This window comes from Sciurus vulgaris (genome assembly GCF_902686455.1).
Source record: "Sciurus vulgaris genome assembly, chromosome: 6".
NCBI lineage: Eukaryota > Metazoa > Chordata > Mammalia > Rodentia > Sciuridae > Sciurus > Sciurus vulgaris.
In genome coordinates, this window is record NC_136466.1 from 138,111,251 (window position 1) to 138,172,198 (window position 60,948).

The window sequence follows — 60,948 nt, forward strand, 5'->3', positions numbered from 1 at the left end:
GTCACTTCTTAGAGGTGCGGGATGCGGCGTGCAGCCTATGTCCTACAACCTGCGACCCGCGATCTGCGATCTAGAGTTGTCTGCTTAGTCCTGCGTTCTGCGATCTTCATTCTGCAACTTAGCCACCTAGAGGTGTGTTCTTAGTTCTCGGTCCTGTGATCTATCAGAGGTGCTGCTTATCTGAGGTGCTTCCTATAGGTGCGTGTCTTATATACCTAAGGCAGCCAATCAGTTTAGGATTAGCACAATTGAAGCATGCCCCTCAGTACCAATCAAGAAAGAATGAGGAATATCTGTTGACCACTAGCGCAGAGGAGACATTAACTAATCAGGCAAAAGTAGATCATGCCGTGTTAACACTAATTATGCACCACCTCTTGGCTCAATGCCATCCGCCATCTTAGGGTTACCCAAACATGTCTCTACAGTCACCAAAACAAAACCCCATCCACATGGAAATTATAAATAAAGTACATAAATTAATAAATTAATAGTAAATGATCCTTTTGCAAAAAAAAGTAATGAAGTAAGTTAGAAAATACAGGTGAAAGACAAAGAAAATTTTGAAATTTCTGAATCTCAGCTGTTTTAGTCAGTTTTTACCTGGCTGCAACTGAAAGACCTGACCAGAACAACTGTAGAGGAGAAAAGGTTCACTTAGGGCTCACAGTTTCAGAAGTCTCAGTCCATAAGTGGCCGGAATCATTCCTCGGGGTTCAAGGTGAGGCAGGACCTCATGGTGGAAAAGTGTGGTGGAGGGGGCAGCTCACATGATGATCAGGCAGCAGAGAGAGACTCCACTTGCCAGATGCAAAATATATACCCAAAGGCACTACGCCCCAATGCCTACCTCCTCCAGCCACACCCTACCAGCCTGCAGTTACCACTCTTTTAAGCCCTATCAGGGGATTAATCCACTGACTGGGTTAAGGCTGTCACAACCCAATCATTTCTCCTTCCTGCATTGTTTTCCATGTGAGCTTTTGGGGACACCTCACATCCAAACCGTAACAGCAACTAAGCAGCCCTTTTATACAAAAGATGGCTATCATATCAGAAAACAAGAAAGTTAGAAAACATAAGAGGAATGCAAATTGAGAAATAGGACAAAAAAAGCATCTTCCTTAAATAAAAGAAAAATGTTTTAAAAAGGAAAAAAAATCAATGAAATTGATTTTGTACTGTTTACTGTGTTGTTGCTCCATCCCAAGCACTAACACATAGTCCATGCTTGGTACATAATTGTTAATGAATGAAGAATATTTGCTTGGGGGTATCAGCAAGAATGCAAAGCAGGACACTGACCCTTGCATTGCTAACAGCCTCTCCACTATATGCTATTGTTGAACTAAGGCAACAAGGAATTGAAAGCTTGCTCAAGAAAAGTTGCTAACATTTGCATATCAAAATAAGATACTGTTAGAAATGCAAAAATCTGGTGGATCAGGCAAAGTGGGCAAGAAATATAACAGAACAAATGGAAAGGATGAGTGAGAGGCATTCTGGAGTGCACCACAGACCCTGCTACCTCCTGCCTTTGTCCTGTCCTAGGGCCGACTTCTGAAAAGTCCCCTCGTCTGTGAATCACTTAGAAATAAACCAAACCTACTAGCATTAGGCACATTAAATAGATGTGTAAGGTTTTTCCCCAGGAATAGTACATGTTCGAAATAAATATTTAATCCAGGCAACGAAGACTACAGCTACAGATGAGAAGCTCTGATGAACAGGAGGAAAGAGAATGGAGCTTCATCACAGAGAGAGAGAAAAAACAATGCACCTTCTGGGACCTTCTGCTCACAATACTGAGGTTTCTGCTAGTCCCAGCTGGGAATCTCCAAGGAGCTAAACTTGAGTTCGACAGCATGCTCTTTGAGGTAAAACTGCCACAACTCATTCTGCACTGTTTTGGTCAGCTTTTCATGGTTGTGACCGAAAGACCTGACAAGAACAAGTAGAAGAGGAAAAGTTTATTTGGGGACTCACAGTTTCAGAGGTCTCACTCCACAGACAACTAACTCAATTCCTCAGGGCTCAAGGGAGACAGAAAATCCTGGCAGAAGTGTGTGGCAGAGGAAAGCAGCTAAGAACATGACACCAGGAAGCAGAGAGAGAGAGAGAGAGAGAGAGAGAGAGAGACAGAGAGAGAGAGAGAGAGAGCAAGCTCAACAGGGACAAATACAAACTCCAAAGACTTGCCCCCAGGGAACCACTTCCTCCAGCCACACCCTACCTGCCCAGAGTTACCACCCAGTTAATCTCTATCAGGGGATTAACCCATTGACTAGAATAAGACTCTCATAACCTGATCGTTTCACTTCTAAACCTTCTTGCATTGTCTCACACATGAGTTTTGAGGAGATAACTCATATTTAAAACATAATGAAACTGGTCTTGAAAATTGAGGATTGGGTCCTCATTCCCTGGGTGTTGAAATTTTATTTAGGAAACAGAACGGAGAGAGACATACACTCCTCCAGAGAGAAGGGGTTCCAGGGATGGTGCCCCGAGAGAACGGGTATCTCATCCTTTTTATGGATTTTAGGTTTCCTTTGTTCTCATTTCCCCTCCTCCTCTTATCTTGGACCACAAGTGACCACAAAGGCAGGAAGAGAACCTTTGTGGGGTGAAGGTTTGTGTTGGACAGTGTGGTCCTTCCGCTCCCTGCAGGCTGTGAGCAACCCTGTGATGGGGAGCACTGCCTACCCGCTTCCTTCTCTTTGCCAATCAGCTCTTGCCTTTGCCCAGTCTCAATAACATGCCTCCAGCTATTGTTCTCAATGCGGCTTGGCTTGACTTTACAAGAACAAATAGAATACTGAGAACCCAACCAGAGAATCTAAAATCGTTTTTCAAATATGATTTGTCTGGAGTCATTTTATTGTCCCTGTATTTGAAATAGGAAACTGAGTCGCAAACCTTCAATAGACAAAACAGATCTCTTCCTGTTTCTCCCTCTTTCTGTCTCTGTAGTCCCTTCCTCAATGAGTAAGCAGTCCCAGGGTTTGTGGATCATCAAAAACAGTGGCAGCAAACTTTGGTCTGCTGACCAAATTTGGTCTGCTGCTTGGTTTTGTAAATAAAGTTTTAGAACACAAACCTGTCCCTTTACATATCGCCTGAGGCCCTTTTGTGCTACAAAAGCAAAAGTGATTGTGATAGCAATCATTTGGTTCATAAACCATAAAATAGTTGTTATCTGTCATTTTACAGAGGAAGTTCACAGATCCAACCTAGAATCGTGGACCTGGAACCACTCTGGAAATGACCTAGTACAGGGGCTCCCACCTGGGACCCTTCAAGAAACACAGAACTTCATTTTTTTCCCCAATACCTTTTGCCTTACCAGATTTTATCTACCAACTTATATTAATTAAATAATTCATTGTACATGATAACTCTCTATTATAATAGTTGCTCAATATAAGACAATTTGTGGGACTATATTAAGCTTCTATTACAGTAATAGAAAGGTCATGTGTCCCAATGGAAGGGCACATAATTGATCTCAATTAAGTTTTGTTTAAAATGAAAAAAAAAAAAAAAAAAAAAAAAAAATTCAGATTCTTAAAGTACTCTGAAGGACCCTAAAGAATTTTGGGGGCTGGGGAGATAGCTCAGTTGGTAGAGTGCTTGCCTTGCAAGCACAAGGCCCTGGATTTGATCCCCAGCACCGCAAAAAAAAAAAAAAAAAAAAAAATTTGGAACCCCAGATGGAGAATCAGAATAGGTGAGAAAACTGGCCTAGAGAATTTCTTGCTCAACATCATTAAGATTCAACAATGATTAACACCAGGTATTCTGACTCATCTTCCTGTTGATTGCCTTAATAATTGCACCAAAGAATAAGAAAGCAAGAAAAAAAAAGTGGGCCTTCTGTCATCCCACTAAACTTCAGACCAGCAAACAATATGAATTTCTCAGAGATCGAAGCCATCATCAAAAGGTCAAGGTGGCTCTGAACCTTGTAATCCAACATATTTTTTGGAAGATCAATGCCAATGACCAACAAATACATGAAAAAGTTTTCAACATCTCTAGCAGTTAGGGAAAAGCAAATCAAAACTATATCGAGATCTTATCTTACTTCAATAAGAATAACAAATTTCAAGAGTAAGTGTTGGCAAAGATGTGGGGAAAATGGTACACTAATATATTGTTGGGGGGACTGATAATTAGTGCAAGCACTCTGGAAAGCATCATGGAGATTCCTCAAAAAACTAGGAATGGAACCGCCGTATGATCCAGCAATCCCACTCCTTGGTATATTTCCAAAAGTTCTAAAATCAGCATGCAAAAAGGATACAGCCACATTAATATTTATAGCAATACAATTAACAATAGTCAAGCTGTGGAACTAACCTAGACGCCCCTCAACAGATAAATGAATAGAGAAAATGTGTAATATATACGCAATATAATATTACACAGTCATAAAGAAGCATGAAATTATGGCATTTGCTACTAAATGGCTGGAATTAGAGACTGTCATTTCTCATATATCTCTCATATATATATATCTCATATATGTATATATATATGTATATATCTCCTTAATATATATATAAAGACAGAGAGAGGGGGGGGGGAGATTGGGAGTAGATTCCATCAAAATAGAAGAAAGATTGGTGGACCAGGTTTAGGAAGGAAGAAAGTACTTGATGGGGAAGAACAATGGAATGAATCTAACCTAACTTTGCCATGTACCCATATCAATAAACCACAGTGAATCTCACCATCATGTACATCTACAAGACAATAACTAAAAAAAGAATAAATAAATAAACTGCAGAGATCAGTAGAATAGAGGGAAGAGAACAGGAAAGAGAAGGAGAAGGTGAAGGGAAAGGGGAAATATTACAATTAAATAATATTTGATATCTTAGTAATTATGCCAAAAAGAATCCCAATGTTATGTATAACTAAAAAGAACCAATGAAAAGAAAAAAAATGATAGGAAAATAACTGAAATCAATTTCCATGCATGGATAATTTTGTCAGAATGAACCCAAATGCTGTAACTATAATGCTCTAATTTAAAAAAAAAGGTAAAAAACAGATAGGAAAATACAGTATTTGAAAAAGGTAACAGATATTTGTTTTCAGCACCTAACTTTCTAAGGCACAACAAATTACAGCAATCTTAATCATTATCAGAGAATAAATTAATTGTAAATTTTCTGAAAAAATTCAAATAATTCTGAGATTGCTTCTTCTCGTAGACACTAGGTTTCCCTTCCAACTTTTCCCTTCTCTAAGAATGCGCTTGCTATCACTGTGGTCTCTTTTTCCCCATAGCTTGTGAATTTGAAGAACCGTCTGCTCAAGTTACCAGGAGTATTGCCAGAACTGTGTGCTTCTGACTCACCAGCAACTTTGGAAGGGTTTTGCCTTGAAACAGTTGGACTAGGAGAAGGCCACCCGGATTCCTTGGCAAAGAAGCCTCAGAATCAAACATCTCTGTTTCTTGCTTTGACTGTACTATAGAGTTGTTGTTTTGCTGATCGTGTTTTATTTGGAATGTACCATTGACTTGTTGTTTGCTGTTCATTTGTTTTATTTGGAAATAAAGATATCAGAATGCTTATCGTCATTTTTATAATGACAAAAAGCATTATGGGAATATCTTTTATCCATCCATTTGTTAAGCCTTGGTTTGTTTTGCTAGAGGCATGAACAGGCAATAAAAACCAGTGAGAGTTTTCCCCTCTAAGTTATCAGAAAATCATAATGCTAAGAAACTCCAGGGATAGCCTGCCACAACCTCCCAAAGATACAACATCAGTTGGTCCATTTAGGGTCTTGGACAAGCAGGGGTAGGAAGAGATGCAAGGAAGAAGAGAGGGCATCTGGGTATTAGGAGCTGTAGGGCTCAGTTCTTCATCGATCAGCTGACACAGATATTACACTGGAGACCTTCTCATCCATGAGACTCTAGGACCTGATGATTTCAGTTGGACTACCTCCCATTCTAGGGTCCCCTACTGTTCTGATTCCAAGTACTTCTCCTGAATCCTACAACTACTTTCTCAGATTTGACCAAAATAATCAAACTAATTTGACAAGTCTCTTTACTGTCTACATACGTGTTTTTATATCATTGTATCATTATTTCACAATTAAATGTATTAGGTGTAATGTGTGCACCTAATACCTGAATTTGTTTCACTGATGTACTAAACATTCCACCAGTCATTTTCAAAAAATGACCAGTGCAAGTCATTGTAAACGATGCTCAGAAAAATGACAAGTTCCTCCGAGGAACTTGTGATCCATGTGAGTGGATAGATAGTGTTCTTTCCTGCTGATAGATAACAGGAACACATGAGATTAAAGGATCTGTCGTGGCTGTACAAGTAGAATGAGGCAGACTCTAAGCTAGAACAGGAGTTCCTGGCTGCCATTCACATGATTTCATCACAGATGTAAACTGGGCTTGCCTGACACATTTTTTCATAATTTATCTCCACCTGCAGTCGTACGTAGTGCAAAATAAAGACATTATTTACCCCTACAACAAAACTTTCATATATAGGTATCAAAGTTAAAATTGCTTCAAAACAGTACAATAATCCTAAGATTTAAGATTTAAGTAAAAGTAGAACAAGAAATAGCAGTTCCTTGAAACAAATCATGTAATGGCATGACTCGATATACTTTTAACGCATGCAAGTGTGTATTCACCGGATTGAAAGAGAATCTTTTCAGTCTGATCACATGATCCTACGTCTTTCTGTTCTACATTGTATTCAGGAAAAGTAAGTGAAATTCTGGTTAATTCTGTGGATGCATTTGAAAATTCTGTGAATTTAAAACTTGTCATTTGCTTCGTTTATTTTTGGTAGCTTTACAAATCATTCTGTGAGTCTAGTCCAGAGTCGAGGAGACTTAAATTGCCTGGACCTTAAGAACACAGGCAAATCCCTCATGTCTACGAGATGTCATGATCCAAAGCACACCTTTAAAAAAGATGTGATGTTTGAGGAGGAGAGGAAGTATGCCTTTGTACTTGGAATTTATCTCAACATTTAAAAACCCCATGGGAACACAAAAATATTAAAATAATCATCTGAGCAGTTTATCCACACATTGTCAAATTTCTAGGTATTGAAAATGCCCATAGTTGTTTGAGTAATCCTGTTCATTTTTTTCATATTTTTGCATGAAATTATAGATCTGCCTAACATTAAAATATTTAAAGTCTTCTTCAGAGAATATTTGCTACCACAATCATTAATGCTATCGCAGCAACATAGACTTAAAAACAATACAAAGACAAAACAAATAAGGATATTTGTCATCGACATCATAGGTTTTAACAGGTTTGTCTAATTTGTGATTCCTGCTTAAGAAATTTAAACAAAGTAATATTCATGAAAATAAACAACAGAGAGCTATTGTTAAAATCATATTTAATAATCAATAATATTTATTTCCCTTATCTTAGTTTGCTTCACGTACTCCTAAAAATAGTAAGCATATTGTATTGCTTTTTATTTATTTTTTATTTTTTTTATTTTTTTATTGTAAACATGTGGGATACATGTTGTTTCTCTATTTGTACATGGAGTCAAGGCATACCATTTGTGTAATCATAAATTTACATAGGGTAATGTTGTTTGATTCATTCTGTTATTTTTCCCCCTTGCCCCCCACTCCTCCCACCCCTCTTTTCCCTCTATACAGTTCTTCCTTCCTCCATTCTTACCACCCTCCTTATCCCTAACCCTAAACCTAACCCTAACCCTAACGCTAACACCTCCCACCCCCCATTATATGTCCTCATCCACTTATCAGCGAGATCATTCATCCTTTAGTTTTTTGAGATTGGCTTATCTCACTTAACATGATATTCTCCAATTTCATCCATTTGCCTGCAAATGCCATAATTTTATCATTTTTCATGGTGGAGTAATATTCCATTGTATATATATATGACACAGTTTCTTTATCCATTCATCAGTTGAAAGACATCTAGGATGGTTCCACAATCTGGCTGTGGTGAATTGAGCAGCAATGAACACTGATGTGGCTATATCTCTGTAGTATGCTGATTTTAAGTCCTTTGGGTATAGGCCAAGGAGTGGGATATCTGGGTCAAATGGTGGTTCCATTCCAAGCTTTCTGAGGAATCTCCATACTGCTTTCCAGAGTGGCTGCACTAATTTGCAACCCCACCAGCAATGTATGAGTGTACCTTTTTCCCCACATCCTCGCCAACATCTATTGTTGCTTGAGTTCTTGATAATCGCCATTCTAATTGGGGTGAAATAGAATCTTAGTGTAGTTTTGATTTGCATTTCTCTTATTACTAGAGATGTGGAACATTTTTTCATATATCTGTTGATTGCTTGTACATCTTCTTCTGTGAAGTGTCTGTTCATTTCCTTAGCCCATTTGTTGATTGGATCATTTATATTCTTGGTGTAGAGTTTTGTGAGTTCTTTATATATTCTGGAAATTAGCGCTCTATCTGAAGTATGATTGTATTGGTTTTTAAATGAGAGTATAGTTTAAGATTCTGTTCAAATGCAGCTATGCCTGGTTGAAAAATTGAGGAAATAATAATTTGAAGGCAAAAGTTTTCCAATTAGTTCTAATTCACAGTTTATTCATTATTCTACAATCATTTTATGTGTGATTTTTAAAGACAAAAATGACCAACAAATAACAATGTGATATTGTTACCTAGAATTTGTCAATGAAACATCACTTTCTGTAGATTTTGTTTCATGAAAAGTCATCTTTTCTGGGTGCTTTTAGAATTTTGTATTTTTAAATTTGTACAAATAGACATTTCCACTTCTCTATATAGTCTTATGTTTTGATCAGTTTTTTTGCTGCTTGACTAAGAGACTTGACCATAAAACTTTTAGAGGAAGGACAGTTTATTTGAGGGCTCACAGTTTCAGAGGTCTTAACCCATAGAAGTCCAGCTCCATTCCTTGGGACTCGAGGTGAGTCTGATCATCATGGTGGAAGAGTGTGGAGAGGGAAGCAGCTCACATGATGATCAGAGGCCAGAGAGAGCATCTTACTCTCCAGTTACAAACTCTATGCCCCAGAACCATGCCCCTAATTCCCACCTCCTCCAGCTATATCTTACAACTTCAGTTACTATTCAGTTAATTCCATCAGGGATTAATTCACTGATTGGTTTAAGACTCTCACAACTCAATCATTTCTCCTCTGAACCTCTTTCATTGCTTTACACATGAGCTTCTGGGAGACACTACATCTATACCCTAACATTCCACCCCTGGTCACCAAAAACTCACACTCCTCTGACAATGCAAAATTCATTTCGTCCATTCCCATGAGTCTCCATAGTCTCAATAGTTCCAAAATTGCTCTAAGTTCAAGTCCAAACTCTTCTCTGAGGCTCAAAGCAATCTCACATTGTGAGTTCCTGTAAAATTACAAGAAATTTACAAGTATCCAATTTATGATGGTACAGAGTAAACATTTTCATTTACAAAATTAGGGCCATAGAAAGCGGGAATAGGACCAAGGCAAAACTGATCCAGCTGGGCACAAGTCCTTAAGATCCATGTCCAGCATCTGGGGCACACAGCATCATGAGGTTCTCTCCAAAGGGCTTGTTTGGCTCCACCCCTGTGGACACGTTGGTTGCAACCCATGGGGCCTTTCTGTTGGCTTGTCTCTGTTCAATTCCTGCAGCTTTCCTAGGAGGACATCCCCACTACAGCTTTGGCTTACTCCTCAAATTTCAACACATCACCATCTCAGGAGGTGCCCACAGGGACTCCAACCCTGCCGCACTTTGCCTGACCTCCGAGGCCTTCCTCTGAAATCTTGGTGGAAGCCTCCATGAACCACTAACTCCAGAATCCTGCATTTCTGCAGAACTAGCACCACATGGTTGGCGCCAAGGTTTGTCACCACCTTGATCATAGTCAAGCCTCCAGGGACCCTGGCTGAGCAGCCTCTGAGCATCTGGATATCTAAGCACATTGAAAACATTTCCTAGGCCCCTTTCTGCAAGGATTCCCCACTGGTCTCTTCCCAAGAAAATCTTCACTTTTAGTTCCTTGAGCCTGAGATGGGTGTGCTCTTGCCAGTTCCTGAGATGCCCTCCAGCCATCTTTCTTACTCTCTCTAGGCAAAGTCATTAGCATTTCTTTAGTGGCAGTAATGTCTTCAATAACTGCAAATTTCTTAGCCCTAGTACTACTCCTGCCTTTCAAGTTCAAGTTTTTCAAATCTTTATGCTCTGCTTTCTGCTCCTGAATATCACAACAAATTTGACTAAAAATCACCAGCAATTCTCATGCCACTCCCTGAATGCTATGCTGCCTAGAAATTTCTTCCGCTAGATTAAGACGTCCATCGCTTTTAAAATCAGCCTCACAGAAAGTCTCAGGACATGGGCAAAATGCAGACAACTTCTCAGCCAGAACATAACACAAATGGCCTCTAGTCCAATTACCAATAGTGTCCCTTTTTCCTCTGACCCCTCTTGAGCCCTGACTCACTGTCCATGGTCCTATTGGCATTCTGGTCTTCTGGGCTCCCACTAGAACGTACCACTAAATTCCACTTACAACAATCTAAAGCATTTCCAGCTTGTACTGCTGAGCATCTCAAAGTTCCTCCCACCAATTCCAAAAAAGCTCACAAAGCTTCTGAAGCTGAGGTTAGTCACAGTGGTAACCCCAGGTCTAGCTATCGATTTCTTTTTTAGTAAGATTTTTGGTGGGAGAGTATGGCAGAAAGAAGCAGCTTACGTGGTAATCAGGAAGCAGAGAGAGAGAGTTTACACTCTCCAGTTACAAAATATAAACCCCAATGCCATGCCCCCAATTCCCACCTCCACCAGCCACTCCCCACCCTTCAGTTACCACTCAGTTAATCCCTGTCAGGGGATTAATTCACTGATTGGGTTAAGACACTCACAACCCAATCACCTTAGAAATGAAAAATAATAAAATATCATTTTTACAAATCTCTACAGTTCTGAGAAACACTTATCAAAATCGAATTCGGTAACTTCAAGTGACAGTAAAATCTACCTGATGTCTCCTATTTTTCTCCCCTTCCTACATTTTGGCTTTTCTGAGGAAAACCATGAGTTTAATTCAACTGTTCCATGAAATGCATTACTAAAACACCCCACTCTAGTTAATATCCCATAAGACTGTCTACTTTCAGGAACTCTGAGCTTTCGAAGCAATCATGGTGGAGTGTGTTCAAGTAAAAAGATAAGTAGCCATAAGATTATCTTCCAAGTAATTCAATCTTATTAAATTTAATTCTCAGAGGATGTTTAGGAGTACTTGACTGTATTAGTCAGGGTTCTCTAGAGAAAAACAACCAAATAGGGTATATAGAGGGGGATAAAAAAGAAAATTTATTATGGGAATTGGCTCATGTGTTTCTAGAAGCCAAGAAGTTCCTCCATCCACTGTCTACACGCTGGAGAACCAGGAAAGCCCGTGTGTAATTCAGTTAGTCTGAAGGCCTAAAAACCAGGGACTCCACTCTCTGGAGGTCATAGTTCCAGAAGAGAGAGAAATCCCAAACTTCCTCTTCCTATTTATTCTACTCAAGCCCACAGCGCATTAGAGGGTGGTCATACATATTGGTAAGGATAGATCTTCTTAATCTACTGAAATTCTGATCTGTCCCTGAAACATCCTCACAGAAACACAGCTTAACCAAGTCAGGTTGACACATAAAATTAACCATCACAATGGCACGTGCAAAAACAGACTCTACAAACCAAATAGGTTCTAGAATGAACAAACATCATGTTTACACACTTCCCAAATTTTAAGATCATTTGCATTCTCTTTTAAATAAAAGAGATGTAATTATTTACAAACTGTAGAAGTATGAATTCTGCACCAATTCCTTCATATTTAGAGTTAGTGATATCCTTCATTAAGCACTTTGTTAAGTATTACCTGTAAAATTATTTAACAGAAACACCTGTTGGGTGAAGGATCACAAGTTCCTTCTGAAATCAGAGATATGATCATTAGAGACTAAAGAGAAAACGCACAATCATAGAAGGGAGTAATGTGGTCATCTAAACTGTGATATTTATGATTTGATAAAAACACCATTCATATAAAATCATTGCTAGCACTTTGTTATCATATTTTAATCTGCAAACCTATATTTCACTTAATATCATGTCATGGATATCAATAAAGATCTATCTCATAATTTTGACATTTAAAATTAGTATACATATTTTTTTTAAAAAAATCAATTTTTTTTAAAGAAATCAAAATTTAGAAGGAAAGAGAAAAGAATGAGAGTAAGATTAAATAAAATGGGTAAAAAGGTTGCTTCAGTTGCACTGGAGAATCAAAAGTACAATAAATCTTGCAAAATGAATTTGTAAGGACCCTGAGTACAACTGATTTGAATTTTCTAAGGGGTAACAAGCAGTACAATTTCCTCGAAGAAATAATACTGATAAAATCTTTGTTAGAGGACAGAGAGATGAGGACGGTGGAAACACGAGGTTAAGAGAACAATTCTATAAAATGGGTCCTCTATGCTGACCCCCACATACTTTCTTTTCCAAGAAGTAATTTACCTGCAGCCCTGCCCGGCCTAAGTGGACAGGCTATATCACATTCCTCAGCAAACTGCAGAAATGCAGGCCCCAAATAATGTTGATAAGAAGAACCCAAGTTACCCTGAAGGGTGAGATCCTGACACTCTGGGAGATAAGGATGATTCCTCCCAACCATAAACTCTGTAAGAACGAATGGTTAAGAATCCAGTTAGAATTGGTCAGCATGAGCCCAGGTGACCTACAGTTGCCATGGCAGTGGGGACTTGAACATCTGATGCCTCCCTGCTGTCAGTCAAAAGTCAAGAGGCTGTCATGGGCACAAGTTTCTGGAAACTTCTCTGTGATCCCCAATAAAACTGGAATGCCAGTCTCTAGATTAAAATCAGTTTGTAAAGGAAGATACTGGTGGAAGAACATTCATGCGGAAGCCATTGCGGTGGTCTGAAGAGTAAATTTCTTGATCTGATGGGAAGAATTCATGCAAGGGGGCTGTGAAAGATAATGTTGGAAAAGGGTAAAGAAAACAGCCTGTGGGGAACCTGGGGTGCTTAATAAAGTCACGTGGATTTTGTTCATTGAAATTTGAGGAAATGTTTGAATGGGTTAGAACTAATGGCCCTAAGGAACTGGCTATTTTTTCTGACCTTTCCCCTACCGTTTTAGTCAGCTTTTTTGCTGCTGTGACAAAAAGACTTAACAAGAACAATTTTAGAGGAGGAAAGGTTTATCTGGGGGCTCACAGTACCAAAGGTTTCAGTTCAGAGACAGCCAGCTCCATTCCTCAGGGCTCAAGGTCAGGTTGAGCATCCTGGCAGAAGAGTGTGGTGGAGGGAAGCAGCTCAAGACATCACACCAGGAAGTAGAAACAGAGCTCCACTCATCACGGACAAAATATATATCCCAAGGCAGGGCCCCAGGAACACACCTCATCCAGCCTATAGGTGACACCCTACCTGCCTATAGGTGACTTTCAATTAATCCCCCGTTTTCACCTCTAAGTGCTTGGTACCAGAAAACAGATGTCTTCCATGGATGTTGCTTCCATCAGAGAAGTGAATCTTAAATACCCCCAGCTTTTAAAGCCCTCCTCATCCGACAGCACTTCCCTCCTCTTAGCCCATCAGCCATGCCTTAAAATTTACCACTTAATTAAATCCTTCATTCAAATTGCTCAGGTATTCCAACTGCCCACAGCTTCCTTTCTTGCCCATCTCCAAACCATTGTCTTGAAAGCAGCTGGAGGAATCTTTAAAAATATTCACTGGATCATACTGCATCTCCTGCTTAAAAACCAGTAGTGGTTCCCTGTTTCTTCTCTCACCTTTTTAAAAGCTCCATCCACAGTGCTCTGATATATTTGCTGCATTAAAAATTGCCACATATTGCTGGGTGCAGTAGCGCATGCCTGTAATCCCAGGGGCTTGGGAGACTGAGACAGGAGGATTGTGAGTTCAAAGCCAGCCTCAGCAAAAGTGAGGCTTGAAGCAACTCAGTAAGATCCTGTCTCTAAATAAAATACAAAATAGGGCTGGGGATATGGCTCAGTGGTCAAGTACCACTGTGTTCAATACCTGGTACTCTCTGCCATGTAGGTAGTGACTTAAGGCCACATGTATATTATCTCAAGATTTCTGTGGACCAGAACTCTGGGCACACCTTAGCTCCAGGGGTTTATCAGTCTACAATCCAGGTGCTGACTTGCTTGTCATCTATGGGATCAATTGGAGAAGGATCAGATTCTCATACTTTCATGTCGTTGGCAGCATGTATTTCATGAGCATTCAGGTCCCTGTTTCCTTGCTGGCTTTTGGCTGAGAGTCACCCTCAATCCTAGAGGCCACATCCAGTTGCTTGCTACAGGTCTCTCTCCACAGGCCTCCTCACTATGTGGCATTTATTTTCTCAAGGTCAGCAGAGAGGGAGTCTCTTCCTCCTTAGAGAAAGCCCGGTTCCTCTAGTAAGAGCTTTCACCTGATTGAGTAAGACCCACCTAGGACAATCTTCCTTGATTAACTAAAAATATCTGATTTGGAACCTGAATCACAACTGGAAAATCTCTTATCTTTACCATATTTTATTGACTAAAAGTTAGTTATAGGTCTCCCCTGCACTTTAAGAGGAGACCACAGAGGACATGAGCAACAGGGCGGGGATTATGGAGGTCATCATGACATTCTGATAACCACAGGCCTTGAATACAAAATCTCTTTTCTACTTAAGGCTTTTGTCCATACTGATGTCTTTGTTAAATTTGTCCCTTCATTTTCTCTGGCTAATTCCTAAACGTCTTCAGAATTCACTTTACATGCTACCTCTTGACATTCTCCTTTCCTGGCTCTTCTGTCAAAAACACAAGCTCTTTCTCCTGTAGCGTATTTTAAATGCATCATTGAGATGCAACTTATATACCACACCATTTAATAATTTGAAGAATATAATTAAGTGGACTTTAGAGTATTCACAGAGTTGTGCAACCATCACCATAATCGAATTTTAGAACACTTCCATCAGCCCAAAACCCATGAACACTAGTGGTCGTAGCCCACCAGTCTCCTACCAGTCCTGAACAACTGATAATCTACTTTTTACTTCCATACATTTGCCTGTTGTAGACCTTTAGCACAAACAGATGAATAGTTTGTGAATTTTTTGTGATTGATTTCTTTCAGTTAGCATAATGTTTTAAAGCTTCATTTATGTATTGATATTTCATTCCTATTTATTGCCAAGTAGCATGCCATGGTAAAAATTCACCACATTTTATTTGTCCATTCATCAGTCAATACACTGATGTTTGGATTGTTTCTACTTTGGGGTAAACCTGAACGATGCTGTTGCAAACATTCATGCACAAGTTTTTGTGTGGACATATGTTTTCAGTTATTGTGGACATGGTCCTAGGAGTAGAATTATTGAGTCATACTGTAATTATATGTTGAACATTTTGAAGAACTGCCAAACCATTTTCCAAAGGGCCTGTACCATTTCACACTCCCACCAGCCCTGCGCAAGGGCTTCAGTTTCTACGAATCTTTGGCAACACTTGGCACTGTCCGTATTTTGTTTTGTAGCCACTTATTGAGTGTGAATTAGTATCTCACTGTGGTTTGAGTTCACATTTCCTTAATGACTAATGATGCTGAGCTCTTATGTCCTTATTGGCCATTTTTATGTCTTTTTAGGATAAAGACCTATTCAAGTACTCCCTCCCCCATTTACTTGTCTTTATACTATTGAGTTGTCAAAGTTCTTTACATATTTTGGACACAAGTCCTTTATCAGACATGTAACTCATGAGTAGCTTCTCTCACTCTGTAGTTTCTCCTCTCCTTTCAATGATGCTATCATTCTTCAACAGAAAACTTTTTAATTTTGATGAAGTTGGGTTTATCTCTCCTTTCCTTCTGCCACTTGTGCTTTTGGGGCCGCATCAAAAATACCATTTCCTTAACCTACCCAGTAGAATATTATTCCACTTCAAAGAGGGAGGGAGAAATCCTGTCATTTTCAACAATGCAGATGAATTGGGAGAACATTGTGCTAAGTGAAATAAAGCAAGGTGCAGAAAGACATATACCATATGATCTCACTTATGTGTGGACACTAATGGAGATATACTCTGGGAAAATAGAGCATGGAATGGTTACCAGAGGGGGAGGGGGTGGAAAGGCAGGAAATGGAAATTTTTTGATCAAAAGGTACAGAGTTTCAAATGCACAAATGGAATAGAAGACTATAGTCAATAATAATGTGATACATATTTCAAATTAACTAAGAGTAAATTTAAATTGTCTCACCAAAAATCATAGATGAGAAAGGTGATAGATATGTTAATTAACTTAATTATGTAACATTGTATACATATAGCAAAACAACATATCATATGCCAAAAAGGATACAACTATTTATTTTTAATCAAAATTAATATTAATAGTGAAGTAAAATTTAAAACTAAATTAATCATTAGTTATTATATATTAATTAGTTATATATTTTTAATTATTAGTTATTATTAAGTTTAGTTTTGATTAAATTATTATTAATTAAAATTAAAAATCAGCTGAAGGAATCATTTTTCAAGGTCACAATGGATTAATAAAGTTAGCTCTTATATTTAGGTCTATGATCCACTTTGAGGTAATCTTTGTTTACGGCATAGATTCTGTACCATTTTCTCTCTTTTCCTGGTAGATATTCCATTGTCGCAGCACCACTCAATAAAGATCAATTGGTCATTAATGTAAAAGTTTATTTCTGGATGTTTGGTTCTATCCTAAGTTTCCATATATCTATGTTTATACTATTACCTCATTGCCTTGATTACTGTAGCTTTGCAATGCAGTTAATTTTTTTTTTCTTTTTTAAGACTGTTTTTGCTACTCTTGGTCCATTTCTGCTACGCATGTTCATGGTATGCATGGTTCTAGATTGAAATGCCTATTTTCAGTCTTTTTTTAATGCCAAATCATTCATCCCTTTTGTTTGGAAGCCTGTTGCATGTCAACCCAAATAATTACCAATGATAATCAACAGTGAGCCCAAAGAACAGCTGGAAATCAAGGTCAGGATGGAAAACTGGGCCTGTTAAAAGAAGGTGACAGATTTAGGTCACATGAAAGTCTTTGAATAGGATCTTGGGGGAAAGAAGTAACCAGGCAATGAAAAATTAGAACAGAAGTCTTAGAATAAATTTCCAAAACAATTGCCCTGTGTTTTCCTTTTCCTCATGTAGACTGAGCAGAATGAGTTAAGTAAGTTAGTTCATTTTCTCAGATTCTTCCAAAGTGAAATGAATCTATGCTGTCTGTCATGTTCTGTTGTGGATCTTGCCTGTTGGCCTTTTGCAGCCAGTCTTTGTGAGATTTCCATGCCAGTTAGAGACTCAGCCCTTCATGCTTTAATTATGCTCAATACGAACAAAGACTTGTAACTTGGAGATGCATTTAAAGTAAGAGAATTGCAATGAAGGAATCCATTATGAAGTTTTTTCAGAACACGTGTCTATATGACTCCCTCTATATTCACATCAGATCCTGTCAGATGCCACAGAAAGTGAATTCTCCCATCTTACGGAAGCAGACATTGAAGTTCCAAATGACAAATTGACTTGGTTGGATAATCAGGCATTGCAGGGACAGAACCAGTGTCAAGTACATTATGTTGGTCTCCTTGGGATACTGTCATTTGCTGAATCGTGTCCTCCCAAAAGATGTGCTAAAGTACTGACACTTGCTGCCTGTACCTTACTTGGAAATACAGTCTTTGTAGATGTAGTCAGTTTAAGATGAGATCATTAGGATAATCTGGATTCAAATACATTTTCCATCCCATAACAGAGCACCATTATGAGACCGGAGGCAGAGTGATTCAGCTTATGCCAAGGAAAGTCAAGGTTGATGGCAATCAGCAGAAGCTAGGGGGAGGCCAGGAATAATCCCCTTCTAGGGTTGGAAAGCAGCATGGTTCTACCAACAACTTGACTTTGGATGTATAGTCTCTAGAACTGTGAGACAAAGGATTTCTATTGTTTAGGTTATTGTTAGGTAACACACCCCTGTTGTGGTACTTTGTTACAGAACCATTAGGAAATTTATGGACATACTATAAACCCCTTAACACAACATTTTGTAACAGGAAATGTCAGGGTTTGGATGTGTGGGGTCCCCCAAAAGCCCATGTATCAGACAATGCAAGAAGGTTCAGAGGAGAAACGGTTGGATTGTGAGAGTCTTAACCCATTCAGTGAATTAATACTCTGATAGGGATTAACTGAGTGGTAACTGAAGGTTTAGGGTATAACTGGAGGTGGTGGGAATTGGGGGCATGACTTTGGGGTATACATTTGTATCAGGCAAGTGGAGTCCTCTCTCTCTGCTTTCTGATCACCACCAGTACTCTCTCCCATGATGTTCTGCCTCACCTCGAACCCTGAGGAATGGAGCTGACCTCCTATGGACTAAGACCTCTGAAACTCTGAGCTCCTAAATAAACTTTTCATCCCCTAAAATTGTTCTGGTCAGATCTTCTAGTCACAGCAGTAAAAAAAACTGAGTAAGACAGCAAATAAGCCTTCTCAGAGTACCAAATAGCACTGTGCTGTCTAGGAACCACTCCCTGCTATTCATACTTGACTCCACTGAGTAGAACAAATCCTGTCTTGGTCAATGGCCTTAATGCAAACTATTCTTCCTTGCCTAGAAAATGCCAATGAGGAAAAGCTTCATATATATATATATATATATATATATATATATATATATGATATATGTATATATCTCATTATTCAGACAACTCCCCCCTTTGCACAATATTGTTCAAAGCTTCTTCCTCTTAATTTGTCTTCCTCCCATATCCATCTAATAATACTAGTTCTGCATTTGAGAACAATTAGGTTTAGTCTAATTCCACTTTCATGCTGTGGTGCCTACATCTTCTTTACTTCTAAGAATTTCAACTCTTCCTTGTACATTTTGTTCCAAAAGACTTTGTCAACCCTGATGGACAACGTCAGTGAATCTGAGTTCCCTCTGAGTACAGCATCCAGAATTGAATGTCAAACTCGTGGCATCGACTACGTAGAGCAAATGAGAACAAAGCCAGTTCCACCTTTGTCAGAGAAATCTCTTCTGAAATGGGAAAACGTTGCTTCTACAGCCTCAGCTGTCTTTCAGTGAGGGTCGGTCTTGACAAATAGAACCATCCTCCTGATTAGCACCTTGAAAGATTGGGGTGAAGGCAAATTTTAGATTCCATCAACTTTTTCTTTGTGGGGCATGCATATAGTTCCCAAAACATGTAGAGAGGTTGGGTGAGAAGACAACTGAATAAGTAAGCCCCCATAGAATAAGAACCCCAAATACCACTGCGAGTCAGGAAGCTGGGTCAGATCAAACAATACGAGGATAATTAAGAAACCCACTCCTTGGTGCACTGAAGAGGGTGTCCTGAGGCAGAGATCTAAAGGTCCTTGGAGGTCACCTGCCCACCATGGGTTGGGGCAGAGGCTTATGGGAAAGATAGATGCCTGGCTTGCCTGACCAGACCTCTCCCCTGGCCATGTTCAGTGAGTCAGTCCAGCAACTCTTAGGACCTAGAAAATGTGCACATGCCCCGGTCCACTGGCCAGGGCCCCAAGTGTCTGTGAGAGACTGTACCCACCTGCAGGATTCTCTGTGCTCAAGCTGTCTCTTCCCTACAACTTTTCCAAGTCTGGCTCATATTCAGCCATCGTGAGGCACCCTTCAGAGACATGAAATACAAATTGCAATTGTGATGATTTCACATGAATTAAGCACTGATTTTTTGCATTTTGGATTGGCAGTGTATAATAAAAGGTGAAAGGGAGAATTTAATTTTTCCTACTTAGAATGTCATTAAACAGAAAAAAAAAAAAAAAGCCTTTTGGCAACTTGAGAGGGAAACCGTGGGAAAAAAAGCAAAAGCTATTTTATGTACTCTAACCACAATGTTTTCCTGCTTTTTGAAAAATGGGCTCTGTGCTTTCATTCACACTGCGTAGCCAGCATGATTGCAAGGAGCAGTTTCTTGGTCTTTTTCAGTAATTCACAGTGTTTAGATGAATTTTTGCTAGACACTGGGTCTTCCCACGTATTTAAGGACTTTCATGTCCTTCAATTTTCTCATCTCTTTCACTCATCGACCCCAGCTTACTCTCTCTTCCATCTAAAAAATAATAATAACACATGTAAACATTTTTAAACATCAGACCACAGTTCCTGTTGCCACTAAAACAAGCATCTGTTTACTACATTTTAATATCCCTAATATTCCGATTACATCTAGAAAATACCTTGAGTTCTTTTATTTTAATTTTTCTTTATGTGGATATGTAATTTTTTAAATTTTAAAGTAGTTATCATCTGTACATGTCAGACTCTACCCTTATATCATTTTCTGACTTGTGTGTGCATGTGTGTGCACTCACACACATGGTATTGAACCCAGGGGCACTTAACCACTGAGTCTCAACCCCAGCCATTTTAAGTTTTTAATTTTTTTTTTATTTTGAGACAACAGGGTCTTGCTAAGTTGCTGAGGTTGGCTTTGAACTTGCACTCTTCCTGCCTCAGCCTCCCAAGTCTCTGGCATTATAGATGTGCACTACTGTCCCCTGCTCTCTGGCTTATTTCTAGTAGACTTCGGTACTTCTATTTTTTGTATTATTGAACTTTTAAAACTGAAGATTTTAAAACAAACTTCTAATATAGCAACAATCCTTTCTCCTATTTTTTTTTCCCTCATGGGAACTATATTGGATATCTTTGATGTCCCGACTCATATCCTCTCAATCTACCTTATACCCAGCTACCACCATGGAAACCAAGCATACAAAAGCTAATTGAAAAGTAATCATCTCAGTGACACACACACCACTTTTTGCTCTTTCTCTCCACTGACACAGCAGGAGACCTACAGAAGCCACTTGGTGCTTAGGCACAAAGGACCCAGGAGCACGGGAGAGTTAGCATTCCATGGGGCTCACTTCATCAAGGGAGAACAGGGTCAAGAAATAAGTCTGCACACTTTTAATCCCTTAAAAACACTTTCTAAGCAGTTTATCAATGCTTCCAGGAGAATCAAGAGCTCCTGAAGTGACCATTTGAGAACTAACTCTTATCAAGGGGTCCCCCTTCCATGTCACACACTAGTCCAGTTACCATTTCTGCTACCTAGGGACACTTCCTAAACAAATTAATTACACATTCTAATTTTGAGTTTTGCTTTCCAGGGCAAGGGATGCCCAAAGCTAAAGCAACCTTAGACATCAGGGTTAGTATCCCTAGACATGGACCCTCAGAAAGTAACAATGAGGAAAGCCACCTGTGTCAATTCCCTGAGTTCCTGTCCGTGTTTCCCTTTCCTATAGTTAATATGAATTCTGTTCATCCAACACTATCACAGAACATGGTCTATTTATGCCACAATAAAATATGCAGTCAAACAGTATAGTTGGTAACAATATAGTTGAACTTGTTAGGTTGATAGCTAAGCTTAGATAACTAGAAGCCAGTATGCTGATGTTTGTAACCAGTAGTTCCTAAAAAAAGAGAAGGAAATGATGTTGTTAAGAAAAAAAATGTCAAGAAATATGTGAATAAGACACACAAAAATGATGAATGGAAAGGAGACGTGTTGCGAGTACAGGAAGCAGGGCTTTTTCAGAAGGAAAAACTTCACAAATTAAATCAAACATTTATTAAATTATAGAATTAATAGAAGTCGAATTGTAACAACAAAACAGTCTGTAGTTCAAGTGTATTCCTTGGAAAATATTAAGTAGTACAAAGGTTGCTTCCTTTATTCCTGTGACTGCAGAAAGTCTGGAGCAAATAAACATAATTTCTTTTTTCCTGAATGTTTCTGGTCAAAACAGACAAACAGGATTTTGTAATGGAGCAGCCTAAGTATAAAACTACCAAACAAAAATCACCTCACATGTATGCAAGTCTTCCTGGAGCTGTTCAACTTTTCTTGGGTTCTTTTTTTTTTTCAGTTTACATCTCAGTTCACCCAGTGGAAAGGAAAGTTGCAGCACCAGATGCAATAAAAATGATTTTCAAAAGTAAGTGTCCCAGGAATCCAAGAGAACTTTGGCCCTTCTTTCAGTTGTTAATTCCTGAATAACAAATTACTAAAAAAACACAGGGGCATGAAACACCAACAGTTGCTGCAGCTTATGGACCTTCTGTTTTGACAGGACTCAGGGTTGGAAGGCACCTCTGCTCCATGTAGCATTAGCAGGGCAGCTTCACCAGGGATTGCTAGCTCACTTTGCAGACGATTCATTCACAAGGCGGCAAGTTGGTGCTCACCATTGACTTCCAGTTCAGTTGTCTGTGTTGACCGCTGGACCCTAAGACTCTCTTCCTAAGGAAACTTCTGCAAGTTGCCTGGGCTTTTTGATAGGATCTTAGCTGGCAAGTGTTCCAAGAGGAGGAGGATAAAAACCACCTTTTATGATTCAGCCTCAAAATTCACAAAGTATCACGACCCCAGCAACCAGACTCAACTGAAGCACACATAGTTCCCGGCTCCAGCATAAAATTGATTAGAACAGCGGAAGAGCCAGGTGTGGTGGTGTGCAGCTGTAATCCCAGATGGGATGGCTAAAGTGGGAGGATTAAGAGGTCAATGCAGTCTGGGCAACATAATAAACCACCCACTGCCCTTAAACAAAGACAAGAGCAAGAGAGGTAGAACGTATTTTATAGTCATCATGAATACAAAGGAGAAAATAAGAGTTTCTGCAGAGTTGATTTTGTACAAAAATCTTTTGTTAACCATATTCATAACATTATTTTTCCAAAACATGTAGTCCTAAATACACCAATAAAATAAGTTGAGTCATAGTCCTTGCAAAAATCAGAATAAAAATTGAACTCGAGTAGTAAGTGAAAAGAGCACCATCACCAATATGACCTTGACCAACTTCTGAACGTCTGTGAACCCAACCTCCTCACCTCTAAAGCTGAATTATTTGTATCATGACAGTTGAAAGAATAGAATAACACATTTTATGTAAAGCAAGCACAAAACTAGCAAAGGCACCAAATAACTTTATTAACCTTCTTCCTGAATATTGCATCTCATTGACTGTCACTACCACCTCTTGATTGTGTTATTGAGTTCTATGGTTTCTTTGGTTGGATTTTGTTTGGAAAATCTATCTAGTGGTGACAGCGGTGCATTAAAGTCGCCCAGAATTATTGTACCACCACCTCTTGAGATCCACAATGTGATAAATAGCAAATAAGAAAGGAAATCATTTCTAGAATTAAATTTCACTGAGAAAATTCTAGATATCAGACTGTGGAGTGATGTACTACAAATCGTCTTTGTCAACTCTTAACCAAATATTTCTCTTTTTAAAAATTCATTTAATAAGTCCATGCAACAAGAGTACATTTTAGTCATGGCTTAAATATTCAGAGGCAAGACGTGGCCTACCCAAGAAAAACACAATTAAGAAAGCCTTGGGGAACAGTAAAATTAAAAACAAAAATAGAAAACACCCTGCTTTACTTCAAGCAAAAGCAGGAAATAGGTTGTGTAAAGGAAATAAGGAAAATGTGAGCATGGAAGACACTTAAAGTACTTGCATCAAGTTAGAACCATTAAATTAATGTGACTCGGATCAAAATACATTTACCAAATGTTGTGAGCAGAAAAAATGCTCAAAATATTTAGTTATCTTTTTGTTAATTACAATTCAATAAGTATAAAGAATGTTGAGAAATGCAGAAAGATTAATAAATGAATAAGGGAATTGTTGAAAGTTTTGGAAAACCATACCTAGGGAGTTTTACAAATGAATGTAATGCAATCAGCTTAAAAAAAAAAAAAGATCATCAAGCACCTGATAATCCATTACATATATGATATATGCAAAGAATTTCTAAAAGAATTAGTACGTTCCCTTTTCTTTCTCCAACACATTAATAAAGGAGCTTAACCCACAACAGAGCATTAAGTGCAATGGTTTTACAGCATCTGAGACCAGCCATAAAATTAGGTTTATGATGAGTCTTTCTAAGAAAAAGGAACCAGTTCATGTCTTTGCTTTGATGTTTTCCTAGTTACAAATCATAACTTTAACACAATAATTACCAATTTGTTTTCTTCTAGAAGCTAGGATACCATGGGGAAAAGATAATGACTCTATGAAAATTTATATATGACCTTGTCATTTATGAAACAAATACACACAATGCCATTCCCTTGGCAACCCCAAGGAGAACTCCTTTTATAGAGGAACACACATTAGTTAGAAAGGTTCCTTGATAATATGGCTATGTGAGAGAAAAGGGGATGTGAGGGACTTTGGAGTAAATACAGTGACGATGGAGGGAAGGGATGCTGCATCAGAGAGGAAGGAAAAGATGTGTGAGGGTGGGGGAGTGTAAGAGTGACTCCAACAGGACACAACCAGGAAACCACCAGGAGACCACAGGAGAAACCACCAGGAGACCACAGGAGAACGTCAGGAGACTGCCAGGAGACCACCAGGACACCACCAGGAGAACACCAGGACACCACCAGGAGACCACCAGGATACTACCAGGACACCACCAGGAGAACACCAGGATACTACCAGGACACCACCAGGACACCATCAGGAGAACACCAGGATACTACCAGGACACCACCAAGAGAACACCAGGAGAACACCAGGAGACCACCAGGAGAACACCAGGACACCACCAGGAGACCACCAGGAGACCACCAGGAGACCACCAAGAGAACACCAGGAGAACACCAGGAGGCCACCAGGAGACCACCAGAAGAACACCAGGAGAACACCAGGAGGCCACCAGGAGAACACCAGGAGACCATCAGGAGAACACCAGGAGACCACCAAGAAAACACATCAGGGAAGCCTTTTTATCACTTTACAAAATGCTGCTTTGGGTTGCTACCCACAGATGCCTGATAAAAATATTTGAAAGGAGCTGACGATTGCATGTGTGGCACCATCGAGACCCACCAGTGCCCAGTGCAGAGAAGTAGGTGGTGGGCGAGGCATACTGAGGGTGCCATCAGTAAGGGGAAGAGGGACGGTCTGCAGAGGATTTCAAGATGAGACTGAACCTGCTTTTGTTGATGGTGGTTGGTGTTCCAAATTCTAAATCTAGACAATGGCCCTGATTTTTGTTGAAATTTAATAATATATTAAATAAGCTACAAGTAGACATATTTATTACTTACACTTTAATAAACACTGTGTTCTGCATAAAATTAATTTGGAGAGAATTCAGTTAAATTCTCAGCCCCCAACACATACTCAGTGACACATTTTCTCTCAAGGCTAGGAACTCACAAAGATATGGGGAAAACATTCAGCCTTTGGTTTTTTGAGATTGGCTTATTTCACTTAGCATGATAGTCTCCCATTCCATCCATTTACCTACAAATGCCATAATTTTATTCTTCTAATATTCCATTGTGTATATATACCACAGTTTCTTTATTCATTCATCTGTTGAAGGGCATCTAGGTTGGTTCCACAATCTAGCTATTATGAATTTGCCCTGAAACTGGATAGTGATACATAATGGAGATGATGATACATAGTTGGGGGTAAGGGAAGAATGGAGGAACTTTATATTTCATAGAGGGAAATGAGATGGGGGAGAGAGCGGGGGTATGAAAGATGGTGGAATGAGACAGACATCATTATCCTGTTTACATATATAATTACAAGAATGGTGTGACTCTACATTGTGTACAACCATAGGAATGAAAAGTTGTTCCCCATTTGTGTACAATGAATCAAAATGCAGTCTGTTAAAAAAAAATGATTACCTAATCCCAGCAGCTCGGGAGGCTGAAACAGGAGGATCGCGAGTTCAAAGCCAGCCTCAGCAAAAGTGGGGTGCTAAGCAACTCAGTGAGAACCTGTTTCTAAATAAAATACAAAATGGGGCTGGAGATGTGGCTCAGTGGTCGAGTGCCACTGAATTGAAACCAGGTACCCTCCTCCTCAAAAAAAATCTACCTAAGATATTGTCTTTCCATGTTATATTTGGTATTTTATGAGTATTTAAAAATATACTTGTGGAAGGAGGGAGAAATGGGGAAAGGTTGATCGATGGGGACTAAGTTCCCATTAGGTAGAATCGATAAGTTCTGGTGTATCATTGCAGAGGAGCGTGACTACAAAGAACAATAATGAATGGTACATTTTTAAAAGCTAGAGGACTGTAAAGGGACAATTTTCACTATAAAGAAATCATAAATATTTGAGGAAATGAATATACTTAGCCCAATTTAAAATTTACACAATGTATATATGTATTAAAACATCAAATGTTACCCTATTAATATGTACAATTTTTATGCTTTTGTGTATGCTAAAAGCTAAATTTAAAAAGATATTTAGAAAAAAAGATATGGGGAAGATCAGTGTAATAGGAGAAGATTGAGAGGGAGTAAGGAGGGACAGGAAAAGGGAGAGAATGTAGAATGAATTTAACAAAATTACATTATATATAGTGCAAGAGGAGAGAAAGAAGGGGATTGAAGTCATTCCATAAATGTATGATTTTATCAAAATGAACCAACTACTATGTATAACCAATGTTCTGATTTAAAAAATTAAAAGTTATTTCACCACTAGTTTTAAATTGGAAATTTTTCAAAATTGCACTGATTCTATTTTTCTTGATGTCACTTGGAAATTCAAATTTTAGAAATTTAGTTGATTATATGAAAAGGTAATTGTATTCATTCTTCTCTCATGCAGACTTGAATATTTGTTGATTTGATTGATTCAAACATTGTGAATAGAAAAACTTGTGTAAAATTTAAGAATGCATGGAAATGTGCTATTAATAAAACTAATCATAAAAATATCGGTGTTAAAAAGACTAGGAAAACAATTTCTGTTTCTTTATTTTTACAGGACTGTTTTGTCAATCACTCTGAATCACTCCTTTAAATGCAGGAACACGTACTAAAAGTGATCTTCAACTGTTGTAAAACATGTTTTTTAAAAAAATATCATTTAAAAGCCACTAGAATTGACTCAGACATGACAATTTTGCAATTTCCTGAATTTATTGAGAATGTAATTTTTTCATGGATGTCTATCCAACATTCTACTGTTTAAAATTCTTTACTAATAAACAGAAGAGGCATTAGATAAAAACTGAGGAAATATCAATAATGTATGTCCATTAGTTTAAATGCAAGATGTTAATAAGAGAAACTGGGCATAGGCAGATGGGAATTGTCTTAGTGTTACAATTTTTCTGTAAATTAAAATTTGCTCTAAAAAGTAAAGATTAAACAAATTTTAAAAATTTATTTTTATAACTGTTACCACATGTGAAAAACATTTCTTGAAATTAAATTTATTAAAAATTGTTCTTTGATCCATTATGAACAAAGATCAATGAACAATTCTGACCATGATGTCTATGGAACAAGAATAATTTTTATGAAGTCATTTTAAATTTTCAGAAGTATAAAACAGACACTAATAACAGGATATTGTTATTAATCACTGACAGACCAATATGAAGTTGTGTTTTATTTTCTTTATTTCAAAAAATACATCAATGTAATTAGGAAGTATTAGCCTGTAATTCTCCTTTTCTATGTTGGTGTATTTATTTTTATCTTTCATGTTCTTACCCTGGCATAATTTACATATGTATGAAAGGCAATAATTTGAGAATTCTCATTAATGATCCTCTTTTCTGGTTACTGTAATATTACTTGTTTATGTCTTCACCCATTTTTCTGTTACCATAACAAAATACCACCAATTGGGTCATTTACGAAGAAAAGAAATTTATTTTGGCTCACCATTCTGGAAATGGGAAAATCCAGTCTTTGGTGAGGGCTTTTGTATTGTGTCCTACATGGTGGGAAAGTAGAAGGGCATTAGATAGCGTGGGAATGAAACGAAGGCTAGGGCAAGAACTTCTTTAGAACAAACCACCTCTTTAAGGCTCCACCCTGCAAAACCACCATGTAGATAACCAAATTTCAACATGAGTTTCAGAGGAGACAAACAATATCAGCTTACCAATTACATGAATAGTGCTGGAAATATTTTGTCATATAGGAGGAAGATTTTACTCAAAATACATACTGTCTCTAATGGAAAGATACAGATGACATGTGGATAAAACTCTGAGAATTGGTAAAAAATAATGTCAAGGGACATGTTATATTCCCAGATCAGAAGGATCCCACTGCTACCTGGACTGTACACCCCTCACTCCACCCCCCAAAAAGAACACCCTAGGACTGTGGGTATCTAGGTAAAAATCAGATATACAGATACAAGAATGTCCAAAGTTTTAAATCTAGAAAAGGAAATATTTTCCTATTGGTGTATTTGCAGAAATTATTATTCTTAAATACATTCTCTTTTCATACAGGACTCTGGTTGGCAGAATTTCCTTTTCCCACTTCAAACACATAGGCTTATATGCAATAAGCAAGGAGGAAAGAATTATGATGACAAACTATTCAAAACAAGACCCTAGGTATACACCAGTGTCTCTGAAGTGTGACAGGCAAAATAAAAATGACCCTTCACATGATCTTGGTTAACTCTACGCCTGGAGTGTTACCCATCCTCTTGAAATCCCAAATAAGAATCCTCGATGATACTCAGGTGCAGGGGAGCACACACCTGTAATCCCAGCCACTCAGGAGGCTGAGGCACGAGGCCCCCAAGTTCAAAACCAGCTTTGTCAACTTCATGAGACCTTGTCTCAAAATAAGAAAATAAACAAAACAAAGGGCTGGGGAAGTAGCTCAGAGGAAGGGTGTGATCATCAGTACCACATAAAAGAATCCCTGATCTACTGGAGCTTTCATTGGCTGGGCAAACCTTTCCTGGATATTGACCAAATATTGCGTCAGGACGAAGTTTCTCAGTTGTATCTCTATCCCTGGTTGACCATGCTGCCTTTCTCAGTCTATCTCTAGGGTTGGCTGCTCTTCTGGCCAGACTGGCTACTCTCTGTTTCAGCTCAAAAAATGTAAAGTGCTTCCCAGGTTTAAGAACATGAGTGTCTCATAGCAGGCAATGACTGGCTTTGTTTTAGAAAACAGTCTCATCTCCTCATCCCTTGGTGATTTACGAAATCCGAGAAGACGAGATGAAGAGGAAGAGAAAAACAGTGAGCAGAGTTGTGGGGGGAGGGAGAAAAATATTATTAAACTTCTTAAAAGAAGAATTTACATTTACAGCTCCTTTGCATAGCCAGGGTTTTCCATTATTCTTAGAAATAACCCATTGAGTTCACTTTCTCAAGAATAGGAAGTACACAGGCAGCCCACAACTTTGACACTAATATGGTTCTCATACGATCAAGTATTAAATACATTAAATTATCTTCTATTTTTCTCTTAAAGAAAATTCATAGTGGGCTAATGGTGTATCTTCGTTTTATGTACAAAAATAACTTGTTCTATTCATCTATATGTAAAATTTTTTCAAATTCAAGAATATTTTGAAGTTCCTTCATACAATCATATATTTATTTGTTAACAAATAAGTAAAACATTTCAAACCCTTCCTTATGAAGCCAGTTTTCCAGAGTTTCCATTGTTTTCACAACTGTTCCATGAGTGAATATTGTCACTGCAACAACAAAACGTAAGCTAAAAGAATCAGGTTCTGCCAGCCATGTTCAGGAGCTCTCTCACACCCAACAAATGTGCCCCATGTTTAGTTTAGGATTCGAATTAGCACCTATGGTGCTGCCAGATGCAAATAATGATCTCCTCCAACGCCTATATGTTTCACTCCAACCTAGTCAGTCCCAACTTCAATAGATGATGTTCCAGAAGTTCATTTATTGAGCTTGTTTGGACTCTCTTGAATTTTCCCAGAGAAATGTGATGAGTCTGTTCCCAGCCCTGCCCACAACTCTGTTTAGTCATAGAATGTTAGCATGGGAGGACTAAAAATACCATCTGGTCCAACCATTCAAAAACATAATGTTGCTGAAGTTAGAACAACAGTTGCCTCCAGAGAGCCCTCAGAGAACTCCTGGGGTTCTCTGTGCCCTGACAGGCCAGTTTTTTTAGGGTTGTGAAAGACAAAGTCCAGGGAGCTGTACCAAGGAACTAGGCTTATCCTGGGAAATCAGAATACTCTTTGGGTGTGGAGATCCAGCAGGGAAGGGGTATTAGCATTGAAAGGAATGTTTTCCTTAAGGTAGAAGTGTCCCACTAGGAATGTAGAATCCATCACCCTATGATTTCTCTATCTAAATTAGATTTTATCTATTTTGTCAATAGTTTTCTTTGACTGAATTGACTTTACACTGTGTTTGTCTTGAGCAAGTGATGAGATAAAGCATCATTTCAACCAACCAGGGAACTTGGAGTGACAGGCATGTCCCAGAAGACAACCTGGGCAATTTCACATTCACTTCCCAAATTTCAGGACTCAGATTATTTATCATCCTCTGTAGGTTCCATATAGAAGGAGGGAGAAGTCAGGCTTCTCTCCTAACCTGCAGATAAAACAAGGCAAAGTAGCATTTTAAAATAGCTTCCCCCAGAAAAAAGAAAAAAAAAAAAAAAAAAAAAGAAATGCCAGAATAAGACGGTTTGACTTTTTTTTTCAAAGTCATAACCCTTCCAGTTGATGACTGAAAGAAAATCTCACCTCCTCACAGTCCTCTCAGATGACATAGGTCATCACAAAGAATTACTGTCCCAAGACCACCTATGATTTTACCTGTGATATTAACTATGATTTGGTTCACATTAGTATTGTTGTGAGTTTTATTTCGAATCTAGTCCAATTGTTTCTATCACTTACTCTCTGATTTTCCTTAACTATGTAAATTTAAGTAAAATTTATGTAAAAGCGATCTGTCCTGAAGTACTCTAAGGATCATTCATTTTCCTAAATCTTCTTCTCTTTAAATGTTATTTTGGCAGTGTCCAAACTGGTACAAGTCTCCAATTTGTTCAAATAATTCTGAAACCAAATCCTTCCCCCTAAAGGGCAAGATTCATCCTCTTCCCTTTCCTATTCTCCACTGGATGTGAATTTGTTTTAAAAACAAGTGTGTCATGATCAACATCAAGCACGTGAGTGTTTAATATAAATTCCTAGAAATGTTTACTATTCAATAAATCCATGGAGGGCAAGGACCTAATTTTTCTTTTTTTCTGTTCCTTCCTTTCCCTTTGATTCTTTCATCTGTGACATAACAAATAAACCTTCCACGTAATGAGTGATCTTTTAATGGGGTAGACAAAGTAATTTAGACTCTTTTACCAGAGTGTTTCAAATGAATTACTTATCATCAATATAATTGCTTACGAGTATCACCTATAACCTTCCCCACAAGGAATTAATGAAAGTATTCAACACATTGAATTTAAAGTAAGATATATAGCTTTCTGACATTTCAAATTCATCACTACATGGTAGAGTTATTTTCCCTTCAAGTCAAATCTCACAGAACGTAAGGGAACACATATGAGCCTGGAATTTAATTTTCTGAATCTGTTTCCTGACACTGAGCAGTGAATACCTTCCAACTAGTACATTTTGTACTCTCTACTGGAGCACAGTTAGCTTGAAATTTAAAAGGCTGAACAATTTCACTAGATACAATACTGTCTTAAATAGTTCAAGCTATCTTTTCCAGCATGAAGAAGGAGGAGGATTCTATAAAAGATCTGACATCAAATGGCATTCGCACACTTTTTCCCCTTGATTTTTGTAAAATAAAGTGAAATAAAATCTTCTGGAAAGATTTTTAACAGAATTTGAAAAGCTACGGCATCCTAGATGCTTTTTAGTCTTCCAGTTTCCCAGAGATTTTTATGACTTTTCCAATTTGACACTATCAAACACACATGTTTAATGATAGAAAGGCAGTACAACTAACAGGCTCCTTTTAAAGAACATTGGAACATTACTTATTGGTTAAGAATGAAAATCAGTAACATATGTCTAATATTAAAGTTTATACATTTTTAAATTTATGGGTTTTTAGTTTTCTTGAGGGGATTTTATGTTGACTTTTCTATTAACCAGAGAACAACACAGCCTTGTCTTCTGTTTATATTTGCTGTGTCAAAACATAATAGCTAAACTGTGGAACCAATCATCAACAGATGACCAGACAAAGAAAATGTGGTATATATACACAATGGTATATTACTCACCATAAAGAAGAATGAAATTATGGTATTTACAGGTAAATGGATGGAGCTGGAGAATATTATGCTAAGTGAAATAAGTCAATCCCAAAGAACCAAAGGCCGAGTGTTTTCTCTGATATGTGGATACTGATTCACAATAATGGTGGGAGGTGTTTAGGGGAGAATAGAGGTACTTTGGATTAGATAGAGGGGAGTGAAGGGACGGGAGGGGACCCGGGGCAGGAAGGACACAGAATGCATTGGCTATTGTTACCCTATGCACATATATGACTATAAAACCAGTGTAACTCTACATCATATACAACCCAAAGAATGAAAAGTTATACTCCATTCATGTATGACAGTTAAGATGCATTCTATTGTCATGTATAACTAATTAGAATGAATTTAAAAATTATTTTAAAAGCCCTATCTCATACGAAGACCTCTTTTCTAGACTCTTTAGTACTTGTTTTCATGAGAAGGTCGTGTGTGGTTAACCTTTGTTTACCCACTTGCTAATTTTCTGCCTCTGTCGTGTTTCCCTGCCTCAAATAACTTGCTCATTTGATTTACTTTGGGATACGAACAGATGTGACATTTGCCACCTTCAAAGAGAAAGTCTGACTAGTTAAAGCAGTGAGGGTAGATTTTAATCATAACTATACCATAAGGGAAATGAGCCATTGTGAACCGTACTCAGCTTTTCTTTATATTTCATTTCAATTTTTATGAGCACACATTAATTGTACTTATTAATGGGATTCAGTACAGTGTTTCCATGCCTGCATAAAGTAGACATTGATCATATCTAATCACCTTTCTTCCACCTCAGCACCCTTCCCAGTCTCTAGTAATCACACTTACTTTCAGGTCAACATTTTTAGTTTCTACATATGAGACAGAATACGCAGTATTTGTCTTTCTGTGTCTGACCTGTTTCACTGAACATAATGACTTCTAATTCTATTCATTTCCCTATAAATGACACTATTTCATTCTTCTTTCAGGCTGAATAATACATCATGGTGCGTACATACCACTTTTTCTTTATTCACTCATCTGTTGATAGGCACCTAGGCTGATTTTATATATTGGTCATTGTGACTAGTGCCACAATAAACATGGGCATGAAGGTTTCTCTTACGTATGCTGATTTAATTTCAGTCAAATATATACCCAGAGTGGGATAGCTGGACCATATAATAGTTCTATTTTTAGTTGCCAAGGAACCACCATACTGTTTTCCATGGTGGTGGTACTAATTCACATTCACAGCAATAGTGTATAAGAGTTCCTTTTTGCCCACATAGTTATCAGTCTTTGTTATTTTTGTTCTTTCGATAACAGTCATTCTAACTGGGATGAGTTGGTATCTCACTATAGTTTTGATTTGCATTTCCCTGATGGCTAATGATACTAGGCATTTTTTCATTATTTATTGGCCATTTGTGTTCCTTCTTTTGAGAAATGCATTCAGATCATTTTTATCACTTCTTTATGGGATTACTTGTTTTGTATTGTTGAGCTCATGTATATTCTGGATATTGATCCTCTGTCAGATGAATAGCTGGCAAGTAATTTCTCCTTTTCTGAAGATTATCTCTTCACTGTTGTTTCCTTTGCTGTGCAGAAGTATTTAAATTTGATGTACTCTCATTTGTCAATTTTTACTTTTGTTTCCTGTACTTTTGGAGATTCAATCTAGAAAAATCATTGCCTTTACCAATGTCTTTATGTGTTTCCCCCATGTTTCCTCTACTAGTTTTGTAGTTTCGGGTCTTATATTTATTTCTTTGATTCATTGTGAGTTTATTTTTGTACAGGCTGAGAGATAAGGGTCAAGTCTCAATCTTCTGGGTATGGATATCTGTCTATTTGACTTTGATTTGTGCAGAGGTAATGGAACAGTTTAAAGGAAGGGTGAGGGAAAAGCATGCGTAATGACAAGAACCTGAGCAGAGCCAGGGAAGTGGAAAGTTAAAAAAGCAGAAGGAGAGGTTGGTTAATGTGACCAGGTCACCTGGGTTTGCTAATTGGCACTGATCTGAAAGAGAAACAAATTTCTATATCTTTATGATAGGAAGAAATGAGGCAAGTTAAAGCCAGCACCCTCCAGAGTTAGATCCTTGTCCTCCTGTGGGGTTAGGATGAAAGGGAGAGTTGTCTCTCTGAATATTTGCATTGCAAAGAGATGGCTCTCAGGTCTTTGAGATCAGTCTGGTGATAGATTCATAAAAGCACACCCCCACTCTGACCTGTGGTTTCACTTCCCATGGTTTCAGTCACCCCCAGTCAACTGAAGTCCAGCAATATTCCAGTGAGTGGAATAAAGCAATTCATAAGTTTGAAATTGTAGGCTACTGTGATTTGCACAAAACTACTCACCAGTCCCTGATTATGTTTTCCTCTCCAAGAGCCTTGCACACACTACTCCCTCTGCCAAGCGCTTTCACTGTTACATGCTCTACACAGACAATTCATACTCCATGAAGACTTCTAAGTTAAATATGCCTCCTCTATGAAGGCTTTTTCGTTCTAGTTGTTATCTGATGTCCTGAGCATGCCCCTATAATCATCAAATTCTACCAATACATCAAGATCTACCATGTTTTCAAGTATTTCCAATATCCTTGGGGTTGACCGATGAAGTGGTTGTACACTTCTTTGACTTCCTGACCTACAATGGAATTCACAGTTATCCCTCTTCACCCACCTACATAACAGCAGAAATTGCTTCACCTCTTAAATCTAAATTATAATATCCACTTTCTGAACACAACTTCCTCCTCTCACTCTCACCTCAAAGTAGCAACATTTTAGTCTCATCAAATATTGAAACCTGCTCTTTGTTATCCCATTAATACCGACCTGGCTATAGTCATGTCCTTAATCCAGTCACAATCCCATGATGCAGATCTATAGGGAAACCTTCCCCTAAGCCTTCAAATGTTTTTATTCAGACACATTTGCCCTATAAAATTTCAACCAGTTATTCTGCCTCATTTTATCTTAATCTAATTTTCTGAGGATTTCTGGAAGACAAAACCCACAAAACCACTTTCTGTCACTTAGGATTCAAGTAGTGGAAAAAACAAATGAAAATGATTTAAACCATAAGGATGTTTATCATCTCATATAACAAGAAATCCAAAGGAATGGTGCTTCTAGGATTGATTCATCAGATTGTTATCTTGGCTTGATCTTTGGGCTGACTCATGCCTTTCAGATTGCAAAATGATTGCTACTATTCCATGTGTCACAAGCAGATAGGACAATATCCAGACCAAGACAAAAACAAAACAAAAAATACAGGGATTTACAGTTGTCCCTATGTATCCCAGCGAGATTGGTTCAAGGACCCAACACTGATACCAAAATCTGTGGATATTCAAGTCCCTTATATAAAATGATGTTGTAGTTGCATATAGCCTATGCCTTTCATCTTATATACTTTGAAATTAGATTAATTATAATATCTAAATACAAATTTAAATGTTATATAGTTATTGTACTGTTATTTAAGGAATAATGAAAAGGTCAAATTACATAGTACATGAATAAAACTCAATATGCATAAACAATGATTAAACAATAAATGCTGGAGGGTTTATATACATATCATTCATATGCATCACAGCAAAATACTCAGTGCATGCAAATTCAAGTTTTTTCTTTTGGAACCTTCTGGAGTTAAAAATATATATATTTATAATATATATATATTGCAATCCATGGTGATTGGATTCACCAGTATTCACTCATGAATACATATGTAGAGACAATTCTACTCCTGCTCATCCATTTGAATGAAGTGAATGTCTTTCCCTAAATCCAATCAGTGCATTTTCCTTAACACGTTATTGGCCAGGATTGGGTCATAAGCCCTCGCTACAAATGCAAGGATAGTTGAGGAAGCAAGGATCCAACATTTTAGTAGGAGTGGGGCTTTGTTTCAGGTGTGGAGTGGTTTCTGGATTGGCAACAATTAGCATTTGCTAAATTAGTATTGATACTTACAAACACTTCATCTCCATGTCAACTGGCCCTTAAGGATTGCCAAACAGTAATTTTGCTTGACCCAATGTTTTTCAAACTTCCATGTACATACAAATCTCCTGGGAAAAATTAAAAGTGCTGATTGTATTCAGAAGGTCTGGGGTGGGGATCGAGATCTGCATTTCTATCAGGCTCCTACAGGGAGGGTGGCAAAGCTGCCAGACTAGTAACCATTATACTTTGAGTCACGAGACTCTCTTCATATCTATTTCAAATGCAGTCAGGCATCACTTAACAGTGGAGATGCCCTGAGAAATATGCCATTAGTTGATTTTGTCATTGTGTGAAACATCACAGGGTGTACTGACACAAACCTAGAAGGTGTAAGTCAATCACCTTAAGTCAATCTTGGGTGTGGCCTCTGGATGCAATCAGGGGTCACAATGCACATAAGAGGTACGAGGCTGCCTCAGGCAAAACGCTGTACACTGCCTGGCAGCCAACCTCTTTTGTATAAGTAGGAGGAGCACACTCTAAAATAACGATGAAGAGTATAGTTTAGTACATGCGTAAATCAGAAACGTAGTCATTTATTATCATTATCAAGTGTTGGGTACTGTACGTGACCATATGTGCTGTACTTTTATACTACTGGCAGCACTGTAGGGTTGTTTACACCATAGCACCACAACATGTGACAAGTGAAACGTGCTAGGGCATTAGGACAGCTAAAACCTTCTCAGTTCCATTATAATTTTATAGACTACTGTCATATACATAGTCTGTTGCTGACCAAAACACCTTTTAGCCTCACATGATTGTACCTATTATCAATCCCCAGTCTAACACTGTTCCCATGATTCTCAGGAAATGACCCTATTTCCTAGTTTACATGAACCCTCAGCATAAGAGGTAATAGTGTGTGGGCACCAAGAGATTGGGCTTTGACACAAAACATCTAAGGTTTCCAATACCAGGTAAACTTCTTATTGCCTATTACTTGCAATATCCTTAAACTGTCTGAGCCTGTTTCTTAATGTATAAAGGGGAAATAATAATGCCAAACTCTTGGTATTTTTGAGGATTGAGATCATGCAGATATATCCTATTAAATTTCTTAATTAAACATTTAAAACCAACTTACACAGGAAAAGAATTGGAAGGACATTAAGTAATGTATAAATTAAGACTTGTTTTGATTATAAGGGAACCCTGCCCACATAACAGTGCCTTAAACAAGTTAGTATCTGGGTACTTTCCCACATTGAGGGGTCTGGAGACACCTCTTACACAGTGGCATAGCATTCCACAGTGCCAACAGCTCAGAGTGGGATTCTTCCCATTACTGAGAATGTGTATTTCAAGAAAACTTGGAGATGAACTCATTATTCTCCTGGGCTTTCTGTGAGATCAGTTAGATTTAAATTGCATTTACCAACCCTCTTTACAATGCTCTACAATTTATTATTGACCAGATGTCTTGGTCTCAAGAGCAGAATTGATTCAGATTCTGTGCCCAATTAAGGCCCAAAAGACACAATTATTTTCCTTTTCCCAGTGCAGGTTTACTCTGATAAATAAATGCAGATATAAAATGAGAAGAGGACAAAGAAAGCTTACAGAAAGTACCTGTGAAGTGATTGATCTGTCCTGCCTTAGAGTTAACTGGCTTCTTTTTAATTGAAGGGATGCAAGTTCTGGATGTTAGATGAGAGATTTGAAGTTCATATGCTGACTCACTTCAGTCCTCTGGTGGTCAGACTAGAGTTCTTTTAGTTATAAATCAAGTATAACAACTAGCCAGTCACATATATATTTTTCTTATAGGTTCAGATCCTTCTGTTTCCTTTGATAAATATGATCTTCAGTCTAGGAGTGTATAGCTAAATTTGTTCCTACCACCTTAGAATTCATTCCTTCCCATTGAAAATGGAAACTGATTTCAATAGCACTCTTTCTGCTGGTACTTACAGACAAGAGTAAACAGCCAATAATATGATTTGCAAAGTTAAAAATGTTCCTCTGATCTATATCATGTGCATTGGTCAATGTAACCATCTTAATAAAGGGGCGATCTGTATGAGGCAATTGTATCAATCCACAACAATTGGAAAATACCATAGCCCCTCCAAACGAATAGCTTGAAAAGCATTACTAATGCATTTGTGCATCTCTAAAGCTGCATGAACTCCAGGTTATAAAACTTTGGAAAGAAAATCAGACACAAATGTGTTTAAATACTCTTATGTGACTGTATTTTAAATATAGTATTCTATTATATGTGCATTTAAATATAGTGCATTTAATATATGTGCATTTAAATACAGTATTCTATTATATGTGCATTTAACATTCCACATTTCAGCTGTTCATGAGCAATCCCAGAAGTTCCATGTCATGGAACCAGTCCTTGCTCATTTTGCCAAGGCAACCATTTGAATTTTCTTTGAGACTTGTATGCCCAAATGAATCACTGGCTAATATACAAACCTTATCTGACCACTCAGCACCCGTCATGCTGTGACTCTTTACATTTGTCCACTTGCCACCTACACAATTTTAGTAAGAATTTTATATTAAAATTATATTAAAGAACATTTGAACTTCTAATGAAGTTCTTTCAAGTTCCTCTAAAAGTCAACATTAATTACATAATCAATATAATTAAAAGGAAAAGAATGTTTTGATATGGCTTAGCAAGGCAGATAAGACATATACACAGAACAGGAAGACAGGTCATAGACTGGAGAGAATATTTACACAAGACATGTCTGATTCTGTACTTTTATACCAAGTATAGAAAGAACTCTTTAAACTCAGTATAGTAAAATGAACAACTGATTTTAAAAATAGGCAAAAATGTAGATATAAATACAGTGGGAAAATAAACATATGGAGATAATTAATGAATAGCAAATTAAATTAAAATGAGATATCCCAGAACACTGGCAACACCAAACAATGGTGAGAATGTGAAGTAATAGGAACTCTCATTTTTTGATGGTGGGAATGCAGAACAGTATAGCTACTGAGGAAGACACTTCGGCAGTTTCTCACAAAACTAATCGTACTCTAACTACTTTGTATTCACCCAAATGAGTTGAAAACTTAAGTGCACACAAAACATGCACATGAATATTTACAACAACTTTATTCCTAATTGCCAAAACTTGGATGTAGCCAAGATTCCCTTCTGTAGGTGAATTAACAAATGTACCATAGGACGTCCAGAACATTATTCTATGCTGAAAAAGAAATGAGTTATCAATCCATGAAAAGGCATGGGGGAACTGTAAATGCATATTGCTGTGTGAAAGAAGCCAATCTGAAAAGATTACATACTGCCTCATTCCAATTAGATGGCAATCTGAAAAAGGCCCAAATGCAGAGACAGTAAAAGGATCAGTGGTTTCAAAAGGTTCATATAAAGAGGGAGGAATAAATCCACAGAGCAGAATATTTTTAGGAGATTGAAACTTTCCTATATGATGCTGTAATAGTGAATTTGTGTTCTTACATATTTGTCCAAAAACATGGAATATATACTACCAAGCTGGAACTCTAATGTTCACTCTAGACTGAGTGACAATGATGTGACAACGTACATTCATAGCTTGTAACAAATGCACCATTGATCTTGGATGTTGGTTGTGGGGGAGGCTGTATCTTTGAGGTCAAGGCAAGGGATAGGTAGTATATGAGAACATTTTACTTTCTGCTAAATTTTCCTGTGGACCCCAAAATGCCCTAAAAATTAAGTCTTCTTAAAAAACAGACATACACATAAAAATATTTTTCTAATTACTTTATAGAAACATCCAGAAGTAATTCTGCCTAGTCCCAGAGTTGCATGCCTGTAACCCTAGTAACTATAGAGGCTGAGTAAGAAGCATCTCAAGCTCAAGGAAAAGCCACAGCAATTCAGCAAGATCCTACATAAATAATATTTTTTTCCTCCTGCTATGTTTTCTTAATTCAGTACAAAGACCTATAGTCTTCAGGCATGTCACCCAGAGACCATTTATTTCACCCACTGCTCTGTTTGGCCACCAGACTCTTGTCTCTCCCTTCAGCAGTGGTGAGGCAGATTCTTTTTCCTTAGAGAAGAGAAATCCATGGTTTGTTGCCTTTGCCAATACCAAAAATGTTGGAAGGCCAAGTTGCAAAGCTGTTACCATTGGCATGTTTCACATGAACCATGTCAAAAGAGCCAGGATGTCTCTCTCTGTTGGTAATAATACCAATTCTCAAGTTAGCACCTCCCGTCACCATACACAGGTTACCAGTGTCAAACTTAATGAAATTGGTAATCTTTCCAGTCTCCAAATCAATCTGAATGGTGTCATTCACCTTGATTAGGGGATCAGGGTAGCAAATGGTTCAGGCATCGTGAGTCACCAGATGAGGAATTCCTTTTGTGCCCACAAAGATCTTTCTCACTTTGCACAACTTGTCCTTGGCCTCCTCAGATATAATCTGATGGACACAAAACGATCCTTGGTGTCATAGATCAGACCGAAATTCTCTCCAGTCTTATCAATGCTGATGACATCCATAAAACTGGTGGGGTAGGTTATATCAGTTGGGACTTTACCATCAATCTTAAAGAAGGGCTGCATGCAAATCTTTTTTACTTCATCTCCTATCAGGGCACAGTTAAATCTGTTCCTTAGTAAAATGATGAGAGGAAGACATTCTCTCAGCTTGTGGGGACCAGTGGATGGATGAGGAGAAAACACACCAGTCAATTTATCCAGCATCCAATGCTTAGGAGCTGCTACCCACTTCAGACGCTTCTTAGGACCACATGCCATGTCTGCTGTGGGCATGGGAAGAAGGTATCTAAGTAATTTTTTTAAAAGTTCTGGGAATATAACTTTGTTGTATAACACCCATGTTCAATCCCCAGTACTGCTAGAAGAAAGAAAGAAAAAAAGTGAAGGAAAGAGATAAAGAAAGAAATCTTAAAATGACAATTTATTCAGAGTGTGACCCTAGAAATAAATGCATCACCCTTTTTTCTTCCTTCCTTCATTCTTTCCTTCCTTCCTTCCTTCCTTCTTTCCTTCCTTTCTTTTCTCCTCTTCTCTTCCACGATTCATATAAAAAGTTAATTGGGGGTTTTCTAGATGGCAGACTAGAGGGTGAATACATTTCATGTCACTTCAGGATTCAGGATTCCATAAGAGGAGGTATTGAGAGACTCGGGACCAACTCAGAGCCGCCCAGTGAGTCTCTCCCACTGGGCAAGGCTCCCTGGACGGGGCAGTAGTCCCGAAATGCAGGGAACTTTGTGGAGGAGAGTTGCCCAGTGAGACTCCCCTACTGGAGCGGTGAACCCGGACAACCGGGAGCATTGTAGAGGGGGCCACTCAGCGAAAGAGTCCCTCACAGGGCCATGCTCCCCAACCCCAGGCAGTAGTTCTGAACCCCAGGGAATGTCCCAGACGTGGGCTGCCCAGAGAGAGACTCACTCCCAGTGCGAGGCTCCCTGGCCCAGGAGGTAGGTCCGGACCCCTGGGAATGTTGCTGCCCAGCCCAGGCAGTAGTTCTGAACCAAAGGGAACTTCTCAGAGGACAGCTGCCCAGTGAGACTTCCCCACCAGGTGAGTCATCCCTGCCGGAGGAGGTTTCCCCACAAGGGCGATAGAACCAGAGACACAGGCCCACACCAGCTATGCCCCAGCCCACAGTCTAGTCCCCCTTTGACTGACCATTGGTCAACAGTGGAGGTGCCTCTGTCCCCTAGCAGGGAATATACCCCACCTGAAGGCCACCACCTCTAGAGGGGCAGCTTCCTTGTGGAGTACTGCATTATCAAGTTCCTCCAAGACTTCAGGCTACTGAAGTCTAGGAGGTGAGTTATTTGAAATCTACAGGGACATTATAAGTCAATAGAGGAAATCTGCAATATCTCAGAGTTTCACTAGTAGAGGGGTAGATACCTGAGCAACATGAGAAAACAAGGGAATAAAATGTCCCAAACAAACCTAGATGCTACATCAATAAAATCCAATGACAACATGGCAGAAGAAATGCCAGAAAGGGAGTTAAGAATGTACATAATTAAAACAATCAGGGAAGCAAATAATGAGATGAAAGAGCAAATGCAGGCTTTGAATGATTGCACAAATCAACAGTTAAAAGAGCAAATGCAGGAAGCAAAAGATCATTTCAATAAAGAGTTAGAGATACTGGGAAAATAAAAAAACAGAAATCCTTGAGATAAAGGAAACAATAAATCAAATTAAAAATGCCACAAAAAGAATAACCAATAGGATAGAACACCTGGAAGACAGAACCTCAGACATTGAAGAAAAAATATTTAATCTTGAAAACAAAGTTGGTGAAACAGAGAAAATGGTAAGAAATCATGAACAGAATCTACAAGAATTATGGAGTATCATGAAAAGGCCAAATTTAAGAATTATTGGGATTAAGGAAGGCTTAGAGAAACAAACCAAAGGAATGAACAATCTATTTAATGAAATAATATCAGAAAATTTCCCAAATCTGAAGAATAAAATGGAAAATCAAGTGCAAGAGGCTTATAGGACTCCAAATACACAAAATTACAACAGACCCACACCAAGGCACATTATAATGAAAATGCCTAACATACAAAATAAATACAGAATTTTAAAGGCTGTGAGAGAAAGAATCAAATTACATTCAAGGGGAAACCAATACAAATATCAGCAGATTTTTTTCAACCCAGACCCTAAAAGCTAGAAGGCCCTGGAACAACATTTTTCAAGCTCTAAAAGAAAACAGATACCAACCAAGAATCTTATACCCAACAAAACTTACCTTCAGATTTGACGACGAAATAAAATCCTTCCATGATAAACAAAAACGAAAAAGAATTTACAAAAAGAAAGCTGGCACTACAGAACATTCTCAGCAAAATATTCCATGAGGAAGAGATGAAAAACAACAATACAAATCAGCAAAGGGAGAAACTACACTAAAGGAATAGCCAAATAAAGGAGAAACCAAATCATGTCAAAAAACAAAAATGAGCCAAATGACTGGGAATACAAACCATATCTCAATAATAACCCCGAATGTTAATGGCCTGAACTCATTAATCACAAGACATAGACTGGCAGATAGGATTAAAAAGAAAAATCCAACAGTATGCTGCCTGCAAGAGACTCATCTCATAGAAAGAGATACCCACAGACTAAAGGGAATGGGAAAAAACAAACCATGCACATGGACTCAGCCAAAAAGCTGGAGTATCCATCCTCATTTCAGATAATGTGGACTTTAAGTCAAAGTTAGTCAGAAGGGATAAAGAAGGTCATTACACACTGCTTAAGGGAAGCATAAATCAGCAAGACATAACAATCATAAATATCTATGCCCCAAACAGTGGCTCATCCATGTACATCAAACAAATCATTCTTAATTCCAGGAATCAAATAGACCACAACACAATAATACTAGGTGACTTTAACACACCTCTCTCACCACTGGACAGATCTTCCAAACAAAAACTGAACAAAGAAACTGTAGATCTCAATAACACAATCAATAATTTAGACTTAATGGGCACTTATAGAATATACCATCCAACAAAGAACGAATATACTTTCTTCTCAGCAGCACATGGATCCTTCTCTAAAATAGATCATATATTATGCCATAAAGCTACTGTTAGCAGATATAAGAAGATAAAGTTACTACCTTGTATTCTATCAGATCATAATGGATTGAAATTTGAAATAAATGACAGAATAAAAAAACAGATACTACTTCCACACCTGGAGATTAAATAATATGCTATTGAATGATGAATGGATAACAGAAGACATCAGGGGGGAAATTAAAAAATTCTTAGAGGTAAATGAGAACAAAGATGCATCATATCAAAATCTGTGGAACACTATGAAAACAGTACTTAGAGGAAAATTTATTTCGTAGAGTTCATTCAATAAAAGAAGAAAAAAATCAACAAATAAATGACCTAACACTACAGCTCAAAGCCCTAGAAAAGGAAGAACAGAGCAACACCAAAAGTAGTAGAAGACAGGAAATAGTTAAAATCAGAGCTGAAACAATGAAATTGAAACAAAGAAACAATAGAAAAAAATTGACAAAATAAAAAGTTGGTTCTTTGAAAAAATAAACAAAATTGATAAACCCTTAGCCACATTAACAGAAGGAGAGAGAAAACTCAAATTACTAAGATTCAGAATGAACAAGGAAATATCACGACAGACACGGTTGAAATACAAAACATAATTAGAAGCGATTTTGAAAATCTATACGCCAACAAAACAGAAAACCTCAAAGACATCAACAGGTTTCTGGAGACATATGAATTACCTAAACTGAACCAGGAGGATATACACAATTTAAATAGATCAATTTCAAGTAATGAAATAGAAGAAGTCATCAAAATCCTATCAACAAAGAAAAGTCCGGGACCAGATGGGCTCTCAGCCGGGTTCTACAAAGCCTTTAAAGAAGAGCTCATTCCAATACTTCTCAAAGTATTCCATGAAATAGAAGAGGAGGGAATCCTCCCAAACTCATTCTATGAAGCCAATATCACCCTGATACCTAAACCAGACAGACACATCGAGGAAAGAAAATTTCAGACCAATATCCTTAATGAACATTGATGCAAAATTCTCAACAAAATTTTAGCAAATTGCATATAAAATATATTAAAAAGAGAGTGCACCACGATCAAATGGGTTTTATCCCAGGGATGCAAGTTTGGCTCAACATCTGGAAATCAATAAATGTAATTCACCATATCAACAGACTTAAAGTCAAGAATCACATGATTATTTTGAGAGATGAAGAAAAAACACTTGATAAAATACAGCACCCCTTCATGCTCAAAACACTAGAAAAAATAGGGATAGTGGGAACATTCCCTAACATTGTAAAGGCTATCTATGCTAAGCCCATGGCTAATATCATTCTAAATGGTGAATCCCAATGACTTAGCTCACAGAAATAGAGCAAGCAATCATGAAATTCATCTGAAGAATAAGAAACCAATAATAGCTAAAGCAATCCTTAGCAGGAAGAGTGAAGCAGGGGGTATCGCAATACCAGAACTTCAACTATACTACAAAGCAATAGTAACAAAAGCGGCATGGTATTGGTACCAAAATAGACAGGTAGATCAATGGTACAGAATAGAGGACATGGACACAAACCCAAATAAATACAATTTTGTCATACTAGACAAAGGTGCCAAAACATGCAATGGAGGAAAGATAGCCTCTTCAACAAATGGTGCTGGGAAAACTGGAAATCCATATGCAACAGAATGAAACTGAACCCCTATCTCTCACCCTGCACAAATCTCAACTCTAAATAGATCAAGGATCTTGGAATCAGACCAGAGCCCCTGCATCTTATAGAAGAAAAAGTAGGTCCAAATTTTCAACATGTCGGCTTAGGATCAGTCTTCCTTAACAGGACTCCCATAGCACAAGAAATAAAAGCAAGAATCAATAACTGGGATAGATTCAAACTAAAAAGCTTTCTCTCAGCAAAGGAAACTATCAGCAATGTGAAGAGAGAGCCTACAGAGTGGGAGAAAATCTTTGCCACTCATACTTCAGATAGAACACTAATCTCCAGAATCTATAAAGAACTCAAAAAACTCTACACCAAAAATACAAATAACCCAATCAACAAATGGGCTAAGGAAATGAACAGACACTTCACAGAAGAAGATCTACAAGCAATCAACAAACATATGAAAAAATGTTCCACATCTCTAGTAATAAGAGAAATGCAAATCAAAACCACCCTAAGATTCCATTTCACCTCAATTAAAATGGGGATTATCAAGAACACAAGCAACAATAGGTGTTGGCAAGAATGTGGGTAAAAAGGTACACTCATACATTGCTGGTGGGGTTGCAAATTAGTGTAGCCACTCTAGAAAGCAGTGTGGAGATTCCTTTGAAAACTTGGAATGGAACCACCATTTGACCCAGCTATCCCACTCCTTGGCCAATACCCAAAGGACTTAAAATCAGCATACTACAGTGATGCAGCCACATCAATGTTCATAGCTTCTCAATTCACAATAGCCAGATTGTGGAACCAACCTAGATGCCCTTCAATTGATGAATGGAAAAGAATCTGTGTGTGTATATATATATATATATATACACACACATACACACACATACATACACACACACACACACACACAATGGAATATTACTCAGCCATAAAGAATGATAAAATTATGGCATTTGCAGGCAAATGGATAAAATTGAAAAATATCATGCTAAGTGAGATAAGCTAATCCCCAAAAACCAAAGGATGAATGATCTTGCTGATAAGCGGATGATGATACATAATGGGGGGGTGGGAGGGAGGCAAGAATGGAGGAAGGAGGGACTATGTAGATGGAAAAGAGGGTTGGAAGGATACGGGGAAGGAAAAAATAACAGAATAAATCAAACACCATTACCCTATGTGAATGTATGATTACACAAATGCTATTCCTCTACTTCATGTACAGAGAAACAAGATGTACCTCATTTGTTTACAATAAAAATAAATAAATAAATAAATAAATAAAAAGCTAATTGGCAACAAACTCTTCAGAAACAGGCCCATAAATTCAACTTGGAAAATATTATTTATAGAGTAATTCCTTCCATTGGCAAAGCCATATGTTTATCACCAAAGGATACCAACCATATTAGCATGCCAATATTTTGTTTCAATTAAAATGGTTAAATGCTATCTCACTCCTCGGTTTATATCCAAAAGACTTAACATCATCACACTACAGTGGCACAGCCACAACAATGTTCATAGTAGCTCAACTCACAATAACTTAACTATGGAACCAACCTAGATGTCCTTCAATAGATGAATGGATAAAGAAAATGTGGTATATATACACAGTGGAGTATTAATCAACAATAAAAGAGAATGAAATTATGACGTTTGCAGGTAAATGGGTGGAGTTGGAGAATATCAGGCTAAGCAGAAGAAGCCAACCCCCCAAACCCAAAGGCCAATTGTTTTCTCTCATTTACAGATGCTAATTCACAATGAGTGGGGGAGGGGCCTAGGGAAGAACAGAGGTACTTTGGACTAGACAGATGGACGTGAAGGGAGGGGAGGGTTAGGGGAGGAGGAAGGACAGTAGAATGAATTGGACATTACTACCCTGTGCGCACATATGATTACATGACCCGTGTGATTCTACATCATGCACAACTAGATGAATGAGAAGTCATACTCCATGTATGTATGATGTGTCAAAGTGCCTTCTACTGTTGAGTATGACTAATTAGAACAAATTTTTAAAAATGGTTAAATGAAAGGAAGAAAGAGAGAAAGAAAGAAGAAAGAAGAAAGAAAGAAAGAAAAGAAAGAAAGAAAGAAACCAAGAAACCAAGAAAGAACAGAAAACCAAGAAAGAAAGAAACCAAGAAAGAAAGAAATCTTAAAACGATAATTTATTTAGAGTGTGGTCATAACAATAAATGCATGACCCTTACTCCCAACCTTCTTTCCTTCCTTTCCTTTCCAGAAATTCATAACTTGTCTAGAGTAAAGTCAGCAAGGGCAAATGATGCCCAACTGCAAGTGCAGCATTTGCTGGAAGGAAGAAAACTCTCAAATATGATTCCTAACTATAAATTCAAACATTACCATTTTCTAGGATTAAAGGAGAATTCCATTTTTTTTCCTCTTCTGGTTTTGTTTTCAAATCCTAAAAGTCATTTGTATTAACTACTTATCATTTAATATATGATAAAGTCAAATGGGCATTACTTTTATTCTTTTCCCTTTCTTTATTTCTTCCTTCCTTCTTATTAATTCTTATATTGCACATATGAATCAAATAGCCAACTTTCTTCAAAATAATTTTCTGATATAAATATCCTGGCAGGAATAAAACAGCATAAAGAAATTTGGTATCTATTTTTATGCAGCAACCAAGTTATATTCTACATTTTTTAATTTCTTTTATCCAAATTTAAAGAAATTTTGCTAAAGAAGACATCTAGAGTTAGAGTGAATTAGTCAAATCACTAGTAACTTTAAGAGAAAAGAGAAACAGTATATAATAAAAGTATCATCTCAATTACATTTGTGAATTCTTAAGTTTTAAATAATTTACTTTTATTTTTTTATAATTTGGGCAATTATTTGGAAAAAATTAAGTCAGATTCCACTTCACAATGTTAGAACAACAGAGAAGGACTAAATGTTTCTATGTGTTAGGCTGAATAATGGCTTCATATACCCAGGTCCTAATCTTTGGAACCTGTGAATGATATCTTAAATTGCCAAAGGGACTTTGCAGATGTGGTGAAGTCAAGGAGCATGAAATTAGGATATTATTCTGGAATATCTAGAAACAGCTTGTAGGTACTCACAAGTGTACCTGGAAGTGAAGGAAGCAGAGGGGAATGTTTGGCCACTAAAGGAAGGGAGATGTGACAATGGAAGAGAGAGATTGGAGTGACGTGGAAAAGGGAGAGGTTAGTGATATGGCTCAGTGGTAGAGCACTTGCTGGCACACACAAGGCCCCGAGGGTTGATCCTCAGATCCCCAGATTTCCAGCACTCCTCCTCCAAAATAAAACAAAAAAGAAATCACAAGCCACAAGGAAATGATCTCTAGAAAAAGCACAGAAATATACTCTCCCCCGAGCCTGAAGAACTAGCCTGCCAACACCTTTAGCCCAGTGAAACTGATTTCATATGGCTGGAAGCCAGAAACATGAAACTGTAAGAGAATTAATTTGTGTTGTTTTAAGCTACTCAGTTTGTGGTAATTTGTTTCAGCAGTCATAGGAAACTAAAACCACATGTAAAAAGAAAAGGAAGAGAAAAATATATATATTTATATACCAAATACAATGGTGTACACACTGAAGTATTTGGTAGACGTAATTAACTGATGCCTGTAGTTTACTTGAACTGCATAAAATCAGCTTGATGGATAGAGGGATGGAAATATGAACAGATATGTTAATATAGAATCTAGATGACAGGAAGATAGGTTTATACTATGAAATTACTCCAAATAGTCAAGGTTTGAAACGTTTCATAATAAAACATGAGGGAAGTATTAAGGATGAAAATGTAGTTATTATAACATAGAATGCAATCTTTTTATGTGACTTCAAGAGTAAAAGCAAGAAATGAAAAGATTATGGGATTTTCATGAGCCAGATTTGCTACATACGGGTCAAAAGATATACATCCATAGTTTGATACAGAGTTATGGTCACTGGAGGTATTAAAGGATGTGCTGATAATACTAAATACTTACAACCATTGTGCTTAGGACTTAGGTTAATAGATTATTAATATATTGGAACAATAGTTCAACTTTGCATCTATTTTCTTTTTCTCAACTATGTCATTATTTTTATTATTATTTGGAGAAAATTATATACAAAAAGTGGAAGAGGAAACTCAATTAGAAGTTGTGAGAAAGTTGTGGGGGTGTTTGTAAGGGGGTGCTTCTTAGTAACAGACAACACTCTGGACCTTTCCCCAGAAGAGCATGTGCAATGAGTGCTAACTCAGAACCAGAAGGACTTCTAGAATAATTGGCTATGGCTTTGCCACAGCTGTGCCAAGCCTTGACCTGACTTTTCTTCCAAGGCACAAAGGTATTTCTTAAGCCAAATATGAAATATAAAATGCCCCTGAATTCTTTATTTTTTACTATAGTTGCAATGCTTTATTTCTAAATATTTACATTTTTCTTAGTTTTAAAATTTTTAAGTTTTTTGTTTGTTCTAATTAGTTATACATAACAGTAGTATGTATTTATGCATTTTGATAAATCATACATAAATGGAGTATAACTGTACATTTTTCAGATTGTACATGTTGTAGGATCACATCAGTCATGCTTGTACATGAGGTAATAATGTCTGTTTCACTATACTGTCCTCCCTGCCCCCATACCACTTCCCTTCCCTCACTCCCCTCCACTTAATCTAAAGTAACTCTATTCTTCCTTAGCACCAGCTCCCTACCTTATTGTGAATTAGCATCCACATATCAGAGAAAATATTTGGGCTTTGTTTTTTGGGAATTGACTTATTTACTTTAATATAGGCATTTGACAATTACAGGTAAATCAGATATCACCAAACAGTATTCCAGATACATTGATACACACCTGAAATCCCAGAAATTCAAAAGGCTGAAGTAGGAGGAGCTAAGTTCAAGGCCAGTCTGGGTAAATTAAGATCCTGTCTCAAAATGAAAAGCAATATTTTTTTTTTAAAGGAGCTAAGATTCAGGAATAGTGGTACACATCTGTAATCCCAGCAACTTGGGAGGCTGAAGCATGAGGACCACAAGTTTAAGATCAGCCATAGCAACTTAGTGAGTTGAAACCACAGCTTCCCACTCGCTAAGCAAGCACTCTGCTACTGAGCTATATCCCAAGTCCAGACATTTGCATTTTTAGCAAGTATCCAGGTGTTCTGATATATGTATTCAATAAGAAACACTTTTGTTTTAAACCTCAGCAATTATGCCTTCACATATATAAGGAAATTGAGAGAAAATAGCTTACAAGGGTAATTTTAACTATAAGTTGATATGGCTATGAATATATATACGTATATATTTATGTACATATTTTTAAAAATATTTCATTTCAAATTAATTATTAGTTTTTATTTGCAGTTTACCTTACAAATGTGAAAGTGTCTCCTAAGGGTAAAAATAGGTAACTGCAAGGTTTACAAGTATTTGCACTGTTATTTATTCATGCCTATTCCCTTTCTAAGAATACCTTGCCCAAGCACCATAGAGGCAAGACAGAGTTCTGAAGTCCTACTTACCCTTGAATGCCTGCTTTGTTACTTACTTACTGTGATTGTCAGAGTCTCAATTCTCTTATCTGAAAACAAGGCTTTCAGGAGTTATTACCAAACAGAATTAAGTAAGCACTTACCACAGCATCTATTTACCACAAGCTCAGTAACGGGCTGTATTTTCCTGATCCAAAATTTACTCACTAGATCCAAAGACACTATGCAAATGTGGTATAATAGAAATATCCTTCACATGACTCTGATAGAGGAGTCAGGGCAACAAAGAGGATACTATATTCTACGAAGGGAAAGAGAGAAGAACTCTTGAGAAACAATAAAGAAGTGATGGGAAAACCCAACAACACAGAGAATTGGAAAGCAACTAAAAAAGAGTACAAAGCAATTCACAACTTGAACTCAGTTCCCTGGCTGGGGTGGGGAATCCAATGCTGCATGCTTCAAGTAAGCCAGAATATGCAAACAGCATCCATCAGCCCTAACTGCAGAAGCCCATGGTTCTTGCAAGCATTAAATTCAGTTTGGGAATTTGGACTAAAATTGACTCCTTCTGCCCAACAATCCAGGTTTAGGGAAGCAATTCATTACATGATTCAGCAAAACACTCTGAGTGGGTTGACCAGAAACCATCTTGAAAGGGTACTATTTTTAGAAACTAAATGACTCTGGGCATCAGAAAACCTATAGCACTCACAGTTCAGTGTACCCATGGACACCCTGCCACATGAACTAAGTGAGACATGGTCATGTGAAGTTTTCATGTCTTGGGAGACTGAGGCACAGAGTGAGTGAATGGGATCTGCAGCAGCGAGCATGGCACATGGTCAGGGGGAGTGGAAGGCAAAGTTGTCAGTGATCCTGCCCACTGTGAGAAGTGACAGCAGTCTCAAGTGGTGTCACATGGAGGCTCCATCTGAAGGCAGCAGGACTGAGGATAGTAAATCACTTAGTTCCCATGACTCCCTTCCAGCACAGAACTCCATGCTTTGATTGCTCCCCTCCCTCTCAGAGGCATCCCTGACTGACATTTCCTATGCCCCCAGGCGCACAACTACAAACTGGCTGAACTGAATATATGCACACCCAGCATGGCCTACATATCATTAACACTTGGTCCATGAGAAGAGCTGGTTGTGGCCCCAACAGTGGCTTGCCACTGGGCACGCAGACTGAAATTCTCTGGAGCAAGTATTCCCCTTTCCAGTGACATCCATAATCTGCCAAAAAGGGGTTGACAAGCAGGGGTAACTGGGCTCCAACATTCGCCATCCTTCCAGGTATGCATGCTAAAAGGCTCTGGAGAGAATATTGCCCCTGTTGGGTCAACATTCCCTTTTACACGTCCAGCAAGAACTGTGGCGCAGAGCCTACTTTCTGCCCTAACTTGTTTGGTATGAGCTTAGAAGAATCACAACTATAGCCCACTTATCCTTGACACACACATACCTGAGGATTCCAACCTTAAAAGACCTGGAGAGAAGCATCTCCACACCTCCACATAGTTCATCTAGGATAATTTTTATTTTATTTATTTATTTTATTTGGGGGGAAGAGGGTCTCACTCGCTTGCTGGCCTTGAATTTGCCACTTTTCTGCCTCAGCCCCCTGAAATGCGGTGATTACAGGCATGCATCACCATGCAGGGCAATTAGGAGGAAATTTTTAACTTTTGTTTCTCACTCTCTTATTTTTCTTTAAAAACTTTCACCTGCTTTCCTGTGTGTTTCTTTTCTCTTGTTTAATTTTTTAATCATACATGTTCTTCTTTCCTCCTTCCCTCTTTATTGACTTTCTCCTGTTCTCTTTTTTTTTCTCTTTCCTACTTTTAAAATAAATTTTACTGTAATTTTAAAATGTTTTAGTTTATTGCTTTTGGCTCTTTCTTTTCTATTGTTATCGGTATGTAGCTCTGGTTATTTTGCTTTTACTGTTTATTTCTTTGTCTGGTTTGTTTTTATGTTGATGTTACTGTTTATTTTCTTCTGTGTGGTGCAGGATCAAGTCCAGCACTGTGAGCATGTTGGCTGTCAGCTTTGCCACTGAGTCACACACCCAACCCAGCTAAGAGAAATTTCACCTTTCTCCAGTCACAACTTAGTATAGCTTGAATCTTGATGAATACTTCAATTGGAAAAGTAAGGTAGGTCTAAGTTCCCAGTCAACAACTTACCCCAAGTGGGAATGGTAGCAGCTACCTGAGGTCCCATTCTTGGACATGCCACTCAGGTACGTATACAATGGAAACAAAGTCAGCACACCAAAGAGATATCTGCATGTCCACATTTACTGCTTCACTGTTCACAGTGGCCAAGATATGGAGTCCGTCTAGGCCCCATCAACAGATGAGGGGGTTAAAGAAAAGTGATGTAAATATTCAATGGGGTATTATTAGGACAAAAAGGAGAATGAAATCCTGTCATTTGCAGGAATATGAATAGAAATGGAATATATCATATTAAGCAAAATAAACCAAGTACTGAACAATTACCACATATTTTCTCTTGTATGTGCAAATTCTAAAAATAAATAAATAACTGACATAAAAGTAGAAGAAGTGGAGGAAAGAGACTGGGAAGGCAGAGGAGAGAAAAGGGAGTTCAAGAGACTTATAGAAAGAGTGCATAGGATAAAAGCAAGATATATGCTTGTAGGGAAATTTCCCAAGTGACACCCATCAGTTTGTATAATTTATGTGCATTAATAATTATGATAAGAAGGACACAAAATTCACTCAGTAAATGTGCTTCATATTTAATTTGAATAGTTGAACGGCAATGGCAAGTACTATTATTGACCATTGTCAAATGCTGCTAACATTGAAAATCTGAAATAATAGTTTCATCTATAATCACACTTGTGCAAACTACTATCTTATGATTTCTAACTCTTACAGGTGGTTCATATTCAATTTGAAAAATATGACTCCAGTGGCAAATGTTATTCTTGATCATTGTGAAATGCTGCTAACACTGAAAATCTGAAATAAAGTTAATGAAAATGAAATAAAATTAATGAAAATCTGTAATCGCTCTTAATGAAAATTACTATCTTATGAATTCAAACTCTTACACATCTCTTCAAAACTATGAATCAGATGTGAGTACAAATTAGTAGAATTTGCTAAGGATTTACTGAAAACTTTCTCTGATCCAAATCCCATGCAACTAACTCCAATGCCTATAAAGAATGTGGCAATTTCAATTTCCATGGATGGCAATTGCCTGGGTCCTATAATTTTTGTTTGCAGCCTGTGTCCCCGGGACCAAGAGTGGCTTGTGAGCGATTGTCATTTACTTGTGTCTCTTACCTTTTAACAAAAGACTTTTTCTCAATTGCTTTTCAAAACCACCATCCACAGCTGTCTATTAATCCTATGATTGGCAGTTGTTCTCCAAGACAAACATGTATACCAGGATCAGTAAATTTGCCTCTGCCCTATACATGGACCAGTGAACATGACTGGTCCTAGGTCAAAATGCATTTATTCAGTTGCTTAGAACATGGTGTTGATAAAACTTATACCAGGGATATGAGAATATTTTCCTCAGTGGGATCTGTAGATCCCACCTCTGAGAAATCAAGTGTCCTGTCACCTCCTCTCCTCTCCTCCTTCTCTCTTCTCTCTCCTTCTTGAACTCTTGCTCTCTCACTCTCTCTCTCTATCCTTCCATTCTTCCTTCCCTCATGTGTGTATATATATGTAAATACATGGTATGTATATGTGTGTGAATATTAAACATTTGTTTATGGAAGAATGCATATAAAATATTTTATATATATGATATGTGTAAAATAATATCTTGTATTTTATTAGATGAGAATATGTGTAAAGCTTTTAGCACAGTGGCTAATACACACAGAATACTGCTGTACCACTAAGATATTCTCATTTAATCCTCACAGAAATACTTGGATTAGATTATATAATTACCTCTATTTTACAATATTATTTCAGGTTTAGAGAGGTTAAATAATTTACCTAAGGTCATACAGCTAGAAAGTTAGAAGAGTCAAAAGTAATATTCAATCTCAATATTCCTGATTTTATAATGATATCATACATACATATAGTGTCCTGGTTAATTTGAATTGTGAACTTGATTGAATTAAGAGATGACGATGATTAAGGGGCTTCTGGATGTGTCAATGAGGGTGTGTCTAGGAATGACTGGAATGAGGGATGGTGAACTGAGGTGGAGAATGTTCCTAAACATGGGTAGCACCGCCCAATAGCACGGTGGCTTGGATGGAATAAAAGTTGTAAGAACAAGGAAGCAGACGCAGATGCAAGCTCAACTCTTCTTGAACTGGTTCTTAATTGCTGCTTGGATCATCTGAGCATATCGGACTCTCACTCCTTTCCTCTTCCAAAGTGGACTCTGCCAGTGATTCTCCAGGTAGTTTCCAGAAGCCTTGGTGTTGAACTAGGGTAGCTCTGTTGATCATTCTTGTTTTTGGGCTTCTGCATCTTGGACTGCACAGCTGCTGGTTCTTCCAGCTCTCCAGCTGCAGACGGCCACTGTGGACTCTCCAGCTTCTGGTCGTGTAAGACAATCTAATAAAGCCCCTTTTTATAATTACACTTCCTGTTGATTCTGTTCCTCTAGAGAACCCTGAATAATACATATAGTAACATTATAGATTATATGTATTTTACATATATAATTAGAAATATAATAAAAATATACATGTAGTTTGTACAATGGACAAAAAAAAAAAAAAAAAGCCAGTAAGAAATGTGATCTAAATTCATGCCCACACTGAGAAAATAACACAAAACATATGTTGTACTAGTAGTGGATTAGCACTAAATTTTTAAAAAGTACCAATTGGATAAGTTTCTAGCGATCTCTTGGTTTCAAAGTGTATATACCTTTGATTTATTTTCTGGGCCTCACAGAAGAGGATAAAAGATACAACTGCTCTGAGATCATTTGGGTTCACAGCAGATATGCACATGGTTGGTGTTAATCCTTGTTCAGAATTGGGCAAAATCCAGGGACACCAGAGTTCTCTCCAAACACTCCTTCAGTGTTATCTTTGGAAAATCAAGTTGCTCTGTATTTACACATGAAGGAACTTCCTTTAATGCTTGGCCAAAGAATGGGTTGTTAAAGCTTACTCATGTAACCTGTTTCTTCTGTCTATGCACTTCAGAGTATGTACTTATTTAAGTCTTCTTTATGTGTCCACTCATTATCTATCTTGATCATTAGCCAGATGACTTTTTAAAGCCAACAGAATCTGCTTTCGATTTTTGTTGTAGAATGGTTGACCACAGCATTCCTAGTATTTGGCCTGAATTTCTCAAGTAGATTGAAACAACTCTTTAACTTGAAAATGTTGTTGTTCTTTTTGGCTGTATACTTAACAAGAAAAACAACTTTTTCCTTACTTTGATATTTGTCCACCAAGCAATAAAAACGGGTTCCAAAATACAGAAGTAGTATCAATTCATAGAAACTGGTGGGAAGTAAGAAAAGCCATGGCAATTAAATGGCACTGAAAATTTTGACAATAAGTTCATTTAGCATGTTGTTTTAAGGAATCTAGTGTGATCAAAGCCATCCAAGACTTTTGAGATGTGGTATTTTAAAACAAAATTTTTTTCTATCTTTAGAATTTGATTATTACAGAAAGATCTTTTACTCCTACTTTTGTAGTATTTCCATGCTAATGAATTTCAGTTTCAAATTAGTTTAATTTTCAATATCTACTTAAGGATGGCTTAACAAATATATGAGCAGAAATAATTTTCTATAGGTGAATTCTTTTTTTCTTATTTTCATTAGGGAATTATGGTCAGACATATTAGTGGAGTTCATTTTGACATATTCATAAATGTATATAACTTATGTTGTCCCATCAATAATCAGTCCTTCTCTTTCCCTCATCTCCTTCCTTTCCCTGATTCCCCTCTATTCCTACTCTAATGATCATCCTTCTGTTTATTTACTGTATTTTAAATGATGCATTATAGTTATATATAAAGTGGAATTTGCTGTGATATGTTCATACATGAACAACTAACAGCATGAAGAAAGAGCCTATAGAATGGAACACAATCTTTGCCAGTCACTCCTCTGATAGGGAAATATCCAAAATATTAAATAACTCAAAAAAATTCACACACACACAAACACAACAGATAACCGAATCAATAATGGATAAATGATCTAAACAGATATTTCTGAAAAGAAGCAATACAAATGGCCAACAAATATATGAAAAACTGCTCAACATTCTTAGCATGAAAATGCAAATAAAAACTACACTGAGATTTTATCACAGTCCAGAAAGAATGGCAATCACCATGAATACAAATAACAGTAAATGCTGGTAAGGACGTGGGAGAAAGGTACATTCATGTATTGCTTTTTGTACTACAAATTAGTACAACCCATTTGAAAAGCAGTATGCAAACTCTTCAAAAAGACTGGAAATAAAATCACCATATGACCCAGCTATTCCACTACTTAGTATTTATACAGTGTTATGGGGTGCAACTTAAGAACAGACCTACCACCACTGAGAAGTCCAAATTTGAGAGTCTTTATTAAGCTGGCCAACTGACTGTCTCACACAATGCCCCAAAAATGGCTATAGGGAGAACAACCCGGACCATAGGTTTGTAGGGGTTCTTATACCAAAAAATTACATCAATCATAAGTGTCTTGCTATGATTCAAAATTACAAACTAACATCATGAGATCATCAACAGAGGGGGACGTGGGTCAAAATGACCCTTACTAGGTACAAACTAAAGAATGACTACTAACATCCACACAATCACCGTTCACATGGTATATTGTTTAGGAGCAACAGGGATCAAAAGAGATCAATTTTTTATTACATAAGGATTGTCATTTTGTATTGCTAAACACATCACTCTAAGTAACTGATGACGGGTACAGAGGCGGGGTGTTCCCTTTGGAGAAGCTTATTTCCTACATAACATGGAGTCTCAGAGCAAAATGGAGTTTGTTTAGTCATTTCCCTTAGAGTCTGGCCTATAACACTCCGATGGAGCCAGATCTGTCAGCTCATCACAACAGGAGAACTAAAATCAGAATACTATAATGACATATGCATATCAATTACTTTTTAGAAAGTCCTTTTTTTTTTAATTTATTTTTTCAATTAGAATGGTACTTTATTTTAATAGTCACAAGATTTGACACTTCAAAAAAAAAAAACACCACTAATAAATAACAAAAGTGGAATGCTTATTAAAGTCACAGTAGACATAATGTTTAGCAGAGAATCACTTAAAGGTACCAGAGAACTTTTTTACTTTTAATGCATTTGATCACAGGAGGAGAAAAGAGAAAACAGGAGGCTCTGACTGTGTGTCTATGTGTGTGTGCACACGCGTGCACACATGCATATAAGCATCTCCATCTTCTCTATCAATATTGACAGTAGCACAATGCTGGATAGCCGAGCTGGAACCAGCCTAGGTGCTCAATGACAGATAAATGTATAAAGAAATCATGGTATAGACATACAATGGAGTTTCAGTCAGCTGTTTTAATCAGTCTTTTCACTGCTGGGACTAAAATACCTGACCAGAAGTTTATTTAAGGGCTTATGGTTTCAGAGGTCTCAGTCTATAGACAACAGACTCCATTCCTCTGGACTTGAGATGAAGCTGAACATCATGGTGGAAGAGTGTGGTAGAGGGAAGAGGCTCACACGATGATCAGGAAGCAGAGGGAGAGGCTCCACTTGCCAGATACAAGATATATACCCCAAAGTCACACTCTGCAGGGACCCACGTCCCCCAGTCACACCCTACCTGCCTTTGGTTCCTGATCAGTTAATCTCATCAGGGGTATTAATTGTGTTAGGATTCTCACAACCCAATCATTTCTCCTCTAAACCTTCTTGCATTGTCTCACACGTGAGCTTCTGGGAGACACCTCACATCTAAACCATAACAGTCAGCCATGAAGAAGAAGCAAATTAGGTCACTTGCTGGTAAATGGATGGAGCTGGAGAACACCATGCTAAGTGAAATAAGCCAGACTCAGAGAGTCAAAGGCCCAGTGTTTTCTCTCATATGGGAAGACAGTCAGAAATATGGAAATTTTAAAAGGGAAGAATCTCATGAAAACAGAAGGAAGAACCATAGAAGAGAGGAAGGGAATCAAGGGGGAGGGAGGAGGATGTGAAAGGGGAGGAACCGTGGGATGAAATTGATCCAATTATGCTATGTGCACCTATGAGGTGAGTCTCAATAGGAGCCCATGTATGGGCTTCCCACTTGACTGCTTTATTTCTAATGCTGAAGCTATAAAGGTGATTCTCCGTGATTTTCTATAGTCCATCATTTAGATCACAAGACAGCAATGGAATAGTTAAGTAAGTTGAACAAACAGTATTCAAACATCATCAATATGCCAAGTGTTCTTTGAAGAAACTGTGAAACATTTAATGAGTACTTAGAGTTTTATTCCAACTCTAGTTGAAAATAATGCTCTCAGGCCAGGGATATGACTCCATGGTAGAGTGCTTGCCTAGTATATGCAATGCCCTGGGTTCAATCCCCAGCATCACAAAAAATGAAAATTTAAAAATTTAAAATGAAGAAGAAAATTAATGCTCCATAAAGAGAACACTGCCCAAAATCACTAGAATGCCATCAGTAGTCTGTAAAAAAATAAATAAAGCTTTTGATGAAGAATAATAACATAATCAGAAAGAGTATATATTTATTAACACATATGTTGTAAGTATTCAAAACCAGTAATTCAAAACAGATACCACATACCAATTATTTCCTATTATTGACATGTTACCACCATCATTTTTTAATTTGGATGTGACAAATATACTGATTTGCAGAATATAGAGATAAAATACCAATGATTATGTTCCATCTCATGCATTATTCTACCCAATAAAAATACAACATATTTATAAGGCTTTAGTAAAAATCTAGCAACAATTACTTACTGTAACTATGTGCCAAATTACTTACCATAAGGAAGTAACTATGTGCCAAAACATACTTTATGTGCATTTTCCTTTTAATTCTCATAAAAATCTTGAGTGGTTAATATTATTTACAGATGAAAAACATGAGGTACCATTAGTCTGAGTGATTTTTCTGGGGTCACATTGTCAATAAGCATTTGCTGATTGTCTCATTTTATTTGTGCTGTCACTTCTAACTCATTATCCCTGAGTTCACAAACTCAGAGCCAACTATTGCCTGAATGGAGGGCCAAATAATGAACAGTAGAATTCAAGCCAATAGAATTACAGACCAGTTACAAATTGAATTTGTATACAGGCAATTACAAATATTGAACTGAGGCAGGGCTTTTTCTTTTAGGCCAAACAGAATTGATCTCACCACCTAAACACACAAATCTGATATTAGAATCACTAGCTAACATAAAAGAACTGAAGCAAAGTTTTTAAACAGGGAAAAATTGGAAACTGACATGCTTTATTACTGATCAAGCGGAATGATTTGCTAACTGAGAACAAATTAAAGTTGCTGAAGCCTTCACCATGCAGGTACATAAGGTAACAACTACCTTCCCTCTTTTGAGGACACAGATTTGTACTCAACACTTTGAGGAGTATTAAGTATCTTGCCGACAAATGTCTCCTTTTCACATCAGCACAATATTCCATGTAATGGGGAATCCAAGATACTCTTCTCTCACACTGTAAAGATGATTCTCACCTGTAAAATCTCCTCCTCAAGTAAAGGCCTAAGTTCCCTGCCTTGAAGTGACAGTTTGTTCTTTACCTGTTCTTTCCCATCTTCTTCTAACTTCAACTCTGCCACCACCATTTTTAGTGAAAGTGGCAGAGCAAATATAACTCTCTCTCTCTCTCTCTCTCTCTCTCTCTCTCTCTCTCTCTCTATATATATATATATATATATATATATATATATATATA

General features: G+C 37.6%; 1 pseudogene across 1 annotated transcript; it reads right to left on the bottom strand.

Annotated features, from left to right (window-relative positions):
* Nucleotides 1–40,234: 40,234 nt before the first annotated feature.
* On the bottom strand, nt 40,235–41,023 carry LOC306664030 (small ribosomal subunit protein eS4-like; annotated as a pseudogene). Its single transcript has one exon. The product of its transcript is annotated as a small ribosomal subunit protein eS4-like (transcript).
* Between the last annotated feature and the right edge of the window lie 19,925 nt (nt 41,024–60,948).